The sequence below is a fragment of the Vipera ursinii genome (genome assembly GCF_947247035.1).
Source record: "Vipera ursinii genome assembly, chromosome: 13".
In the NCBI taxonomy this organism is placed as follows: domain Eukaryota; kingdom Metazoa; phylum Chordata; class Lepidosauria; order Squamata; family Viperidae; genus Vipera; species Vipera ursinii.
In genome coordinates this window covers 1,724,939-1,793,422 of record NC_139526.1, presented here as the reverse complement: position 1 = coordinate 1,793,422, position 68,484 = coordinate 1,724,939, and the positions used below count along the sequence as shown (strand labels likewise).

General features: G+C 51.1%; 4 protein-coding genes across 8 annotated transcripts; 2 read left to right on the top strand and 2 right to left on the bottom strand.

Annotated features, from left to right (window-relative positions):
* Positions 1 to 16,787: 16,787 nt before the first annotated feature.
* PLK1 (polo like kinase 1) lies at positions 16,788 to 27,816 on the top strand (the record flags this gene model as incomplete). The annotated part of the gene is made up of 10 exons (XM_083372420.1): positions 16,788 to 17,174; positions 20,631 to 20,799; positions 22,572 to 22,716; positions 23,706 to 23,799; positions 24,532 to 24,751; positions 24,838 to 24,999; positions 25,089 to 25,166; positions 26,138 to 26,292; positions 26,583 to 26,765; positions 27,060 to 27,816. The coding sequence occupies 10 exons, from the start codon at positions 16,788 to 16,790 to the stop codon at positions 27,264 to 27,266; spliced, it is 1,800 nt and encodes a 599-aa protein (XP_083228546.1). The 3' UTR covers positions 27,267 to 27,816.
* A 1,552-nt stretch (positions 27,817 to 29,368) lies between these two features.
* ERN2 (endoplasmic reticulum to nucleus signaling 2) lies at positions 29,369 to 44,027 on the bottom strand. Its single transcript, XM_083373147.1, has 22 exons — positions 43,853 to 44,027; positions 43,206 to 43,335; positions 43,085 to 43,118; positions 42,787 to 42,859; positions 38,408 to 38,480; positions 38,154 to 38,276; positions 37,917 to 38,018; positions 37,140 to 37,398; positions 35,127 to 35,205; positions 34,895 to 35,045; positions 34,301 to 34,422; positions 33,724 to 33,897; positions 33,320 to 33,479; positions 33,132 to 33,222; positions 32,642 to 32,831; positions 31,976 to 32,075; positions 31,678 to 31,877; positions 31,354 to 31,501; positions 30,908 to 31,035; positions 30,701 to 30,824; positions 30,534 to 30,601; positions 29,369 to 30,342 (listed from the first exon to the last, which is right to left on the bottom strand). Exons 1-22 carry the CDS (start codon positions 43,937 to 43,939, stop codon positions 30,166 to 30,168), a joined length of 2,793 nt encoding a protein of 930 aa, XP_083229273.1. The 5' UTR covers positions 43,940 to 44,027; the 3' UTR covers positions 29,369 to 30,165.
* A 7,838-nt stretch (positions 44,028 to 51,865) lies between these two features.
* UBFD1 (ubiquitin family domain containing 1) lies at positions 51,866 to 62,230 on the bottom strand. 2 transcript variants are annotated; one of them, XM_083373138.1, is made up of 7 exons: positions 62,117 to 62,230; positions 61,629 to 61,874; positions 61,332 to 61,540; positions 59,955 to 60,020; positions 59,050 to 59,155; positions 55,534 to 55,616; positions 51,866 to 52,570 (listed from the first exon to the last, which is right to left on the bottom strand). In XM_083373138.1, exons 1-7 carry the CDS (start codon positions 62,139 to 62,141, stop codon positions 52,460 to 52,462), a joined length of 846 nt encoding a protein of 281 aa, XP_083229264.1. In that variant the 5' UTR covers positions 62,142 to 62,230; the 3' UTR covers positions 51,866 to 52,459. The 2 variants fall into 2 exon arrangements, with proteins under 2 accessions (XP_083229264.1, XP_083229263.1); XM_083373137.1 differs by having other exon boundaries at positions 62,111 to 62,156.
* Positions 62,231 to 62,282: 52 nt separating this feature from the next.
* On the top strand, positions 62,283 to 68,150 carry EARS2 (glutamyl-tRNA synthetase 2, mitochondrial). Of its 4 annotated transcripts, none has more exons than XR_014493718.1 (9): positions 62,283 to 62,352; positions 63,580 to 63,735; positions 64,494 to 64,683; positions 64,922 to 65,394; positions 65,683 to 65,791; positions 66,193 to 66,346; positions 66,695 to 66,814; positions 67,269 to 67,401; positions 67,491 to 68,150. XR_014493718.1 is itself a non-coding variant. In XM_083373130.1 (9 exons), the coding sequence occupies exons 1-9, from the start codon at positions 62,310 to 62,312 to the stop codon at positions 67,584 to 67,586; spliced, it is 1,485 nt and encodes a 494-aa protein (XP_083229256.1). In that variant the 5' UTR covers positions 62,283 to 62,309; the 3' UTR covers positions 67,587 to 68,150. The 4 variants fall into 4 exon arrangements, 3 of the variants coding, with proteins under 3 accessions (XP_083229256.1, XP_083229258.1, XP_083229257.1); XM_083373130.1 differs by having other exon boundaries at positions 66,684 to 66,814; XM_083373131.1 differs by lacking the exon at positions 62,283 to 62,352 and adding an exon at positions 62,959 to 62,992 and having other exon boundaries at positions 66,684 to 66,814.
* The last annotated feature ends 334 nt before the right edge of the window (positions 68,151 to 68,484 follow it).

The following is a 68,484-nucleotide window of genomic DNA, read 5'->3' as shown; positions in this document are numbered from 1 at the left end:
AAGAGTTTATTCTGCAGAAAATAGAAAAAGCAGTTTGCGGTGAATCTCTGAAGCATTAACAGGAAGTTTTTAAAACAGAGATCACACCCAAATGTTCAAATTCATAGCATTATGTGCACTCCTATAGGGCCTCAGAGGGTACAATCTTCTCGGAGAAGCCTAACCAGAATACATCCCCCAGATTTACATCCATTTCAAAACTCCCCTGGTTACCCTTTTGTTTTGCTAAGCTTATCCTGGGAAAAGGGAGTCTCTAACTCTCACCCGATACATAGGCCCGGGTTTTTCAACCTTTTCACCCATTGTACCTGTTAGGTTCAGACAGACGAATGACTCAGTGAGGTTTAACAGTAAGAACGTTTATTAATACACATATGTCAACTCTCAACTGTCAGAATAACTCCGGCTTATATACTCGGGCCGTTTGAACTGTATCCAATCCCCAGCCCGGACTTTCCCGCCGTTACAACATTAACCAATAATTGCAACCGGGCTTCCCGCTTCAAAGAAACCTTTTGCAAATAAGCTACTGACACAACACCCCTTCCCCCCCAGTTGATGTTATTTGTTGACGTAATCTCTCAAGTATTTTGGTGGCTTATGGACCCTTGATGGGTATCTATTGGACTTGCAACTTACATCATTGTTAACAGACGGGCTAATTGTTATGGGCCTAGAATTTTGGGTCACTGGCTCTGAAGATTCTCTAATAGCTGATTGTTGTTGCTGTTGTGGCTGTTGTTGTTGTTGTTGTTGATGTTGCTGTTGTTGTTGTACAGGTACTACTGGCCTTTCCATAGTAAACAATTCCCAATCGATTTGACTATGCTGTGGAGTTGCTACAGCTAACCTGGGTTGAGTTTCCACTTCCCCCCCACTAACTGAAGAGTCATGTTGGTTAAGCCAAGATGCAGTATCACCCCTGTGTTCGATTTGACCCCCATTAACTGACACACTTTCGGGAACCCTCTTCCTTAATTGATCAATATGTCTTTTGCTTACTCTATTCCCTTCCCCCTCAATGGTGTAAGACAACGGCCCCATTATGTCAGTGACTACCCCTGGAACCCATTTGTCCCCCGGACCATAGTTTCTGGCCCAAACTAAGTCTCCAATGTTGAGGGACCTGTTTGGGATGTCAGGTTCTGCACTTGAGGGTAGTCTGTCAGGGTGTAACCTGTCCAGTTTAGTGGTTAGCCGTCTGCCCCACCTCATTTCCGCAGGGCTTTTCCCGGTAGCCGTGCAAGGGGTTGTGTGTTGAGTCAGCAAAAAGTCTGCAAGTCTTTGGTGCCAGTCGCCGCGGATGATTCGCTTCAGGGCGTCTTTAGTGGTTCTAACGTTGCGTTCAGCCAAGCCGTTGGTGGAAGGGTGGAAGGGTGCCGATGTTGCGTGTCTAATCGAGTTGGCCTTGAGGAAATCCTGAAATTCAGCAGAGGTGAATTGGAGCCCATTATCAGATACAATCACATCAGGTAACCCATGAGTGGCAAAGAGGCCCCTCAAAACCTGTATTGTTCTAGCAGATGACATAGAAGTAACAGGCACAACCTCCAACCACCGGGAGAAGCTGTCCACCACAACTAGGAAGGTTAGGCCTTGAAATGGCCCCGCAAAATCAATATGAATCTGAGACCATGGATTCCTGGCCATTTCCCACTTATGCGTGTGCGCGTGTGCCTGTTCAGGCCTAGAGCGCTGACACTGATAACACCCTGAAACACACTCTTCTATTGCCTTATCTAACCCCGGCCACCACAAGTGACTTCTGGCTAATGCCTTCATGCGGACAATCCCTGGGTGACCTTCATGTAATTCAGTTATAACAGTATTCCTGTGAAGTTCAGGAATGACAACTCGGTTACCCCACAATATACAACCCAAGTGAGATGATAATTCATCTTTCCTTCTAAAATATGGAGTGTAGTTAGGGTCCGGGTTTTTACTTGGCCATCCACCTAGTACCCAGGTCATAATCCTATTGAGAATACGGTCCTTTTTAGTGGCCTCAGCTATTTCTCTAGCTGTTAAGGGGCATTCAGGTATTTCGTGTATTGACAGAATTTGTCCAACCGGTGCAGGGTCACCATCAGTGTTAGTTAAAGGTAGTCTGCTAAGAGCATCCGCATGACCCATTTCTTTACCAGGTCTATGTTGCAAGGAAAATGAATATGCAGAGAGGAAAATTGACCACCTCAGCATCCTGGGAGACATTATTTGGGGTGTCTGTTTATCAGTGGTAAACAGTCCCAGTAATGGTTTGTGGTCAGTGAATATGGTAAAGTTCCTTCCATAAAGGTAATCATGGAACTTTTTTACTCCTGCCACGATAGCTAATGCTTCTCTATCAATCTGTGCATAATTCCGTTCAGTTTTGGTAAGCGTCCTGGAATAGTATGCAATTGGCTTTTGATTGCCCTGACTATCCATGTGGCTGATGACAGCCCCTACACCATAAGGTGAAGCATCACAAGCTAAATAGATCAGTTTGTTCTCAATAAAATGTGTAACCGTGGATTGGCTAGATAGAATGTCTTTTAAGGTTTGAAAGCTGATTCTATGTTTTTCTTGCCACTGCCATGGGGTTTTTCTATCTAATAGTCTGTGTAATGGTTCAGCGATGGCAGCTTTATGTGGCAAGAATGTGTGATAGAAATTGACTAATCCTAAAAAGGCTTGTAATTCAGCCTTGTTTTTAGGTTCAGGGACTAATTTAATTGCTTTAATTTTTTTAGCTGTAGGGTGTATTCCCTTTTCATCTATTCTAAACCCTAAGAATTCAGTGGATTTAACTCCAATACAGCATTTTTCCTTTTTTAATTTGAGTCCAGCCTCTCTAAATTTCCCCAGTACCTGTTCCAGATGCTCAGCTAAAATTTCTTCAGTTCTTCCAGCAATCAGGACATCATCAAAGTAAGGGCATACACCAGGTATGCCCTTTAAAGTCCTCTCCATCACCTCCTGGAAGATGCCTGGAGCTGCTGCAATACCAAATTGCAATCTGTGGACTCGGAACGCCCCCTTGTGGGTAACAATAGTTTGAGCTTCAGCAGCTTCCCTGGAAACAGTGAGTTGCAAATACGCCTGCGCCAAGTCGAGCTTGGCAAAGATGGCGCCGTCCTGGATCGTCGCGAGGACCTGTTTCACCGTCGGGACCGGATAAGCATGCTTTTTCATTCCTAAGTTCAGGGTGGCTTTGTAATCAGCACAAATCCTCACATCCCCATTGGGTTTTAGGGGTGTGACGATTGGTGTTTCCCACAAGCCACCCTCAACCAGTTCTAATACGCCTTGGCCTACAAGCTTATCAAGCTCGGCCTCGATTTTTTGCTTAAGGGCGAAAGGCACCCGTCGGGCCTTAAGCCTAATGGGTTTAACTGCCGGGTCTAGATTAAAATTAATTGGGGCCCCTTTATATTTACCTAAAGACCCATCAAATACGTCTGCGAATTCATCGCAGACAGATTTGAGGCTCTTATTATTATTAATGGTATTTATTCCCCCAACCCAAATTCCCAGGGCTGGGAACCAATTAAGACCAATTAAACTAGTTCTATGGCCTTCGGTGACTAATAAGTCTAAGAAGCCATTAAACCCTTTATAATTAACTTTAAGGGTGACCTTCCCTTTAATATTTATTGGGGTTTTTTGAAAATCAGCTAATTGAATTTTAGTTGCACTAAGTGGAATTTTTCGGCCACTTTTAAATTCAATATATTTAAGGGTCTCACTGGAAATTATTGATACCGAGGCCCCAGAATCGACTTCCATTTTGCAAGGGATTCCTTGCAGATGGACTACGATTTTTAATTTTGGCCTCAGAATATGGTTTATTTTTGACTTCCCAATGTGGTTGACTCGCACCACCTCCCCGCGGTTGGGGTAACGTGCCAAAGGTCTGGGGGGTCTCCTTGCCACTATAGTAGGGGGTTACCTTACCTTCGGCCCAAATGTCGATTTCGTGAAGACGATTGTCGCGAGGACGACCCCGGCAAATGGCCTGAATGTGGCCGGTCTTTCCGCACATTCTGCACTTAGCAGAGCGGAATCTGCATGTTGCTCTGGGGTGGTTGCCCCCGCAGCTTCCACATCTGGTGTCACTGTCGCGCGGTCTGGTCGGGTTGTCTCTTGGTTGTCGTTGCGGTGCTGTTGGTTGAAATCGGCGTCCCGGTTCTGGTCCTTCGCTGCGAGAAGGTCTTGCCACCATTTTCCCAAATCTTCGGGTGACTTCGGCTATGTCGGCTTCCCATTGTTGATCCACCTCCCCACTGTCCACACGGCTTTCTAGATTTATTTCGGCTGAAGCAGCCATGCTATTGCGGGGGGGGGGGTGTCGCGACTTCCAGTAGATTCATAAGTTAAAAGTTCGTCAAGGACTTCTTGTAGATCGCAGGTGGGCTTAGCGATAATACGATTTTGTAACTGTTCATCTCGCAAGCCCAGCACCACTCTATCTCGAATCCTAATTTCAAGATTGTCATATTTACAGCGTAATGCTGCTTCTCTGACCGCAGCGACGAATTTCGTGATTGACTCGCCCGGTCTCTGATTGTGTTTTTCGAAAATGCGCCTCCAATAGAGTTCTGATCTTTTCGGCATAAAATGTACTTTTAATTTGGCTAGTAAGTCAGCGTACGAGACGCTAGATAACGGCATAGGTTGACAGAGTCCAACGCCAACCCGGTACACGGGTGTGCCACTGATGGTCAATAAGGCAGCAGCCTTCTTCCGGTCGTCGGTTATGCCGTTAACGAGCAAAAACCCTTCAACCTGTCCAACATATTCTTCCCAATCCTCTGGGTAGTTTGGATCAAATTCTTTCAAAGAGCCAAGTTGCGCCATTCGGAGGTTTGTTTAATTCCGCCGCGGCCGCTAGCGGTTGACTGTGTATTTTTGAATTTTACCGCCTTACGCTCAGCTGATTGTCGCCGATCCTTCACTAGTCCGCCGTCGATCCCATCTTCGTCGCCACTTGTTAGGTTCAGACAGACGAATGACTCAGTGAGGTTTAACAGTAAGAACCTTTATTAATACACATATGTCAACTCTCAACTGTCAGAATAACTCCGGCTTATATACTCGGGCCGTTTGAACTGTATCCAATCCCCAGCCCGGACTTTCCCGCCGTTACAACATTAACCAATAATTGCAACCGGGCTTCCCGCTTCAAAGAAACCTTTTGCAAATAAGCTACTGACACAACAGTACCACTTTTAGGATATGGCAACTTCTGAGTACCACCAGTCGCCTAGCTCCAGCCATCTCTCGCTTAGGCTTGTGCGGTGCTGCCACCAGTTCAGCTCATTCCCCTCCCCCGCTTCCACTTTTCTGGGATGGTCGCGTACCACCTGCCAGGTGCCAATGTACCACAGGTGGTACCCGTACCACTGGTTGAAAAGCCCTGACATAGGCAATAAACAATAGTAAAAGATGATACAGAGCAAAAGGTTATATAGACGATAGTAAAAGGTTATATGGAGTAATAAACAAAGTAAATGGAAGAAGCAATAACTTTGCAGATACATCCCCCCCACCCCTCCAGGAGACGTAGGATAGGAATGGGTTTAAAGAATCATACTATTTTTAAACTTATGTTATTTCTAACAATAGTAACTTGCTTGGGGTATTCTTTTCTGCTTGATTGTTTGCCATTAATCTCTGCTTAACTGGGTGTAAGCTGCTGGAGAGGATGTGTTCTGGTCTTTTTCTTTCCTTCTTTTTTTATTGTTTCTTTTGATTGGCATGTAACTGTGGTTTATCTGTATGCGTTATCCATGGCTGATTTGTCTGAATGCCAAGCTTTCAGAAACTCCCTAGCATTTTTGGGTTTGGCTTGGTCTAGGATAGTCACAGATTCCCAGTTGAAACTGTGAGATTTAAAAAATCCAGAATTTGATACTCACAACTTGAAGACAAGTCTGGTTAACAAAAGCAAAGATTTATTGAAAAGAAAATTGAAAATAAAAAAAGAAAAGCGTTTGCAAACGCGGCCTCTTAGACCCTTCCCAAATTGGACTGAGTTCAAAGAGCGCCCTGAGCAAGTTTCAAAGTAGGCATTTTATACTCTTTCACGATACACGCCGCCCCTAAGAAGCTTAAGTCATTCTTTGAAGTTGTTTCCTATTTCTAAAGGGGTCCTTCTTACCATTTCCATCTATCCAAGTTATGATCTTATCTAGATCTTATCTCGTTTACTTGTAATTTCCACCTTGGGCGGAAGCTTTTAGCAAGCCCTTGCTGATTACCATTTGTGAATCAATTTGCCTGGGCAGGAAACAGTTAGCCTCATACATTGGTGTTACATTTTATACAATTCATTTATAAAAGAATAACCTTTATTGTTTTCTTCAAAACTATGGTTGAGTCTGTCCATGTGTTGCCTCTTCTGATTGCTAGTTGGTGTTCATGGATGACCTCAGCCTTTTCTGTCCTACGTAATATATTAGATGACTTCTGGTTTTTCTTCTTATGCTATTTAGTTGGTTTATGTTTTATGGTGATGAACCACGGACAACCTCAAGGAGCAACTGGAACAAACTATGGCCCCAGTATACACAAAAATGCTGACAATATATCTGTAAGGTGACAAAGGGAAACAAATTCCAAACGAAACTACTCAAGCTAAACTCCAGAAACAAAGAGACGAATTCAAATGGGCAGTCTACATGTCTAACTCACCACTAGACCATAATATGCTTAGAAAGTCCTCAACTATAACATAAATAACACTAATCAGAATTTTTGACAGCTGTAGAAGCAGGATTGAAAACCACAGGATCTCTTGCCACGGAGACCCAAGCAAAGAGTCAATCCTACCACAGACCAGAAGAAGACAGAAACGGAACCCACTCAATACTCCTAATAGTATTTATTTTCAGTAGGAAATGAATTATTTTGTAACTGTACAATGAAAAGCAAAAGCAAAATACAGTACAGTAAATAAACAATAACAAAATAGGGAATGCCCAAAATAAATACAGTAGTATTTGTCAATAGAATATAAAAACCAATATTCTACAATGCAATATATATCATTATAAAAATATACCTTTTAAAGAAAATCTATTTAAAATGTACAATGCTATACAATATCGTTCAATAGCTTTTTTTCCATTTGGAGTATTTGGGGTGAAATAGGCAGGTGAGACGAGTTAAACCACAGGGCTCTGGGGCTGTGAGTCAGAAAGGAAGATGAGGAAGGGGCTTCATGTGTTTGAGCAACTCAAGACTTCAACCCTTATGATGGTAATGTTCTTGGCATGGCGTCAGGCCCAAGGAACCAGATCAATTTCTGTGAATAAGCCAAAGCAGTTACTTTAGATAGATGAGAGAGAGAGATGGAGATAGATAGATAGATAGATAGATAGATAGATAGATAGATAGATAGATAGATGATAGGTAGGTAGGTAGGTAGATAGATAGATGATTGATAGATAGATAGATGATAGATAGATAGATAGATGATAGATAGATAGATGATAGATAGATAGATAGATAGATAGATAGATAGATAGATAGATAGATAGATAGATAGATAGATAGATAGATAATCAGCCCAGGTTCGAATCTCAGATAAAGGGTATGACTAACTGATGAGAACATAAAGAGTTCGAAATGATCATCTTAGCCTCCCAAATTCTTTATTAGCAATTTGAATAATTTGCATAGATAGATAGATAGATAGATAGATAGATAGATAGATAGATGATAGATAGATAGATAGATAGATGATAGATAGATAGATAGATGATAGATAGATAGATAGATAGATAGATAGATAGATAGATAGATAGATAGATAGATAGATAGATAGATAGATCTCAGGCACTAGCAGAAAAGGCTTTCCTAGTCTGGTCTGTGATGCTTCCTCTGGGGGAGCGATTCCTTGCTGTCCAGCCTCTTAACTGCCTTCTCCCCTTCAGCCAGGGAGTCTACCACATAAGGAGTAACTAATACAATAGGGACCTCAAGCAGTTGCACTGATTGTACAGACTCTTTCTTTGTATCTGCACTATGCACAGATGTTACCACATCAGCCTTGGGCTCAGGCTCTTCTTTCTGTTGTTGGTTGATTGTCACAGAAGAACCAATATTTGTACAAGTGTCAACTGCTGTCAGTGATTCAATTGTTGGGGATAAAACATTATTTTCTTGACTGTTTTGAAAAACACGTTTGTTACAGATGATCATAACACCACTCACCAATAATAAAACTGCCGCAGTATAACCAATATAAATGGCAGCTCCGATATCCTGGTGCTCTGGAGAAGTAGGCATTTTGAAAGAGTTAGGAAACATAATGTCTGTGTTAATCAAGATGGAATAAAAGTTCCAGGAAATGGGAATTAAGATTATGATTCCTGTTAGGAAGTTCATGAAGCCTCCAACGTTAAAAAGAGTGAGCAAAAAAGTTTTGTGTGTTATGGTTCTGACAACATTCCACAAGGCAAAACTCATGAAAGCTATCCCCACGGCTCCCACAATGCAACACAAGCTCAACAAATCTTGAGCTAAAAAAATTTCGCTGGGCAGCATCTTCAGGTCTTCAGTGAATTCCTCACAGTGGACATATCTGTTTACTGGATGAGTGCTGTGCAAATAACAGGCTCTCCAGATTCCGATCCATAACACGCCAGGATACAAGTTGTCCTTACTTTTAATATGCCATATTCTCCAGTAATCAGTGGCTGTTGAGGTAATACACAGGATCCATCCTAAGATGCTAAGCAAATAACCACCAAACTGGGCCCTATTAATCCAGACTGACCATTTTGTAATCAAGGATTCGGTTTCACTTGGTAGTAGCCCATTAAGTGATTTATTGGTCATGAATATGAACTTCGAATTGCTGAAATAAAATCACAAGCAAAATAGCTCAACATACAGTATATTTATACTATTATTCTGCCATGTGCATAAATACATGAATAATTCAGCGGTGTAAAAGGCATTCACCACTGATTCCATTAGGAGCAAATTTCTCCAACAGATTTCTTAGCATGATAATTGTATTTACTAACCAAATTTATATGCCACCCATCACACTATCTAAGTGACTCTTAGTGGTTTACAAATACAAAGAATATTGTTGTCCCCATTCAAATGTCTAAAATATTTAAGTTGCTTATAAAAAGCAGTGTGTTTAAATCAAATATATTCAGCCAATTGTCAAGAAAAAAGCAAAGTGTTACATTAAAAGTTAAGAGAACTTCATGAGATGTATACAAATGTCAGATATTGATGAATATCAAAACTGAAGTAATCCTGCCGCCCATCAATCATTTAATCATTCTTTCTATATACTACAAACTGAACAGGATATATTATTTAAGTATTACATACAAATCCTACTTAGAATAACAATGAGAGTTAACATAAATGGAAGTCACCTACCTTGTAGCCCAAAGATCTTCATTATTCCTCATTTGCAAATATCTTAACTATGAACTATGTTGGTGATTGTAAGTTTGCTGAAACAAAACAAAATAGAATAGTTTAACTTTCATTTATATAGTTGCATGTGTGTGTGTGAGATCCATGATGACACACAAATAAGATTATAACATAGTCAGAACAATTTCTTCTTGGATAAATGTCTGGGATAGTTGTCACAAATGATTCTTTTAAACTGTACCCGTGTTTTGCAACTTCAACAACTTTAAGTGCAGTGTGGTTTGAGTGAGCTGGTATCGCTGTAACAGGTAGCTTATGCAATAGCAGTGGAATTATATTTGAAGTAAAAAGGAAATCCCTCTATTGGTGGCCACGGGCAGATAGTTGCAGCTGTCTCTCAGGGTCTCCAATGCCAAATTTATTTTTATTTATTTTATTTTAATTCCATTTATATCCCGCCCTTCTCCGAAGACTCAGGGCGGCTTACAAGCTTAGCAGTAGCCTTCATTCTATGTATATGCCTGCTTATTAGGGCTTTCACACACACCCCAAGCGGCATTATTACAAAGTCAGCTTAATTGCCCCCAACAATCTGGGTCCTCATTTTACCTACCTCGGAAGGATGGAAGGCTGAGTCAACCTTGAGCCTGGTGGGACTCGAACCTGCACTAATTGCAGGCAGCTGGTGTTACTTAAGGAGGCATTAGCCCACTGCTCCACCAAGGCTCCTGACCAGCATCTCTTTTATTCTTCTCCAAAACATCCGTTCTCAACTGTCACCGGGCATTCCAACTCAACTGACAAAACTACAGAATTCCAATGACCAATCTCAGTGAGCAGTTTAATAATAATAATAAACCTTTATTGTCAAAGTACAACATGTGTACATTGAGATTAGCAGAGCCTCCCCCCGTGCTCTCTCCCCCCAACACACAGTGACAACAAACCCTCCATCCCACCACACTATGTGAACCAACTACACCACACACCGGCCTCCCAAGTCAATTCTGCATAAGATTATGTCCCATTTAAAAGCCTAACAGCCCATGGATAAAAGCTATTTTTCAGCCTGTTGGTACGGCTGGCTATATTCCTATATCTCCTACCGGATGGTAGGAGAGTAAAGAGATACTGTCCAGGATGTGAGTCATCCCTGAGAGTCTTCCTCACTCTTCCAAGGCAACGAGCCCTGGCGAGGTCATCCAGTGGTGTCAGGGAACAGCCCACAATGTCTTGTGCTGTGCTCACTACCCTCTGTAATACTTTCCTGTCCGCGGCTGTCAGACCAGCATACCAAACCACAATACCATACGAGAGGACGCTCTCTATAGTAGACCGGTAAAAGCGGGTCATTAGCCATTGTTCTACCCTGTTCTTCCGCAAGACCCTGAGAAAGTGAAGCCTCTGTTGGGCCTTTCTAGCCACCTGGGTTGTGTACTTTCCAGGTCAGATCTTCACAGAGGTAGACTCCCAGAAATTTAAAGGAGGAAACTCTCTACACAGTCCTCCCCGATGTAAAGTGGGGCAGGTTCCTCTTTTTTCTCCGGAAGTCTAACACCATCTTTTTCGTCTTGCCAATGTTTAGGTGCAAGTTGTTACTACACCATATGGATAGTTTCCATCTTTCTTTCAAATTAATGCAGACATTAATACATACAAACAAAATAAACGAATCCGATAGATGTAATCTTAATGTAAAATGTTATGTTATGCTAAATATCTTGTTTGTCCGTCAATCTGCCAGTTTGAGCTAGTTGTTTATCTCCACCGAATTCCCTTCTAAAGCAATTTAAAAGTACAAAATGTTACAAAGAGATGCTTTACAACAAATAAAAGGGATCAAAATGTATATGAAAGAGCTGAAAACAGAGAAACAATAGCCGAGAAGGGAAAGGTGGACCTCTAAATAACTATCTAACTCTAAATAACTGTCTAATTGCCTGATTTGGTACAGCAACCAAACAGAACAGGTACGGACTCCAACAGATAGTCAAGACTTCAGAAAGAACAATACCAACAGCACTTAGCCTTATATGCTGCTTTACAGCCCACTCTAAGCAGTTTTAGAGTCAGCATTTTGCCCCCAACAATCTGAGTCCTCATTTTACCAACCTCAAAAGGTAGGGAGACTGAATCAACCATGAGCCGGTGACATTCGAACTGCTGACAGTCAGCAGAATTAGCCTGCAATACCACATTCCAACCACCGTGCCACCATGGCAACCAGCCTGCCTTCCACAGAAGACCTGAATATTGCGCAGGTCAGAAGGAGGGCTAAGAAAGTATCCACAGACCCCTCCCATCCTGAACATACGGCTGTTTCAACTTCTCCCCTCAGGACACTGTGCCAAAACAACAAGACCCAGGAACAGTTTTCGTTTCCCCTCGATCCATCACTCTGCCGAATCTTTAAACCCTTTATCAGATTAACATCACTGTCATCACCATTAGGCCCTGTGCAGAGCAAGGGTCTTCAAGAAAGCCAACAAACTCAGCACCAAGGACCCCCACAGATCAGGCCTGAGCTGCAAATACTCTCCTCCATCAGGATCTCACCTGGTTTGCAATCAGAGTCCAGCAATCCCTTCCTCTCCTTCGGGGGGGGGGGGGGGAGAGAGAGAGAGAAGGGAGGAGAGATGGATTTAGAGGGAAAGAAAGGCAGGTGCCTCTGCTTGTTCCCTGTAAGAAGAGGGAATCTGCAAAGCACGAATACTGATGAGACAAAAAGGGTTAAGAAAAGGAGAAAGGGCGGGGGGGGGAGTCCTGGAGAATGAGAAAGAAAGGCAAAAGTGTTTTGAAGGGAACAGAGAGGAAAATTCTCATTGATGACAATTAATGTAGGTGAAAATAAAATATATCTAGAATAATGTTTGACAGAGCCTCCATGGACTAGTATGGTCTATCTGGAAAAAAATAGAGCAGCTTTTGGCTATAGAAGCAGTCTAAACATTGAATGTGCATGTATTTTCTGCTTCTCGGCTTTGTAACTTTTGATCTTGGAAAGTTATTGGGGAATTAAATAATATTAGAGCTCTTTGCAGTTGAATTGTATAGTGTTGTCTTTACCTAAACAGAAAATGCAATGAACCGTTCAGATTTTGTCCCAAAGTTGCTTGCGTTCAACCAGACCCTGTCAGATAGATAGACATTGTTGCGATTGTATTAATCTTAATGAATCCACTCATCATTGGTAAGCAAAATTCAGAATCCTAGGATCAGAAAGGGCTCAGATTTTACATGACACCACAGACAGAAAAATGCAGAATTACTCCTTACACTGGATGATGCAAAAGGAAGGAATGGTATGAAATTCAAAGAAGATGCTTTCAGTCAGATAAAACTTTTATTTCAATAAATTGGTTGTTCATGAGATCCAGACTGAGGGAATCTTTTAGAACTAGCAGTGGGAGGGTGGATGTCCAAGCGGTCCGTGATCGATTCTAACCAGCAAAAGTGGCCTATTTCGGTCTCCAGGGCTTTGATCATCCTAGTTACTCTTCTCTGAATTTTTTCCAAACTCTCAACATCTTTTTTGTGACATGGTGACCAAAACTGGCGGCAGTATTCAAGGTGTGTGGTCTTACCAAGGGCTTTATAAAGCGGTACTAATACCTCGCGTGATCTTGATTCTGTGCCTCTGTTTATACAACCCAGGATTGTATTAGCCTTTTTGGCTGCTGCTGCTGCACACAACTGACTCATAGTCAAGTGATTGGACTCCAAGGTCCCTGTCCTTAAGCCAGGTTGTCATGGTTCCAATTAATGAGCCAGATCAAAGAATACTGCATGAATGTTTATTCTAAAAAAGTCTATAATAATGAGAATGGAGCATCAGCACTCATGGATGGATGCCAGAATCTGAATTCTCCTCCCCTTTACACATCATATCATACAGAATTTCCCTCCCATAATTACACATCATGAATCACATTCTCCAATTAGTTTAACACATGAAGTTTCACTTCCCTTCTGAAGTGCACTGTCCCTTATCTTCTCAAAACATCCGAGTTGAATTCCTCCTGCGCTTTAGTGATTTAAAGCCAAAGGCTGCCTCTTATATTGTCAGTGCAAAAACATGTCAATGTGTGCAGCATTGACACAGGTCTTGCCCAATCTGTATTTGTTCCTTTGGTTTTTTCCTGGTTAAGTGTAAAACTTTGCTTTTTTCCACACTGAAACTCATTTTGTTGGATAGGGCCCATTGTTCAAGTTTGTCAAGATCTTTTTGGATCCTGTGTTTGTCTTCCGGGCTACTTTTGGATCCCGAGTTTGTGTTCTGTTGGCTACTCCTGACAGTTTGGTGTCATCTGCAAATTTGATGACTTCCCTTTCAATGCTCTCATCTAAGTCATTTATGAAGATGTTCAAGAATACTGGGCCTAAGACGGAACCTTGTGGTACCCCACCTATTACTTCTCTCCATGTGGATGTAGTGCCATTGAGGACTACTCATTGAATATGGTTTGTCAGCCAGCTACAGATTCATCTGGTGGTGATGTTGTCTATTCCACTTTTTCCTAGCTTACCAAGGAGTAGGTTGTGGTTTACCTTGTCAAATGCCTCACTGAAATCTAGGTATACTACGTCCACTGCATTTTGCTAGTCTGCTAGTTTGGTCACTTTATCGAAGAATGAGATGAGATTGGTCTGGCATGATCTGTTTTTAACAAACCCGTGCTGGCTACTTTGTTTGTTTCTAGTTGTTCGCAGATCTGTTTTTTGATTATCTTTTCTAGGATCTTCCCAGGTATTGATGTTAAACTGATTGGTCCGTAGTTTCCTGGGTCTGTTTTTTCCCCCTTTCTTGAAGATGGGGATCACATCAGCCCTTTTCCAATCCTCAGGTGCTTCCCCGGTGCTCCAGGATTTTTGAAAGATGTGGTGCAGTGGTTCTGAGATAACATCTGCCAGCTCCTTCAGAACTCTGGGATGTAATCTGTCAGGCCCCGGTGATTTATATTCATCAAGGTCAGATAGGTGTCCTCTTACCATTTTCTTGCTTATTTTAATTTTTGTTTCTAATTTATCTTTTGCGGTTGGGTTTTTTTGGTATGTTGGGCTATAATTTCTTTTTGTGTGAAGACTGATGCAAAAGTATGAGTTAAACAGCTCTGCTTTTTCCGTTGCCTGTAATTTCCTTGCCATCTTCTCTCTTTAGTGGGCCTACAGTTTCCTTGACTTTTTTCTTGTTGTTAATATATTGGAAGAAACGTTTTTTGTTGCCCTTGATTTCTGTTGGTAGTCAAGGAGAGAAGCAACCTGGAATTAAGGAGAAGTTTCCTGACAGTGAGAACAATTAATCAGTGGAACGACTTGCCTCCAGAAGTTGTGGGCTCTGGGCAGTCTTGAAGCATTCAGAGGGGATCGGCCTCTGCTTCAGATGGGCAGAGAAGCCCAGCTTCCCAGCATTGGAGCTGGGTCATCAGGCCTCGGGGAAGCGCTGGCCTGCCCACCCGATGGACTCAGGCGCAATGGCGGGGTGGGCGTCGTGGCGGAGGCTTGGTGGTGGCGAGCTGTTGCTGCCCAGACTGCTGGGCCCAGTGGCAGGTCCAGTGATGCCTTCGTTCCCCATCTGTTGGACACCTTTGAGGGGGGCACCCCAGACTCTAGAGGCCAAGCCGGGCAGCGGAGGCACCCAACAAGCTCAGGGCGGCTCTCCCAAGCAGGGGGCGCCGTTGGGGAGAACTCGGCCAGGGCGGAGCAGGGCTCAGCAGACGCCCCGCTGCCAGGGAGGCCGGCCTGGGAGACCCGCTGTGCGGGATCCTGGGGGTCGCTTCTGCGGGGCCCGAGGCTGCCCGGCTCGAGTTGCCTGGCTGGTGCGGCACTGGCGGTCATCAGAAGACCGCCGGGCCTTGGATTCCACACAGGGCAGCCTCCTTTCATTCTGGGATGGACGGAAGGGGTGCGGACGGGGCTTGTGTGTCGGGTGTGAAGGCTCGACTTCAGCTGCTCTAACAGTTACATAGTTGAATGCATTGTTCTGTTTTTCTTTTTACATAGCTACCTTACTGATTTGAATGTGTTTGGAAAGTAAGGGAAGTTTATTTCTTCCTTTTTATTATATGAGGTCCTTTTATTTTTGTGTGCTATAAAATTAATGTCAACTCTTAGCAATCACATAGATTGATTTTTAGATAGATAGATAGATGATAGATAGATAGATAATTTTTGCTAAAACTTTTAAACAAGAAGATAACAATTAGCACAAACTAGTATAAAGGAAAGAAGTGTAAGAAAAGAAGTGTAAGAACGCACAGCTTCATGGGTTAATTTGTATTTATTAGGTCGCCCCTCACATTTCACAGGCTGAGGTTGCTGCAGATAGGACCCAAATACCGATTCCCCCCCCCATCCTGGCTTTGCCCTCTGTAATACCTTTTAAATGTGCTTGAGGAGCCACAGGTAGTTAGTTACCTGCCCTAGCTACTCAAGGCTTCCTGGCTGCCTCTCCTAGGAAGTGTCTGCAGGGCACCAACCCCAAGGACACACATAAAGGGTGTCACATAGCCCTGAATCTTGGGGAAAGACTTCTGAGCAGCTAGGAATTGCGGGGGGGGGGGTTCACTAATGTTACACCCACATTGCCCGGTTAGCTGATGCTGCCACAATTCCCAGCTGACCTCGTGCACCTGGCTGGGCTCAGGGAGGCTCAGCATTCGCAGGCGAAAGTCGGGGGGGGGGGAGCCCATGGCCCAGCATCTCTCCGGGGGGGGCGAGGGGGCACCTTCGGGCAGAGCTGAGCGGCGCCTGCGGGGGAAGGGCGGGCTCGGCGTTCAGCTACGGGATCCTGGCTGCAATTTGTGCGACCCCCAATTCAGCCCAGGATCCAGCAGAACTTCTCCGACAGCCGCTCCGAAGACCCCCCCGGCCAGGACGAGCCCACTTGGCGGGCCAGCCCGTTCCACCGTGGCGGAAAAGTCCTCCGGGAGTCCAGCCTGACAGCATCAGCGGGACAGAGTCGTCTGGGACAACCTTCCGTTCGGCGACCCCCCCTCCCGTTCTCCGAGCCCCGAGCCCCCAGTGCGGACCCGCCGCCGCCGCCCCCCCGTCCTTCCGGACCCCCGAACCGCCCTCCGGCCCCCTGACGGGGCGGGCCGGGGGCGTGCGGCGCTCCGGGGCGGCCGCGGCGGAGGGGAGGAAGGCTGCCTCGCTCGCTCGCGCCCCGCTGCCCGCGCCCGGGAGGCGGTTCCTGCCCGCCCCGCCCCCTCCTCCCGCCGCCCCGCCCCTCCCTCCCGCGGCCCCGCCCCCTCCTCCCGTGCTGCCTCGCGGCGCGGGAGGCGGGCTGCAGTTTAAATCCTGCCGGCCAATGGGCAGCGCGCTCGGCCGCCCGTAACGCTCCGGCTCCGGCTTCGAAGGCTCCGGCGGCGGCGGCGGCGGCGGCGTTGGCGGCGTTGGGGATGAGCGCGGCGGTGCCCGGCAGGGGCTCCCGGTCGGCGGGGGTGGGGCGGGGGTCGGCGCCCTCCTCCTCGGGGCCGGCGGCGGAGAGCCGGGCGGTGCCGGAGGTGCTGGTGGACCCGCGCAGCCGGCGCTGCTACAGCCTGGGCCGCTTCCTGGGCAAGGGCGGCTTCGCCAAGTGCTACGAGATCACGGAGGCGGAGAGCCGCGAGGCGCTGGCCTGCAAGGTGGTGCCCAAGGCGCTGCTGCTGAAGGCGCCGCAGAAGGAGAAGATGACCATGGAGATCGCCATCCACCGCAGCCTCCAGCACCGCCACGTGGTGGCCTTCCGGGGCTTCTTCGAGGACAGCCACTTCGTCTTCGTGGTGCTCGAGCTCTGCCGACGGCGGGTAGGCAGGGCGGGCGCCGCGGCGGGAAGGCGGGCGGAGGTCCCAGCCCCGCCCCGGTTCTGCTCCCGCAAGCGCCCGGCCGGCGGCAACGGCCCCCTCCCGGACCGCCGGCGGGAAGGCGCGGCGGCAGCTCCCCTCCCCCGCCTCTCCTCGGCCGCCGTTTGCTGCAAGCGAGGCCCGGGAAAGCCGAAGGACGAGCCGCGGGCTGGGGAGGGGTCGCGCTGAGGTCCCCCGTTCGGAAACGAGCGTTTCCGTTTCTGTCGGGGGCCGGTTGCTTCCTCCTCCGCCTGGATTCTTTCTGGCGCTCCGGGGGGGAAGCGCAGCTCCTCCTTGCTGCAACCGGCTGAAAATGCCGTCGGCGGACGTCTAAATGCTGAATCCAAGCGAAGAGGAGCAAATGAATGGGGGGCTGACCTTGGGGGAGTCGGGATCGCCCCTTAAAGAGCGGGGAGGGCTCGGAGGAGACGTGGCGGCACTGGGAGAGAGGAAGGCGGCGCTTGGCCGCAGCCCTCCAGACCCCCGGCTTCTCCCAACTGCTCCGCTTCCTTGACTTGGCCAGACGTTGAAGCCTCTTTGGGCTCCGCCCTGTCCCACCTGCGTGAAAGCAACTCTAGGGACGCTGCCTTTGGGCTTCCCTTTCACGCCTCCCTCCTCCTGCCTCCCCCAGGTCAGCTTTACAGTTTCTAAAAACACTATTATGGCCAAAGACCAGCAAAAGGAGGGTGGGCTATAAAGGATTAAAAAGCATAAAAGATACATCGGACGTAAAAAAGAAACTAAAACCTAAAAAGAATCTAAAATGAGGGCCTAGCAAGGGAGATCCTGGATCCTGAATGACCCTGGAATCGCTAGGACTGGTTTGGGCACATGATCCAAGTGCGATAGGCTGCAGCCTCTGCCTTGGCCCCTTTCTCATTCCAGTGGCCTGGGGGTTGCACCCTACTCTGAGCGAGGACCCTCCATAAAGCGTGCCTATTGGATAAAGTATCCATCAGTCGATGGAGGAGCCTCCCGCACTTGAAGTCTAGGACGGGGCATAAAGAGAGGTGGCCTTGTGGGAGGAGGGTTTCCAGTGAGATGTTGGTGAACTGATCCGTGGCGGAAGGATCATCCCTCCCTAAAACCAAATCGCCCTTCTGCAAAAAGTATCTTTTCTTCTTCCAGCCAGTCCTGAAGGTTCCCTCTTGGGCGTCTTGCACAGTTTGAGGATTGTGTTGAGGCTGATCAGGGTGGACCATCCTTCCCCTCCCCTCTTTACATATATAGGGACAATGACCACAAGGCAGGTAAAGAGTGAGGCCAGAAGCCCAGATTGTTTTTAATGGTCCCCGGAGGTCTTAGTTGGGCATCTCCGTCTCTGGTGCCCACAGTGGCAGATTCTCTCTAGCTTGGCCAGGGCATCCGCTTCCAGGGGAGGGATCCATATAGGGACTGAAAGAATGCCTCCTGGGTCCCGGGGGGGGGAGGTGAAGTTCCAACTGGCTGGCTCTTGGGGAGCTTTACGGGATCTGCCAGAAACAGCTGACTCATTGGCTCTGGCTGCCTGGATGAGCCTGTCTGGCTGTTCCCTCTTTCTCGCATGCCGGAGATCCTGTGCTGCTCCTGCTGTAGAATTGGATGCATAAGTCTATTAAGGGGTAGCAAGAGCTACCTGACTGCTCTTTAGAAGGCCAGATCCTGAAGCTAAAACTCAAATACTTTGGCCACCTAATGAGAAGGAAGGACTCACTGGAGCAGAGCCTCATGCTGGGAAAGGTTGAGGGCAAGAGAAGAAGGGGACGACAGAGAATGAGGTGGCTGGATGGAGTCACTGAAGCAGGAGGCGTGAGCTTAGATGGACTCCAGAAGATGGTAGAGGACAGGAACATTGTCCATAGGGTCGCGATGGGTCGGACACGACTTCGCAACTAACAACAACAACAACAAGAGCTTTTTTGGCATCATCCAACCCTGGGTGGGGTAGTTCTCCAGCAGGAGACTTGGCAGGGCTCAGGGCAGACTGGCGGTGACCTGAGGCCACCACTTCAGTTATCCTTTGATTTGGGTTGGGGGGGTCCCCTTGGCTCGGCACTGAGTTCTTGTTGCTGGAATGAGTAGGGGTTGGTAGCAGGAGGCGATTCTTCATTGAAGGCATTTAACTAGAGCAGGTTTGGGAAAGAATTGCTGGCAAATTTAGGCATAACTCCCAGAGCCTCTGCAGGGGGGCTAATCCCTCAATTCTGAAGATGAATTTGGCTGGATGGTCACTTGCAAGAGCACCATTTAGATTAGAATATGGAGGTTCGACCTGGGGACTTTGGGCCAGGCAGAAACCTGCAAAGTTTGATTTTTGAGCAAAGGGTGGGGAGGAATTCATATCTTCAGAGTTGGGAGGGATTTGTGCTTTTCTACAGGGTGTCATCACAGGCGAGGGGAACCATACTTGGGCTTGTCCAATGCAATTAGAAGTGAGGCAGGGCTGTTTCTCCTGGGGGCAGCGGAGCCCCCCCCAGTTTGGAGGCAATGTGTCTCGACTGGGTTTCTGTATTGCTTGGCAAAGCTTTGCTACGCTTGCAGAGCAGCTTCCTCTGGGCATCGGGATTGCCTGGGTTCTTGCAACATGGCTGGCGTGGAGGTCAGAGGAGTCCCTGTTGGTGTCGCTTTCACAGTCATGGGCGAGGAAGTGGGGAGTGGTGCGTTGGCAGCTTTCTGCGTGCCTTTGAGGAGAGGCCTCAGACGGTTTAGAACAGGGCTGTCTCCAGCCTTTTAAGACTTGGGGACTTCAACTCCCAGAATTCCACAGCCAGCATGGCAGTTGACGTCCACCAGGTCGTAACATTGCCCACATTGTAACCATCCCCACCCCGGTTTAGAGGATGAGCAGCTCAGAGGCTACCTTGATTCTGGAGATCCCTCTTGCTGGCAGGCCTGGGAGGGTGTGCCAAAAGGACTGTTTTGGTGTCTGCTCGTTCTTTCCTCAGATTCCCAAGTTCTGTGTTCATATCCTTCCTTAGAGTTTGCTTAGCCTCTGGGCCCAGGGTGAATCTGGCAGATTTACGCTTCTTGGGGCTGGGTTTTGATGGCTTTTATTTGCAGGGTCTCCTGTCACTTTCCTAGTGAGGAGGTCATGGACACTGACTCATCCTTAATGTCGTGACTCTGCTTAGGAATCCGGTCATTTATATTTGGGGGGGGGCATTTTACAGCTGGCTCAGAAAAACGCGCTTGGCATTTCTTAAGCTGGTCAAGTAGTGAAAATCTTTCAAATCAGTCCTTCTATTTTATCAGTTTAGCGGCTGAGATAAGGAGACTTGCAAGCAGCACACCTGCTTTCATTTTCTCCAAAGTTTCTGAATGCTTTTATGAGGAAACACAGATCGAAACTCTGTCATCCGTGTTTCCTATAGTGGTGGGGCACTTGCCTCTCCCGACCACAGCTTCTCACAGTGTTGCTCGGGCTGTTCTTCTCTCCCCCAGTCCCTGTTGGAGTTGCACAAGCGTCGGAAAGCCCTCACGGAGCCTGAGGCCCGCTACTACCTGCGGCAGATCATCCTGGGCTGCCAGTACCTGCATAGCAACCGCGTCATCCATCGCGACCTCAAGCTGGGCAACCTGTTTCTGAACGATGACATGGAGGTGAAGATCGGTGAGTGGGCTGCGGTCCAATTCTCTGGGCACAGCTGAGGGGGCAGGAAGCCCCCCAGCCTGGGAGGGGTCTTGGCCCCGCTGCTTTTCAGGCCTGGAGAAGGGCCAGTCCAGTGGCGCTCTGCCCGCATCCTCTCCCATTTATGGGGCTGCCCAACTCGAACTGTGATTCTGGATGACATGCAAAAAAGGGAAAACATAAGTCAGCGTCATGGTTCCGACAGATGAAACTCTTCAAAAGAACTTTGAGGCATTGTTTACCTTAAAGCAGGGCTTTTCTACCAGTGGTACGGGCACCACCTGTGGTACATTGGCACCTGGCAGGTGGTACGCGACCATCCTACCAAAGTGGTAGCGGGGGAGGGGAATGAGCTGAACCGGTGGCAGCACCGCACAAGCCTGAGCGAGAGACAGCTGGAGCTGCAGGGCTGTCAGGGCTCAGCGGAAGCGGCAGGATCAGGCACGTCGGTGCGGTCTGATCAAAAGCTGCCGTCACCAAAGCCTCAGCCAGGCCAAGCAATATGCCCAACTTCTCTGGCACCCTTTAGATCCGCTCGGCTCCTCAAGTAGCTGAAGAGCCCTGCCTACCTTTTTGGGGGGGGATGTCACGGTGAACTGTGGGTTACCAGGGAGTAATCTGTCCGTGGCAAGAGGCAGGGAGTGGCCAACTCCAGATCCCGTTGCCGCTTCCCCAAGACAGACAACGGTCTGGCATATTGCATGCATGGGCGCACACACGCACACACAGAGTGCCTGTGAGTTGGGCCCACGGCGGCTATGAATTCGTGGTTGCAGCTGAATCGGCCCAGTGGGATGGGCTGATCATGGTCTTGCCACCCTGAGCCCGGGCATTCCACTGCTAGCCCAGAGGTGGCATCGAGTGGGACAGGCAGGGAAACTGCCATGCGAATCCTGAGGGCCCAGCCCCGCAAGTGGGATTCTGACCCACCATCTGTGGGAGGGGTGGGGATGCCCCGACAGCCCTTCTCAATCTTCCAGAAAACGTCCTGGATCCCAGCTGGTGCTCGCCCTCTCCGTACCAAGCTAGGTCTCAGACCTGCACACAAGGATGATTGCATTCTGGACAAAGAGATCTTTATAAAAGGTCAGCCGGGCCTTTGAAGCACCAGCCAGGGCCCAGAGCCGCCCAGTGAGCGGGAAGCGGGGATGGAATGCAGGTCTGGCGGAAGATGGGCTCACATTTCCCTGCTCTTGATTCCTGCCGTATCGCCCGTTCCCCAGCAATACTTCTCTTCTGCTGAGCAAAGTGCCTAAGGGCCTCCCAAAGGAGGCCCTGGCTGTTGGGGTCTTCAACAAACCTCTGGCGCGTCCCCGAGTGCCAGTCCCAGGCCTCCTTGGGTGAGGCCCAGCAAGGAGGCCCAGTGTTGCAGCCAGCAAAGCAGGAGCAAGAAGCAGCAATGGCCGATCTTTGGAATTTGCAACTCGCTGGCCCTGGGGGTGATTCCTGGAACTCGGGGACGGCTGGTGCTCAGATTTTGGAGTTCCTAAAACCTGATGACATTTAGAATATCGCAGCTGCTCTCTGATCTTTTTTTCCCCAAAGAGAAAAAAGGTGTTAGGATTCAAGTGATTTTCCAGACTTGTAGCTGTTTGCGTCAAGTGCCTGGAGGGCCTGGGGAAAGGGGCTTCTCTGGAGCTTGGGGACCCTTTCCTGGTCTGCAGTTCAGGCACCGGGGAGAGGCATTTGGTCGGCTCTGCCTGCTGGGTTAGGGTCCCTGGCAGAGCTGGACTCAGGGGCTTGTATTTGTCCAGGTGACTTCGGCTTGGCCACCAGGGTGGAGTATGACGGAGAGCGGAAGAAGACCCTGTGTGGGACGCCAAACTACATTGCCCCCGAAGTGCTGGGCAAGAAAGGGCACAGCTTTGAAGTGGACATCTGGTCCATCGGCTGCATCATGTAAGTTTATTTATTTTTATTTATTTATTTTATTTTAATTTCATTTATATCCCGCCCTTCTCCGAAGACTCAGGGCGGCTTACAAGCTTAGCAAGTTTGGGGGTGCCCAAAGACAAGTGAAAACCACAAATGAGACGGGCGGACGCCCAGAGCACCAGGGACATCTCCCAGTCCTGCAGATTGGGGGATGGACAAATAGGGGTTCGGTGGGGCCCTGCAGGACTTGTCTCGATGGTGCTTTCTTTCAAGGGCAACTGGACAAGTTCTTGTTTTGCTAGAAGACACTTCACTTCTCGCCCAAGAAGCTTCCTCAGTTCTGACTGGTGGAGAATGGAACGATTTCTACTCCTTGCAGTCATCTGGTCGTTAGCATTCTTTCTGATGACCTCAACGACTCTCGGAAAGAGCCCTAATGACCAGATGACTGCAAGGAATAGAAATCCTTCCATTCTCCACCATTCAGTCAGAACTGAGGAAGCTTCTTGGGTGAGAAGCAAGAGGTCCTCTAGCAAAACAAGAAGTCCACTTGCCTCTCGTAAAAGCACCTTTGGGGCAACTGGGGATCTCCACAGGCACTTGCAGGACTTGCTTTCTCTGTAAGAATGTGGGGCTCCCCAAACAGCAGAGGCAAATTCAACGAGCTCAGCTTTGGCTTGTTTTAACTGGGATTTGCTGAATAACCTGTAGCTGTTTGACGTCCCTTCCCATAATTATCAGGCATGACTTATCAGGGACAGAAACCACCCTTAGACACCAGGGACTAGGTGGCTGAACAGGCGGACCCTTCCTGCATTGCGCTTGGGGCATTCAGGTGTGTCTGAGGCAGAGTGCAGGTGTTTGCATGATGCCAGAAGGGGGAGCAGAGGTGGCTCTGCCTTCTGAAGACCAGCAGGTCCCTGCACTGTCAGACGGGGTGGGCAAAGGGGCCCTGGGCCTCTCGGGAGAGGAGGCTTTACGGGGAGCTGTTCTGAAGCTCGCTCTCCTTGCAGGTACACCCTTCTGGTTGGGAAACCACCCTTTGAAACCTCCTGTTTGAAGGAGACGTATATTCGGATTAAGAACAACGCATACACCATTCCTACGGTGGGTTCTTTTCGGAGCTCCCAGATAGGCATCGAGGGGATCCTGGGGCTGGGCGTGTGTGCGCGCACACAGTCTGTTTGGAGCGGAGGCAGAACAAGTGTGTGCTTGCCTGCTCTTCCCTCAGGCTTAGCCCGGGGTGGGGGGCCTGGGACCCTCACTGAATCACGGCTCCCACTCTCGTCCTCCTGTGTGGCTGTGTGAGCCGGACTCCTAATAGATTGTAGTTTGGCAGCATTTGGTCGTTGGCCCTTTTCAGTCATCTTCATGTCAATGCCCGAAATCTTATGCTGCCCCGAGTCATTTTGTAAGGGAGATGGGTGGCATAAAAATTAAATGTTTATAAGAATCAGACTGCTCCATCCTGCTGCTTGAGCCACTTGGCTTAATAGCAATAGATACACCGCTTTACAACCTTCCCTAAGCAGTTTACAGAGTCGGCATATTGCTCCCAACAATCTTGTTGAGCTTTCAGACATGTTTGAATTCCGGCGGTCGGGTTCTTCTGCAACTCATTTTGCCTTGCCTGGAATCCAGCCAAGCAGGTCCCTGGGTCAGGATGCCCAGCGCTGGCTTTGTAGCCTCGTGAAGGGGAGGGACACTGGTGGCTGAGGGAGGGGCAAGCCGGAGGTTTTGTTGATGGGGCTGCTGCTGCTGAATTCCTCCTGGCCTACGAGGAACCGGCTTCTGTGGGAATGGTCTGTGGAGCTTCTGTCTGTCTGTCTGTCTGTCCAGCACATCAACCCCGTGGCTGCTAGTCTCATCCAGAAGATGCTGCAACATGACCCGGCTGCCCGCCCCACCATTGACGAGCTGCTGAACGAGGAGTTCTTCACGGCGGGCTACATCCCTTCGCGGCTGCCCACCACCTGCCTTACGGTTCCTCCCCGCTTCTCTCTGGCGCCCAGCAGCTCCGACCCCAGCAGTAGGAGGCCTCTTGCGGTGGTGAACAAAGGTGAGCTGGGGCGAGGCTTTGGAGGGCCTGCGCTGCGGCCCTGGGCTGCGCAGCCGCTGAGCCTTGCCGGTTCTTCCCTGGCGCAGGACCGGACAGCCCCGCCCTGGAGAAGGTGACTGAGAAGGAGGACAAGGCCGGCACCCTACCGGAGCTGGGACAGCCCCTGCCCTGCTACCTGGCCGAACTGCTGCAGCAGCTGATGCAAGTCAACGCTTGCCGGCCCTCGGAAAAAACTCCCGTCAGGCAAGGTGAGGGGTGGCCGGCCGGAGGCTGCGCTTTGGAGCTGGCCAACCCGGGGCGCTTCTTCACCCCGGCCTCTCTCTCTTTTTTTCCCCAGAGGAGGCTGAGGACCCGGCCTGCATCCCCATCTTCTGGGTCAGCAAGTGGGTGGACTACTCTGACAAATATGGGCTAGGTAGGTAGGCGGTCTCGGGGCAGGGGGCTGGGTTGGCCAATAGCCCTTGGGTGGGAATACTCTGGAAACAGCCACCGTCACCCCAGCTCCATTTTCCCTGCAAGGACGGCTGATTTTTCTGTATTTTATGTGAAGGGGGGGGATCTTGGGAAGAGCAGACCCGCTTGCTTGGAGGAGGGCCAGTTTGCCCTAAAACATACGAGGGACAACAGATGTGGGATGAACTCAAAATCAGAGTGGTTTGATTTGATGAGATATGAACGTAGAGAGAATTCAGTTGGCATTTCTCTTGACAATTTGTCAGTCTTTCAACACTTGCGCATCTCAAACTGCCCCCTAAGCCAGGAAAGGGCTTATTTCGCACTAATTAGGCTGGTGACACTTTTGTCAGAATTCCAGCAATTTCTCTCCCTTTTGCTTCTCTTTTTCTGTATTGAGTTAAAGAGATTTAACGGATTATGTACTATGAAATCAGTCTTAACTCTTACTGATATTTTCCCCACGATGACCTGTCTCCCTGGCACCGCAGCGGCCTTCCCACCTACAAAAGCCGCTCCTCTCGGCTCCTGCTCTTCTGGCTGAGAAGGTCACATGGCCACGGGGGCATTGCAACAGCCATAATGTTGGCCACGGGCCGTAAGGCCATTGTTCATCTGAATGAACGGTCCTAAGTTGAGCAGGGCTAGCTGTAATACGTTTCTTTTAAAAGACTCTGGTTTCCTGAGGGAATTGGAGTGCGCCCTTTCCCAGTCCAGCTAAATCCCTTGTGCCAGTCGGGGCGTTCCCATCGTGTGCAGAGAAAGGTGGAGTGCGCGGTCCAGCCAGATGCCTCGGTGGCCTTGGCCCGATTCCCAGACGCTCCCTGCATGGAGACAGGATGTGCCTGGCTCTCCGGCTAGGTCAAAGCAATCCTTGTGGGACTGCGGCCTGATCCGAGGTAGCTGAGGATGCCCCCGCCTTCTCTTCCGCAGGCTACCAACTGTGTGACAACAGCGTGGGGGTCCTTTTCAACGACTCTACTCGCCTCATCATGTACAGCGATGGGGACAAACTGCAATACATTGACCAGAACGGCTCTGAATTGTATTTTGACGTGCACTCTTACCCAGATACTTTCAACAAGAAGGTGAGAGAAGACCCTTGGGACACTGCTCTACCTTTGCCTCAGTTTCCCCTTCTGATGGGGAGGAGGGAAGAAGGTCTCCTCCGTTGCAATCTTGAGTCTGTGCTTGAAGGAGCATCCCTATCTATTTCCATCCGGAGTGGTCCAGGCGGTGTGGCCGGTGGGTCAAAAGGCTTGGTGATGGGCAAGGCCGCAGGGCCAGGGATGCAGATGGGGTGTTCTGGATTTTTCCTGTGCTGTGGCTTAGCCCTGCCCTGATCTTAGGCCAATCCGCTCTGCTCCATTCTTCTCAGATTAAGCTGCTGGAGTATTTCCAGAACTACATGAGTGAACACTTGCTGAAAGCTGGTGCAAACGTGACCCCCCGGGAAGGGGACGAGTTGGCGCGGTTGCCCTACCTCTTGAACTGGTTCCGCACCCGCAGTGCCATCGTCCTGCACCTGAGCAATGGCACCGTGCAGGTCAACTTCTTCCAGGTGATGAGTGGGCCCTCCGGGAGGGGGGACAGGTGGGAATTGCCCACCAGAGAGGGAAGAAAGAGTGGTCTGATGCCCCCCCTCCCCTTCCCACTCATCTGGCCTTCCTGGGAGGAAAGGTGGCAGACCCAAGGAGTGAGAGCGATGTTTCTGGGTTAGCCCTGAGGTTCCTGCAGCCCCCAGGCCTGGGATCGCGTGCTTGCTTTCAGGAGGGCAGGCCCGAGTGCTTTGCCATTAGGGACTGCTGCCTCCCGATGCTAAGCAAGCCCGGCGCTGTCTCTCCTTGGCACACAGGACCACACCAAGCTCATCCTCTGCCCCTTGATGGCCGCCGTCACCTACATCAACGAACGGCGCGAGTTCCACACCTACAAACTGGCCCTGATTGAGGAGTTCGGCTGCTGCAAGGAACTGGCCAGCCGCCTCCGTTACGCCCGCACCATGGTGGAGAAGCTGCTGTCCTCTAAGTCGGGAGCCCCCTCCGCGAAGGTGCCAAGCTAGAGACGGAGGAGGCTCCGCTGGGCTCAGAACTGTGCAGCCCCCCTGGAGGGCCCTCCCTGGCCAGGCCCCCGGCTGCTTTAGGGGCCACAAAAGGGACGGTAACACGCCAGGATGCCTTTTCTCCTGATTCCAATGGGAAAGCCCCGTTTCCTTTTCTGCCCCACATGCAGACTAAACTGTTTTATACTCACTCACTTTGAATAAAGAGAAGCCTCTGGCCGTTGCCTTTTGATTCGGAGTCCAGCCAGCCAGATTCCTTCTCTGGGGGGTGGGCTCAGGCCCCCCCTGCGCGAACGGCTGGCCGAGCTCCTTCCCAGCCAGGCGGCTGCAGGCTGCGCTGCTCGTTTCCTCTTGGCTTTGTGCAACGGAGAATCGGGCCTTTGCTTGTTGCTTTGCTTTGCCCTGGGGACTCTCTTCCCGCTGAGCTTTTCCTCTCTGAGCCGCCAGCCCTGCGCAGAGGGGGGAGGGTGGCCAGGAAGCCCTGCAATAAAGGCAGCTTTGGCCAAAGCCACGGGAGTCCGAGGGCGTCCCAAGGTGGGGGAAGCATGTATGTCCCTGGCCGAGCCCTGAAGGAGATTTGCCCGACTTCTCTGCCAAAGCAGGTCTCCATCCCAGCCCACCTTGTCCTCTTGGGAGGGGGTGTGGCATCGGGGGGGGGGCTTGCACAGGCAGCGTGAGGGGGAGCGGCTCTCGTCAGCCCCCCAGGCCAGGTCTTAGCCAGGCGCTGGACCACAGTTGTTCTGAGGCCTGTGCTGGGGATTTCTCGCCATTGCAGCGAACGGCAGCCTTCAGCCGAGCTTTCAGGGAGATCCTGGGCCACTGGAGCCTTGGTGCACCCCCAGGTGAGTGACCCCCCAGCAATCGAAGGGGAATGGGCTTGACAAGGACCAGCAAACCCCTCAGGATGGAAGCCTCAGGCAGTGGGGACCCTTTGTTGCGTGGAGGTACTCCCCTCTCCCGAGGCATCGTGTGTGTCCAGAGTGGCCCTGCTCAGTCAGGGAGCGCCTGGCCACTGCAGTCCCTGCCCTGCACAGAGCTGTCGTCTGCTGATCCCTGGGCCGTTGCTGACCCGAAGGAGCCGTGCTGGCACTTCCTCACTGCCTTTGAGGGCCTGGAGCCCCTGACCAGTTGAGGAAGCTCTCCCTGTCCATTCCTGCCAAAAGCGGCAGAGAGGGGCATGTTTGTGGGGATGCCTTTCCAGAGATGGGAGCACCAAACTTCTCTGTCTTCACAATTAGAACCCAGAGCCTGGCGGGGATATTTTTAGCTAATTTTTACACATAAGACAAAACCATTTTAGGCATGCTTCTGTTGCTTCCATGGTTTGCTGTGGGAGATTCTTACCACTGTAGTTTGCCAAATAGCTTTGCTGGGCTTCACACAACAGGCTGTTCGATGAGTCCAGTGAACACAACTGCTGATCTGATGCCCCCAACGGGCTGAACCCCCCTTGGGCCACCAGCAAGACGAAGAACCTGATCAGGGGCCACACTAGTGCCAGAATGTTCCATGGATGCTTCAGCCAGTTTGGGAGTATAGGTCGTCCTCAACTTATGGCCAGCCACTGGAGCTGCAATGGACCTCCTTAGGAGGGTACTTAGGGCCCAGATTCAAAATTTCAATGGTCAGGGTTCCCAGGGTCACATAACTGCACTTGGTATAGCAACCAAGCCATATTTACATGATTAGTACCATCCTGTGGTCATGACAGTTTTGCCAAAAAACACACATTTGCTTTTGCTTTACGGCAAAAGTGGCCCCTAGCAAACCACGGGTTTGCTGTATGATTGCTGCCTGACTCAGTCTTGCATTATTTTCTAGGCCTTCAGCAATCATTGCAGCAGCACATGCAGGAGAGCGGATCTCTCCCTGTGCTAATCTCATCCGGCACATTAATGGTCAAAATACAGGCTGATCTCTGGGTGGCCCCAGGACACCCTCCTGGTCCTCTTTCAGTGAGTGTCAGGGCTGCTGTGGAGCTCCAGCCATGACAAATTTTGCCAAATGTTTTCCTCAAACCAAGCTATAGTTTGACTCGCATTTCCACAATCCACTAAAATTGCCTAGTTAAAGAATAACAGTGACAATAGTGTTCATGTTCAAATTTTATCTAATGCTGTCTAGTGCATCAAATTATGGCTAAAATAAGTCCAGCCTTGGGACTTCTGTGTAAGTGCAATCACAATTAAAATGTAGTTACAACTTTTCACCTTCTCAAGCCCGATCCCCAAATTGCCTTCTCAGTGCAATCTTGGTTCAAGCGGAGCCCCAGCCCTGCGTTGGCTCCTCCTGGGGCCAGAACATGCTGTGAAATGGGGTCCTTCCAGCCGCGGAGCGCAGGTGTTCTGCTTGCTTCCTTTCTGTGGCCTTACTACTGTGTAGGGCGCTTTACGCATAGGGCTCTTTAAAAATCCAATTTGCAGCTTTCTGCTACTAACCCCCCACCCCGCCCCACTCCAGAAGGCTTCTGAGGCAAGGAGAGGTGCTCCCTGCTTCCACGTTCATTGTGTGTCTGAGAATATAAGGCACTTAGAGGTCAGGAGACTCCCCTCCCTGGGATGTCCGCAGCAGGACCCAGTGCGTTATGGGTCACGCGAGGCACACTGCATCAGCAATGCACCCCACGGTGACCTGTGATGCTGGGCCATTCTCTTCAGGTGAGAATTCAAGGGAAGGCAGCAGATTCTTTGGGGAGGGGTGCCTCCCCCCACTCCTGCTCTCTTCTGCATGAAGCCTCCTGGAAGCCCCACAAATTAGTTTCTGACCCACACAAACACTATTCCCCAGGGAGCAGGTGGGGCTGGGATGCCCTGTGCCGGTGCCGAACGGGTCCCTCCAGAGCAGGGCAGGCTGGCAGGTGCCAAACACTCTTGAGGAGTCGGGCGGCAGGGAGACCACCTCACTCCCCCTGGCAGTAGTACCTCCAGAAGAGCCGCTCGGCAGCGCATAGGCGCAGGGCCCGGTAAGTGTGCAGCAGCAGGCAGGGAAAGCGGTCCAGGAAGTACTGGATGAATCCGTGGGGCAGGCTGCCAAGGGCCTCCTGGACGTTGCTGGGCAGTTCGTAGTAGTGATGCTTCTGAAGGAGAAAGAGTCCAGGTGCCAAGGCCCCCAAGGGGCAGTGCCACACTTGGTGTGGCTGTGGCTGTGATGATGGGACAGGAGGGAGACAGGAGGTGCCCGAGCCAATGGAGGCAGCCCACTCAAGTGCCACTCGGCCACAGAGGGCCTCGCATTCCCCAAAGAGCCCAGCCAGGGTTGGCAGAGTACCTTGTTCCTCATGGCTCGCAACAGGTCACGGACTGAGTTGCCCTGGTATCTCCGGAACTTCCTGAGATCTGGGAGGGGGTGAGAGGGGCCAAGAGGGTCAGCAAGGCTCCTGCAGTTCCCTCCCTCTCCCGGGCCGCCCAGTGGGTCCAGAGAGGGCAAGCGCCTACCTGCCTGTAGTGGGGCAGAAAGATGCGCCTGCCAATCCCCTCGCACCACCATCAGGCTCTCGGCCTCCAGGGTGCTGAGCAGGGGCCCGTCTGTTGGCTCCTTTTCAAGGCGGTCGCTGACATCCTGCGGATGGGAGGGAGTGGGCAGCAGGGCAGAGCGCGACTGCGAAGGGGAGCCAGGGGGAGTGTCCACCACCCAGGACTCACCTGGAAGAACTGCAGCTGCTTCTCAGGGCCCCAAAAGAAGGGGTGCTGGAGCACCTGGGCAGCTGAGGGGCGCAGGCGGGGGTCGCTGCTGATCATGGCTTCTATCAAGTCTCGCCCTGCCAGGTGGCCTGGGAGAGCAAGCAGGCAGGAACCTTCAGTGGGTCACCCCGAGGATTCGCCTGCCATTTGTCACTACCTTTATCGCCCCCCTGCAAGGTAGGCTAGCCTAGCAGGCAGCAGGTGAAGCTGAGGGTCTTGGCCATGGCTGAGTAACAGAGGCCGGAGATGAGCCAGGAGCTGCAGGGAGGCAGGGAGCTACCCCAGGTCCTGCTAGCCAAGAGAGGCTTAGAGGGGCTGGTTTGAGACCCCGAGTAGGCAGGGTGCAAGGGAGGGGGCTTCCCACACCCCCACACACAGGGCCAAAGCATCCCACAGCACCCACTTACTGTGAGTGTCCTGCTGGAGCCTCGGCAGTTGGTAAGTGCCTACAAGAATGTTGGCCTGGCGATGGAAGCTGTGCCCAAAGGGATGCTGCCCGTGGGACAGGACGTAGTAGAAGATGCAGCCAGCAGAGAAGATGTCCACCCCACAGGTCTGCAAGAGAGAAAAAGGGAAGCCGTGGCCAGGAGCAGCAGCTTCCATGATTCTTTGACGGCCACCTTTTCTCTGGCCCACTGGGAGGAGGTCAGGGGAAGTCCCCAAAGCCCCCAGGGAACTGGGACTTTCCACTCCTAGGCCCCAGGAAAAGCAGGGCAGTCAATTGGACTCACGGGGCTCTCCTGCGCGTCCTCCCTGAGCATCTCGGGCGCGATCCACCCCTCCGTGCCAGGAATGCCCGAGCCGAGACTGAAGCTCTGATGCCCACCCTGCAACTTCTTGCACAGGCCAAAGTCGGAGATGACGGCTCGGAACCACCCTTGCCCGTCAGGGACCGAGATCAGAATGTTGCAGGGCTTCAGGTCGCGATGAGCTGGAAAGAGAAGGGTCCTCAGCACAAGCCTGGAGAACACCCAGCTTCCTTTAAAGGGGGGGGAGGCAACGGCCCTTGCTATGGGCGGAGTGTCTCACCTATGCTGAGGGAGTGCAGATGTGCCAGTCCGGACATGGTCTGTGACAGCAGGGAGAGCGGATCCACGCCTTTTCCAGGGAAGACGGAGCTCTCCACGTACTGGAGGGGGCAGAAGGCAAGACAGCAGGGCAATCCTTGCCAGGAGCCCCCAGCATCAGGTCTGTCCTCCCCTCCCCCCACCCCGCTATGCAGAAACAACCATTAGTTCTTAAAGAATCTGCCAAGTCCCCCTATGGTAGAGGGACTCTTTTCTGATAAACTGTAAAGTTCACAAGCATTTGGGAAGAGATCCTTCCAAACCACACTTGAAGCAATTAACCAAAAAGTTATTTCAAGCCCTCATACAGATACAGTTGGATTTTCCATCATTTCCAAACATTTGGACTGGGGGAAAGGTAAGCCAGAGTCTCCATGTTGAAAACGGGCAGCTCCAGGCTCAGGACGGCCCCACAAGGACAAGAAAAGCAAGGAGAACATCTGAACTGGCTGCCAGACTTCCCAGGCTTGTGAGAAGTGGTGTCGTTTCATATGACAGGTTTATGCAATGCAGCACATTGACTGTGATTATTGTACAGGGTGAGTTAATATTTTCCTCTTTGGAACAAAATTATTGCAGGGATGCGAGGGGGGACCCGAGGGGGGTCCCGGCAGGCATGCCTCCTCACCTGCTGCAGGGTGGCAGAGCACAGCTCAAGGGCGATGTAGTGGAACTGCCCGTCGGCCTCGGTGCAGAAATAGCGCACCACATTGGGATGCGGATCTGACTCGCGCAGCAGCCGCACCTCGCGGTCCACCAGATGGACGCTGTCCAGAAGCAAACGCTTCACGGCCACGTCACGCCCATCAAAGCGGCCTCTGAAGAAGGAAGCCACCCGGGTGGGGTGACGGGGAGGAATGGCTTCTCCTCTGTGCCCACCATGTCCCCCTCCCCTCCTCCCAAGAAGGCCCTCGCTCCTGTGAGGATGCCTAGCACTTCTGCATCCTGGACACCCAGAGGGAGGCCCATCCTGCTGCTCCTTCAGGGTGCCAAGATTGGCTCTGAGCAACGCAGGACCCTCGGCCTGCAGGGAAGACCCCTTGGCTGGATTGCAGGGCTGGGCACTTGCTTCAGGGACCTGCCCCCCATTTACTCCGCTAGGAGCAGCTCCAACTCACCGGAACACAAAGGTGCCCCCCGCCCCCCGGCCCAGCACCTCCTGGGGCCTGAAGGAGAGCTTCCCCACAGTAACCATTTCTGGGGCTCCGCCTGCCGAGGGGAGAGAATAGGTGTCACCCTAGTGGCCGCTTCAACAGCCCCCCCGTCCTTCCCCAACACGCCCTCTGCTAGCTGGGCAGGTACCCACCTGGTCCAGGGCTCTGGAGGGAGGCTTTATCCACCGAGGCTGAGGAGGGGGGCTGGTCTGCCCCCTGGTTCAGCTCCAGGGACCCTTCAGGAGTCGTTCTTGAGAAATGGCTAGAGGCTGCAGGGGGCTGCTGGCCAGAGCTGCGCTCAGGCAAGACCCTCTGGGAGAGCAGCAGGAGGAATGAAAGGGGAAGAGACCACCTGCCTTTACTGCCAGGGGCTCCATCATCAGGCTGGGGCAAGACTAGCTACATCCTGGCAGAGACCCCCTCCCCACTGCTGGCCATGAAGGGTGCCTCCTCTAGCATCTGGCAGGGACCAACGGGATCCTCTTCTGGCCTTGGCCCCGGGGCCTCCGCAATCCCCCCAAAGCCCAGATAGCTGGATCAGGTGAAGCCCACTCACCCAGAGCAGGAGGCAGAGGAGCCCCCCGCCCCAACAGATGGAAGCCACGCCAACCACAACCAGCTCCCAGCTGCTGACTGAGGGATCCACTTCCACTGGAGCCTCCTTCCTGGCATGATGCCCCCAGGGCCGACCATCAGCCTGGTCCTCCTGTGGGCCCTCAGGGGCCAGGAACTGAAACAGACCAGGAAGCTCTTGGCAAGGACGGGGGGGGGGACACAGCCATCGCCCAGCCACACACCGTGGACTCTGTCCTGGAAGTGGGGCCAGCCAGGCCGGCTCTTTTGCCCCAGATGCCACCTGCAGTGGGGAAGGGGAAGAGGAGCAAGCACGCCCCTTGCTTCTGCCTCTTGCTCCCCCCCCCCCCACATTAGCTTGTGACTGTTGGGGTGTTTGCAAGAAAAGCCTGGAGGACCCCAGGGCTGAATCGCTTGCTCTGTACCTTCTGACGATGACGGTGGGTGGAGCAGCCTGGAGTGCCAGGGTCGAGGCCGGGCACCCCTCTTCTCTTAGAAGGCCACCATCACCCAAACTGCAGCCCTTCCCCCCATCAGCCTTGGCCCCCTCTTGCCCATACCTCTTCGAAGAGGCTGTGAGCAGGGGAGTTGTGTGGCGCAACAGCCTCCGGGTTCCTCCGCAGGCTGCCAGGAAGGGCCCTCAGCATGGTAGTGTGGACTAGCGGGGGCATCTCGTGATGACCTGGAAAGAAGTCCCCCTGCTGAGTTGGGGGCCCTCCCCAAGGAGAGCACCCCATGGCTGGGCTCAGCCTGTCTGCGCTGCCTGCCTTCCAAAGCTTCAGTCATGCTGACCGGTTCTTTTCGTACGTTCCACCCCACCCTCTCCGCTCCCATCCAAGGCTGATCATCAGGGACCTTCGGTTCCTCCCAAATCTCCTACTCACTATCTCTCCCCCTCCCCTTCCTGAACCTCAGAGATCCTGGCATGACCCCTCCCCCTCTTGCAAAGGTGCCACAACCCCCTTCAGGGATCAGTGGGGAAAGGGGTTGAGCCCAGCCCAGTATGAACCTGTGTGTTCTCATGCAGAATGGCCCCTATGCGCACCATTCAGTCTGGGGGGGGCGTTCTTCCCCCACCATTCAGGGACTCTGGGCAACCTCTGGGGGGAATGGAGGCTGTCTCTCGGCGTGGGCCCCGGAGCCCAGAAACTCACCTATCAGCAGCCACTGGCTGTGGGGGAGGAAGATGGTGCCAGGCGGGTACTGGATGCCCGTGCTGGGTGTGATCTTGCACTCACCAGACCTTTGGAGCGTCACGTCACGTGTGATGGGACCGCTGCCCTGGGCCAGAGCCACCCCCTGAGGCTGCAGGAGGCAGAGACAGCCCACTCAGCAGCAGGACCCCCAACCCAGCTACCCATTTTGTGCCCCACCAAGGGAACTCACCACCAGAGCCGTGCCTTCATGCACCAGGGATGTCAAAGCGTAGAAACCCCCAGCGTGTTTGCCCACATACAGGGTTGTGCTGAAACAAAAGGGGGGGGCAGGAACGGTGAAGAAGCCCCTCTGTGGTACAGAGAACTGCCATGCAGATTTTGGTGAGATTCAGAAGGAGCCGAGTGCCTGGAGGTTAAGCTCTGGCTAGGCAGTGACAATCTAACACAGCATTCTTCAACCCACCTCCCAGGGTGGTTTTAGGGGAAAACAGGAGGAATGAGGGCTTGTGCACACCTCTGTGCCTTGCACAGAATAAAAGCGGAATATAAATCAGTTCAGTCCCAAAATCCAGGTGCACTGATGGCTCCACCATGCTCCTGTTCTCCCACTCCCATGATGGCCCTTGATGGAGGGGCTGGGCGGCGGGTGCTGCGGGGGGTGGTGGTGGTGGTTGGTCAAAGCTCTTGCCCAGAAGGGGTGTGTGATATGGTAGCTAATGTGCAGCCAGGATTTATTTCCTAGAAGCTCCTGAAATGGCGGACCAGACGCCGCCTCCACCCCACTCCTTCTGCACCCCATTATTTTTATGGAAACCAGGCAGCCAATGGCTTGCTCTCTTGCACCAAGGGGTCTGACCTGGGCACTCTGCAGCCTGCCCCACTTTTCTTATACTTGTTCCCACAAATTCTCTTTGACTTCGCAGGAGACCCCAGGGAAATTTTTAAAAGAACTCACACAGCCCCACCAGAAAAGCAGTCTTAAAAATACAAAAAACAAAGCAAAGTTCATTTTGAAAAAAGAAAAGAAGTCTGAAAGGCATGCGCGCGCACACACACACACACACACACACACACACACACCGTACATATGCATACAGTATATGTATGGTTCATGCTCTACCTTTCTATTCTGGCAAGTTTTCAAGGCAGCTGACAATAGGTTAGAACAAACATAGATTAAAACCAATACTAAATTGGAATTGAAAGACACTACAGTTGGAAGGGGGCCTTGGGGCCATCTAGTCTAACCCCTGTCACAGTAGAAATCACCCAGGACAGACAGAGGGGCTGTTCAGTGGGCAGCCCACAGCCTCTCTGCATAACTCTTTGCCTTCTAAGGCTCAGCTGGATTCCACCTTCTTGTAACTTGACTCCATTTCACCGTGTTCTGCTCTCTTCTGTGTGGCCTGCCTTCAGGCACAGTATAAACACACACACACACACACACACACACACACACTTCTTCTGGCATCTTTATTTCCTCCTGCCTCTTACCTGGACTTGTTCCAGTACCTCTGGGTTCTTCCTGGAGCACGAGGGGGCAGCAGGTTGCAGGTCCCCCTCCAAGCCTCTTTCCAGGCGTTCCCAGCCTATACAGACTCCTGCTTTAGGAGGCTTATCAATGAATTCCGCTTTACAGTCTCTTAATAACCCTTTAGGGTCTGTTCTAATGGCAGTCTGTGGTTTGCACAGTTGCCCGGAGCTCTTGAGGGACAAGTTAGCAAACAAAAACCCTAAGCTCAACTTCTCAGCCTTCTGGATCTCCATTTCCCCCCTCTTAAGTAAAGGTAAAGGTTCCCCCCCCCGCACATGCATGCTAGTCGTTTCCGACTCTAGGGGCCGGTGCTCATCTCCGTTTCAAAGCCGAAGAGCCAGCGCTTGTCCGAGGACGTCTCCGTGGTCATGTGGCCGGCATGACTAGACGCCAAAGGCGCACGGAACGCTGTTACCTTCCCACCGTAGTGGTCCCTATTTTTCTACTTGCATTTTTACGTGCTTTCGAACTGCTAGGTTGGCAGAAGCTGGGACGAGTAACAGGCACTCTCTGCTACGCGGCACTCGGGATTCGACCCGCCAAACTGCCGATCTTCTGATTGACAAGCTCAGCGTCCTATCCCACTGAGCTAACATGTCCCTCCCCCCTCTTAGGCTCCCCACAAATACAGCTACGCCACCCCCGATTTTTTTGACAGAACTGCTTTCCCAGAAGTCGCCCACAAGCTCTCCTGGGATTGACACTCACAGCAAAGGGGTCTTGGCCACAAAGTCCTTGCTAATCCGGAAGGTCCAGTTGAGGAGGGGCATCTTCTGAGCGTGCAGGATAAGGTAGCGCAGGCTCTCCATGGCTATGCTGAGGTGGGGTGCCCGACGCAGGCTGTCCTGGTGCCAGCTGTAGACGCCCACCACGGGTGATCCATAGTCCTGCACCCAGAGCACCTCTCCGCTCTCTTTGCCCACTGTCACCAGCCAGCCATCTCCGCTTGAGGCAAAATGGGCCATTTCTGTGCCAAGGTGGGGGGGGGGAGAAGGCAGGCACTGGGCGTGGCAGCAGAGCTATACTTGAGTTGGAATGCCAGCCAAGCGCCAATCACAGGGTCAGCCGCCCTGCTAAATCCTGTCTTGTCTTTGACAGGATCTATCAAGCACTCTGGCAAGAGGGAGACTTTCAGGGCTATCAATTTCTAGATGTGAAAAGATCGCACATCTTTAAAAATAAGCTTACGTCACGTGGACCGGCTGATGAAACCAAGAGCTTTTGCAGGGAGAGCCTAATGTTTAATAGCAGAAGTGCACTCCCAAAACTTGCGCTAGGGGAGTGGGTGGGAAAGCTCCAGCTGCCCTCATCTGAACCCCCCCCCCAATCCCACAATGGGGTTAGAAGGGCTGGTCTTCTTCCTTCAGCTACTTGCCTGCCCTGTGACTCCACAGCCACATTCCCTGGAGCTCTGCAGCTGCCAAGGAAGGAGGGGGGCCTGGAGGGGGGAGTGCCGGCTGCCAGCTTGCTCTGCCAGTTACTCACTGTAGTCAGAGTCCTGCTCATGGAAGGGAGCAGAGTAGTCCAGATAGGTGGCATTCCACTGCAGCTCCCGGGTCTTGGTGTCATACATGGTGATGACATACTCTGCAGAGGAGAGCAAGATTGATTTACCCTCTCCCTCCCCTTCTCCCCCTCTCCCTCTCTTTCTCCTCCTTCCTCTACACGCTGGTGTTTCTCCTCCTGAACATTCTCAGGGATGGAGGCTCACGGGATGCTTACCGCTGCGTCCAATGAACAACAAGGGGCTTATGGGGTGAAGCCCATCCCAGGCCTCTGGTGACAGCACGCTCTGCTTCTCCCCCGATGCCGGGTTCACAAGAAACCAGGTGTCCTCCTTTTTTCCTGGAAAATTGAGGTGGGGACACATATATTCCGGGGTGGGAACGGGCTCCAGCCTTGCCGATGCTTTGCACATCCTTCCGCGAGCCAAGGGTAGAGGCCCCCTCCCCTTCTCCCACTTTCCCCACTGGCACCTGTGTAGATCACGCCATCGGAGCTGCGGCATGGAGAAGACTGCACCAGCTCCGGGATGGTGAAAGGCAGCTTCTACCAGAAAAATAAAAAGAGAGACCCCCATTTAGCTCAGAATCACCTTTTAACAAAATAAGGCTGGAATCATTAAGGCACCATCTGTAGCAGCTGATCCAGTGTTGCATTTTGGCGCACGATGCTTGGAACACGCATGACCTCTGTGCCAATAACTATCAGTGTGGTAGCCATGCAGATGTCCCTCGAATTGTGCACCCAGAGGAGGCATGGATGCCTTCAGGATTCCAGGCCTCCAGAAAGCCTCTAAGCAAGAACCTCCATTCACCCAATAAAAGCAGGGGGCCAATTATTCCCTTTTGCCATTAGCATCCTGTCTTCTCTAGAATAAAGCTCACAACAATCAAGAAGTAGCCAGGAAACTCTCCCAGGTGTCTTTAATTGCTCAGGATCAACCCCTCCAGGCAGTGGTGGGATTCAAATAGGTGAACAACCGGTTCTCTGTGTGGAAGCCGCTTCCAGAAGTCCACTCTGGGCCTGGGCAACAAAAAATTAACTACTGGTTCTGCCAAAGTGGTGCGAACCGGCTGAATCCCACTACTGCCTCCAGGCATATTCTGCATCCCTCAAGACTATGGAATTCCTTGCTCAAACCTGGTGGCTCTAAGCCAGTGCAGTGGACAGCTTCTCATTTACTTCTTCTGTAAGTGAGATCTACCAAACTTACCGGTTTGACAAAATAGACCATAGCCTACTTCTTGGTAAGAGAGAAAAATGTGGAATAGCATCAGATGGATCTGTAACTGACTAACCAACCACACTCAAAGGGTACTGCCTAATGGAACCACATCTACATGGAAGGAAGTGAGCAGTGGGGTATCCCAAGGTTCCGTTTTAGGCCCAATACTCTTCAATATCAAGGGGAACTCATCAAATTTGCAGACAACAAGCTGGCAGGAATAGCCAGCATCTCAGAAAACAGGCTCAAGATGCAGAAGGATCTTGACAGGCTTGAACACTCTAAAACCATCTAACAAAATGAAATTCAACATAGATAAAAGTAAGGTTTTACACTTAGGCAAGAAAAAACAAATGTACAGGTGTGGAATGGAACCTGGCTCCACAGCAGTAACTGCAAGAGGGATCTTGGAGTTCTACTGGACAATCACTTAAATATCAGCCGGGGGGGGGGGGGGGGTTTGACAACAGCTACCAAAACAGCCAATGCAATCGAATATTGCATTGAGAGAGTCTGTGCTTCATTCTAGGGGGTGTCTTCGGCTAGCAGAACCACTGGCAACAGCAGAAGCCCCAGGTGGACCCCCCCGAGGTGACCTGGCCCCCACTTCCACTCTCTTCTTTAAGGCCATCATATAGGCTATCATATAGATCAATTTCCCCATCAGTTGAACAACCCAGGACTTTGAGGTTCAAGGAGTCCAAAGGTGCTTTTTCATGAGGCAACTGGACTTTCTGGTTTTTCTTTGAAGACGTTTCACTTCTCATCCAAGAAGCTCTGACTGGATGGTGAGGAAGGGAAGGATTTATACTCCTTGCAGACCGTAGGTCATTTACATTCTTTTAGAGAGTCGTTGAGACCACTTGGATGTTTCTCTGTGTCCTCAGGGTCACCTGAGTAGTGCAAATAGTGCCTTCTTGGAACTGCTGAAAGGACTGTGTTGTAGACTGGAGATAGATGATGTCGTATCCCTCCTCCTTGTTGAGAAGGGGCCTGTTCAAGTTTGACCTAGATGGCCTCATTGACCCCTCTTTCAAACCAGCGGTCCTCTCTGTCCAAAATGTGGACTTTGCTGTCTTCAAAAGAGCAGCCTTTGTCTTTTAAAGGCAGATGGACCGCTGACTCTTGTCCAGATGGGTTTGTTCTCCTATGTTGTGCCATGGATTTATGAAGTGGTTGTTTCATTCCCCCAATGTACAGATCTGCACAAGGCTCACTGCATTGTACTGGTGAGAGGGGGAGAGATCTGGCATCATCTATCTCCAGTCTACAACACAGTCCTTCCAGCAGCTCCAAGAAGGCTCCACACCCATTTGCACCACTCAGGTGACCTTGAGGGCCCAGGCAAACCTCCAGATGGCCTCAATGATTCTCTAAAAGAATGCAAATGAACAGCAGGAATATGAATCTTTCCATTCCCCACCATAGAACTGAAAGAAGCTTCTTGGATGAGAAGCGAAAAGTCTTCAAAGAAAGACAAAAAGGACAAGTATAAGAAGTGGAAAGAGGGGCACGTAACTAAGGCAGAATATCAGCAATAGCCGGAGCATGCAAAGATGAAGCGAGGAAAGCTAAGGCTCAAAATGAACTAAGGCATAACAATAACAAAAAAAACACCTTCTTTCAACGTGTTAAAAAACAAGAAAAAACTTAAGGAAATGATTGGTCCATTAGTGGGGGAAAGTGGCAAGAAGGTGACAAGCAACAGGGAGAAAGCAGGACTATTTCACTTGTTTTTTGCATCCGTCTTTACACAAAGGGAAAAACAATCCAACTTATGAAAAACAGTAATGTAAAAAACAGACTACAAATGCAAGTTAAGATAGGCAAGAAAATGGTAAATGAGCACCTGTTCACCCTAGTTGAGTTCAAATCACCAGGACCAGATGGATTACACCCCAAGGTTCTGAAGGAACTGGCAGACGTGATCTCAGAACCACTGAACTATATTTTTCAACGATCCTGGAGCACTGGGGAACTACCAGAGGACTGGAAGAGAGCTGATGTAGTTCCCATTTTCAAAAAAGGAAAAAAAATGGATCCAGGAAACTACAGACCTATCAGCCTGACCTCAATACCTGGGAAGATTCTGGAAAAGATAATCAAGCAATAAATCAGCAAACACCTAAAGGCAAACAAAGTCATTACCAAAAGCCAACATGGGTTGGTCAAACCAGATCATGCCAGACAAATCTTATTGCATTCTTTGACCAGGTGACAAAATTAGTGGACCAGAGGAATGCTGTGGATATAATTTACTTGGACTTCAATAAGGCATTTGATAAAGTAGACCACAACCTACTACTTGATAAGATAGAAAAATGTGGATTAGACAGCATCACCACCAGATGGATTCATAGCTGGCTGACTGGCCGTACTCAGTGTGTGGTCCTCAATAGAACTGCATCTATGTGAAGGGAAGTGTGTAGTAGGGTACCCCAAGGCTCTGTTCTGGGCCCAGTGCTCTTCAACATCTTCATCAAGCTCTTCAACATCTTCATCAATGATTTGGATGAGGGGACAGATGGGGAACTCATCATCAAATTTTCAGATGACACCAAGCTGGCAGGAATAGCCAGAAGACAGGCTTAAGATACAGGAGGTTCTGGACAGACTTGAACACTGGGTGCTATCCAACAAAATGAGTTTCAATGTGGAGAAAAGCAAAGTCTTACATTTAGACAAGAAAAACCAAATGCACAGGTATAGTATAGGTGGTACCTTGCTCAATAGTAGTAACTATGAGAAGGATCTCGGAGTCCTAGTGGGCAATCACTTTAATATGAGCCAGCCGTGTGCTGCAGCTGCCAAAAAAGCCAACACAGTGCTAGGCTGCATTAACAGAGGGATAGAATCAAGATCACGTGAAATGTTAATACCACTTTGCAATGCCTTGGTAAGGCCACACTTGGAATACTACATCCAGTTTTGGTCACCACAATGTAAAAAAGATGTTTTGACTCTAGAAAGAGTACATAGAAGAGCAACAAAGATGATTGGGGGACTGGAGGCTAAAACATATAAGGAACGGCTGCTGGAATTGGGTATGTGTAGTTTAATGAAGAGAAGGGTGAGGGGTGACATGATAGTGTTCCAATATCTCAGGGGCTGCCCCAAAGAAGAGGCAGTCAAGCTATTCTCCAAAGCACCTGAAAGCAGGACAAGAAGCAAGGGATGGAAACTAGTCAAGGAGAGAAGCAACCTAGAACTAAGGAGAAAATTCCTGACAGTGAGAACAATTAACCAGTGGAACAACCTGCCTCCAGAAGCTGTGAATGCTCCAACACTGGAAGTTTTTAAGAAGAGTCTGAAATGGTATTGGGTTTCCTGCCTAAGCAGGGGGTTGGACTAGAAGGCCCCCAAGGTCCCCTTCAACTCTATTGTTATTGTTATTATTACAAGATCAAAGTCCAGTTGCCTCATGAAAAAGCATCTTTGGGATAAGTATGACCCGGATGACTGAGAATCTCCATAGACATTCAGGGAGCCCGTCCAACTTTCTCTCCCGGCCCCTTCAAGGCAAATGCCCACAGGATGGCTCCCCCCCACTTTACCTCCCCACGAGTGAAACCCAGCATGGGCCACCTTGACTCAGGTGTGCCCCGCCCCCCGTTCTTGGCCACTTACCATCAGCCCCCCCTCGTCTTTGCCCCCCACCACATACAAGCTGCCATCGCTGGGGTCCGGGAGAAACGCGGGCCTGGAGAGAGAAGACGAGAAGGACGCTGGGCCTGGACAGCTCCTCCGGCACCAGGCCGACCAGGCCGCCTGGGCAACCGGCCTCGGGGCTGCTGGACCACCCCCGTTTCCCTCCGCCGCCCTCGCCCTCCTCCTCCTCCTCCTCGGCTGCCTTATGCGCGGGGGGGGGGGGGGGAGCGGGACGCGCCTCCTCCGCGTCGGAACCGGCTCGGCCGGCGCCACTCACTCGGCCTCTCCGCGGGGCACCAGCAGGGGCGGATCTGAAAGCAGAGCAGCGCCGTCAGAGCCGGGAAGGGACTCCCCCTCGGACGCCCCTGGGGGCCCCCGCAGCCCCGCCCGCCGCTCACCCTCCTTCAGCGCCCATCGCGGGTCCCCCGTGGCCGGGCTGACTGCGCGGAGGCGCCCGTCCAGCGTGGCCACCAGGAGCGGCGGCAGCTCCGGCTCCGATTCTGCCGATGCGGGCCCGCCGGCCAGAGTCTGCGGAGAAGGGAGAGGCAGCGGGTGGACCCGGAGCCAGAGCGCCGGCCGCGCCGTCGGAGGAAGGTGTGCCGGGACTTTCCGGAACCGGCCCGGCACCGCTCCTGCGTGGGAGACCGGACAAACCCGCGCCCGGGAAAACGCAGCCTCCCTGCCGGGCCGCTGCACCGGGAGCCACTGCGTGGGGCGCCCGTCGGGGGAGGCTGCGCGGCCCGGCGCGGAAGAGAGCGGGCTTTGGGGACTCCAAGCTGGCGCCCTCCGTCAAAGGCGAGACGCAGCCCGGCCAAAGAGCCGACTTGGGCGACTCGGGGAGAGCGGCGCCCGGCGAGGATCGAGGATCAGTCCGCCTGGGGCTCTGGCCTCTCCATCTCTGCCCCAGCGCGGGTGCCCACCCGCCTCCGCGGACACTCTCCGCCCTCCCTTCCGTGGGAGCAAACCCCGCGGAGCTCTGGCCGCTCAGCCGGCCTCTTGAGCAGCCTCCCCTCGGGGAAGGAGGGAGGCCGCGCCCCGCCTGTACCTGCGCCAGCAACAGCAGCAACGGGAAGCGCCGCGGGGTGGGCGCTCGGCCGTGGCCGGTCGGGGGCTGCTCCTCGGCCTCGCCCATGGCAGCCCCGCCACGCCGCGGCTCCCTGGCCTGCGCCGCCACCCTGCCTGCTGCCCGCGGGGAGGAACCGGACTCTCCCGGCCGGCCTCCGCCCCAGATCCGGCTCCCGGACGGCACCGGCCTCCCAGCGCGCCCGCCTCAACCGCCTCGCCCCACCTCGCCCGGCCTGGCCCTCCCCCGCCGGGGAGCGCGCCCTCCGGACATGCTCAGAGGCACCCGGATCTGGTACAGCTCGGCCTCGGCTGGCCGCCGCTCGGGAGAGGCTCCGGGCAGCTACGGGGGGGGTGGGACAGCTGAAGGGACGGCGGTCTGTCTGCCCGCCGAGCACGAACTCCCTGATGCATGAATGGACAGTTCGCACTACGCGCCGAGCTGTAAACAAGGTGTACAATTATTCTGGCTGGTTCACACGACGGTTAATGCAGAGCGAAACAACCCCTTCAAGTAGCCCGCCCAGCGAGCCAGGCCGGGGCGGCGGCGGCCGGGCTTCCCGTCGGACGCCTTCGCAGAACGCCTTAGGCACGTCTGAGTGTCCTCGCTGCGTCCCTTTGGTCGGGTTCCTACATCGGCCAAGCTACAGCCATCCAGGTCGGGGATGCCTCGAAGGTGCTTTCCAAAAGGCAACTAGACGTTGCTTTTCCCTTAGGCAAGAAGCCTCTTCAGTTATCCGCAGGACCCGGGGCAGAAGCGGGGTCAGCCTCCCCTCCGGCCGCACACGAGGAGCGCTCGGGGCCCTGAGGGCGCGGACTCGCCTCCACCCTGCAGGAAGAGAAACCCGCCCGACCGGTTTCTCTCCGCCGCGGGCCAAACTGTCTCGCCCTCCAGCGGGAAAAAGTCTCCCTGGGATCCGGGGACGCAGGCGGCGGGAGCCGCGACCTCACGCGCGGGCTCGGGGGGGGGGGGCGGGCGAGTGGGCAGAGACTGTGCGGGGCTCTCCCCCCCCCACGTTTCCCTCCAGCGTCCCAGCTTCCAAGGCTGCCCCTCCCGGGCCCCCTGCAGAGCCCGTCCTAAGCAGGGCCGCTGGCTCGACTCCCGACAGCCCGGAAAAGTAGGGAGGGTGCCTTGAACAAACTAAGCTGGGCGGTGGAGGCGCACCCCTTCTGCAGGGAAAGCAAAGGCCGGTGTGCAGGAATAGCAGCCCCTCCCCCCCCCCGCACAGGCTCTGGGACCCCAAGGTCCTAATCGCCCTGCCGGGCACACAAGGAAACCCTCCGCTGGGCAAAAAATGCTCAAATATGACACAGTAAGCTCACACACCGTGTGCCAATATCTTTTTGGGGGGGTGGGGGTGGGGAGAGGCGCCTTCGATTGAGTGCTGACTCCTGGAGACTGCCTGGCTCTGTCCCTGCACTTTTCTTGGCAAGGATTCCAACAGGGTTTGCCGGCCCCCTCCTTCCCAAGGCTGAGCCTGAGCAAGTACACTGCCCTGCTTTGGTGCCCAAGGCAGGACTAGAACCCATCACATCCTGGATTCTAGTTTGATGTCCCTACAAGGGTCTGCTATCTTCCAATATAGCCAACATAATTAAAAACCATCAGTAACGAGTTATTTTTGCTTATTCTGTTTGCTCATTAATTGAGACGCCTCTGTGATTTCTTTGTATGCCTCCCCCCATTTTATTCTCAAGTGGGCTGTGCTCTCGGGTATTCCCCACTAACGCTCCCCATGGGGCTTGAGGCACAAAAAGCTGGGCTCTCCATGGCTTTGCTTCCTGATGCCAGCTGGGAAGCCTCACCTGGGTCCCCCCAGGCAGAAAAATCACAAACCACCATCGCGAAAGCAAGAAAGATCAGAGTAGCGGATGGCCCAGGGGGCTGGTGGTGCCGGAGCAGGTTCTGGGCCTCCCTGCAGAAAGGCAGCCACAGTGGGTCACCTCGGGAAAAAAGCTTCTTCCCAAAAGGACATGCAGGGACATCCACCCAGTTGGGACTGTCCTACGAAACCCCAAGGATGCAACTGTCCTGAAATGATTTGGCTCTTTGCCTTTTGAGAGACACGGAGCCCAGCCTCTGGGCCGACAAAGCAGAGAGCCCTCTGGTGCATCTGAGAAAGGATGACGCAGCAAAAGAAGCTGCTCATTAACGATCTTTAATTGAAAAGGTGGATTGATTTTACAGAGCAAAAGAAAGAAAACGGTTGGACAAGTTTACCTTTGAAATATTCTAGCCATCTTTCCCATCTTTTCCTTCTCCCCAACAGGAAATGCTATTTTGCCTGGGAAGCAGGAACTGCTTGGAGAGCACAACCCTGCTGGCCATTATCCACTAGAAAGTTTCGAAAAAGAGAAAAAAGCGAAGGAATTTGGGATACAAGGCAGTTCAAAAAGAGAAACTGGAGCACAGCTGCCTAGAGGAGTGCCAAGATGCGTTGATTCTCAGGTTAAGGGACAACAGGAAGGTGGAAGACTCTTGAAAACAAGAAACTGGAAATACAGTCTCCTTCTGTTGGGGGACACAGCTTTGGAAACAGTTCTGGATGCAGAGGGAGCTTTGGGGCCCTTATTTTTCTTGGGAAAAATATATGAAGTTTGGATTTATTTGTCAGGCTCTATCTGCAGTCATCTTCCGCTCATGCACAGGCAGCCGAACATCCCCATGGGGGAGGTGTTGCTGGTACAACCCAAGTTCACTCTCTTCTCAACGAATGCAAGCCATTTGGGACGAGGCTCTTTCCCTGAAGTTGCATTTCTCCAAGTGCCTCCTTCACAAGGCTTCTCTCTCTGCAGAATCTTCTTCTGAGCAACTGCAGATTCATCCAGGTTGGCTTTGGCCAATCTAGACACGCATCAGGGCCATTTCCGGAGGCCAAGCATTTCCCTGGACCCTTTTCTTTATGGGGCTCTCGGGAACACGGACCTCAGACAATGGCAGGAAGATGGGAAAGCCAATTGCATGTGCCTTGGGGTTATTGGCATCTCCCATTGGAGAACTTGCTCCTGTGCTAATTTGGGGCATGCTTTGGGGAAGGGTAACAAGAGTGTGGCATTATTTCCATTTTTACTCAACATGCCCAATTGTGGACTGACAGAGAGTACATTTTTTGACAATAGTCCAGTGGCAAAAGCACCCACCATTTACTTCAAGTGAGAAAGGCTGAAGTGCAGAAGGAACATGCCAGGGAAGTTAAGCGAAAGGCCTCTGGGGCTGTGGTGGCAAAAAAGGAAGAAAGCTGGTGGGAGAAGATGGAGGAAGATAACGGGGGGGGGGGGGAGAACAGGCCACTCCCCAAGACTCCTGCAGCACAATTGCCACAAGGAGGGAGGGGCAGCCGAAGCCTTGTGTAGTTGGGAGGCATCCAGACTGGATCAGTGAGAGACTATAGAGGATGAGCAGAAGAGCAAATGCCCGCGGGGGGGCGGGGGGGGGGCAGAACCCAGATAACTAGAGACCAGCAGGCAAAATCAGGGCATTAAGCAGTTGGACTATGAGCATATAGATAAAAATGTAAGACCCAACAGGAGCCAGCATGAATTGATCAAAAGTTCAGAGAAGAGCAACTAAGATGATCCAAGGCCTGGAGACTAAAACATATGAAGAACGGCTGCAGGACTTGGGTTTGGCTAGTCTAAAGAAAAGAAGAAATAGGGGAGACACGATAGCAGTGTTCCAGTGTCTGAGGGGCTGCCACAAGGCAGAGGGGGCCAGGTTGTTCACCAAAGCACCAGAGGGAAGGATGAGAAACAATGGTTGGAAACTGATCAAAGAGAGAAGCAACCTGGAATTAAGGAGAAACTTCCTGACAGTGAGGACAATTAACCAGTGGAACAGCTTGTCTCCAGAAATTGTGGGTGCTCCATCACTGGAGGTTTTTAAGAAGAGACTGGACAGGCATTTGTCTGAAATGGTATAGGATCTCCTGCTTGAGCAGAGGGCTGGACTAGAAGACCTCCAAGGTCCCTTCCACCTTCTATTCTATTCTGGACGCATGCAAAACCACCTGATATCCTCTCTCAGTGTCTGCCCAGGAGAATGAGGGGGACACAGCACAACCTAAGCAAAATATGCAACACAGTTTGCATGATGAAAGGACAGAAAGTGAGCTGGGGTTGACTCTTGGACTGCAGGGCTCCATTCAAGACCTTGGAGTGGTCAAAATTTAAGAAAACCCAGAAAAAATGAATATCAATTTGGCAGACCACCAAATAAGTCCTGTATTTAGATAACAAAAGTAAAAGACAAAGGATGGATGAGGAGGAGGACACCAGGCAGAAATAAAGGTGGGAAAGATCTGGGGTCCTGGTGCATCTGAAACTGAATAGGAGCCAACAGAGTGATGCAGCTGCAAAACAAGCAAATGCAGTCCTGGGCTGCATCAACTGAGGTTTATCAAGATCAAAAAAGTCATTACTCCTGTCTGAAATATTGCTCTCAATTCTGGGTACTTCACTTTTAAAAACATTTGATATATTAAAAGAGCCAGAATGCATGAGGAACTCTTGGAGGTGTGTATTTTAAGAGAAGATTGTGAAGAGACCTGGCAACTCCAAAGGCTTTGGACAGAACATGGTGCAGTTCTTCCAGAAGACAGAAATGAGGAGCAAGAGCTCCTCCACAGCGGAACAGACTCCCTTGGAAGTCAGCGGAACCTCTGCTGAGATGTATAAGCTCAAGCTGGATGGCCAGATCTCAGTGGGAGGGGCTGTACTAGGGGATCTCCCAAATACTGACAATCTTTCGATTCCAAGGACCCTTGCACGATGGAACGTGGCCCCAGGGGCAAGACCAGGTCTCTCCGATGGAGCTGAAGGTCTCGCAATCTGGACACTTGGAATGCAGGACGGGAGCCTCTAAGCGGCGCGGAGGAGCAGGAACCGAAAGAGTCGGTGTATTTTGCCACACCCGTCATCAGCCAGGGGGAAGGAGCTCTGGGGTGAGGCATTTTGGACGGGGTAAATATCCTCTGAAATTAACTGCAAATGTTGTGTCTTTGGACCTGCTGACACCAAGAAAGATCCCAGAAGTCAGTGAGGATAAGGCTAAGTCCGTGAGAGCATTCCCAATCCCTGAATCCAGTGGGGTCGCCTAATCCTACTTCTTGCATTGTGTTTCTGGCACTGAGATGCTGGGATGCCTTACCTGCGCAGCTTTTTCTTCTAGTCCCAGGACTCTCCGGTCTTGGGGTGAAATGCGGGGCGAGTGCCATCACAAATTAGCCTGGGAGGAGGCTAAGCAGACTCCCTGCCCCCAAGGATGGCAAAACAGATCAGGAACGTTCCATGGGACATTTTCTTGATTTCTCAGGAAAGAAGCGAGACTGCGAGGTGAGCAAGACGGGCTAGTGTAGAGAGTGTGCGTTCTTCTTAAAAACAGCTCTCGACTGGGTGGTTGAAGGGAAGAGGCAGCTGCACAATGAAGGCTGTTGATAGGCAAGACACAAATCCTCCCACATCCAAGGCTGCCACTTCTAATCCCACATCCAGGGTTGCTGTTGCCTGTCTCTCTCCTCTGTTCATCTGAAAAAATGCACAGGAGCCGTCTCTGGAGTCCACGGCTTCCAAAATTGTGGGCCCCCAACTAATCCTGGGAGAGGAAGTTGGCAGCCCACAGATATCTTGACCTGCCCAGAAACAGCCATGCCGCTTAAAGACATGCCCGGTTGGTCTTGCAGGAAGAGGGTGCTTGCTGTAGCTGCATGCGACACTCCCTTGCTTGGAGGACTTTGCCAATTGATGGGAAATTTATTCAGTAATGAACAGAGGGGGATTCCAGACCCCCCAGATGATGAAGACAACTTTTAAGAGAGGAGGCAGGGGAAACAGAACCCAAATCCAAGCTGTAGCTTCTCTCCAGATAGACTGGGGGCGGGGGGGGGGAGGAGCTGTCTTCACATGCTCAAGGGTGCTCCCAGACGCTCCAGTGGCAAGTGCTTTGATCCAAAATGCAGCCCTGTTCCTCCAGGAGGCTGGCAGAGAGGAATGCCTCCCCAGCTCCCCTCCCTCCCTCCTCACTTAAAAGGAACCGTCCAAGCAGAGTTGAGGCTAAAAGATCAGAGCTACCAGTAGGCAGGAGAAAAACAGAAGCCAGGCAGCGGATCTCGTGTTCTACTCCAGCAATGCAAGCAGGAGACTCTTTCAGCTGCACAGGGCAGTTGCAGGCACATCACTTGTTTTGCTCATCAGCTACATGACACAGTGCCACTGCTAGAGCATTAGTTGACAGTGCTCACATCATACGTGCAGGAAAGAAAATGGCTCCATGCCTCCCCTTTCCCCAGGTGGGCCTCCTGGCACCCTTGCCCACAAAGCAGGAGGGGAGCAGCAGGGCAGAGGAGGTGGGGGCCAGCAATCTCTCCTTCCCATTCCAGGAGAGCAACAGGACTTGGTGGTTGGATGAGTTTCAGAGCAGAAATTCCTGCTTACTTGAAGCTTCAGAGAATGCAGCATCCATAGCAGCGATTCGGCACCAGACCACTGAAAATTTGTTATTTTGGATATGCATGAATTAAGCAAGAATCACAAAAGGTCTATTGGCAGCTGAAAAATGTAAGATACCAATTAAAATCCAGCTACAAGATTCAACAAGACATGTGTCATTTTGTTTCTATGGGCCCCTGGCTCTATTCAAGCCACGGAGTCTGATCACAGATGAAATGTGTGTGATCATCTATTTGAGCTGCAACTCTCTGCAAATAAGCTGGCTGAACCCAGGGAGATTTACGTCTTATGGAGAAACTTGTTTAGGACTGCACGGATCCCGTTTTCAGGGTAATCCAGAGCTGTTGATTGTAGCAGAGGCACCATGTTTACCCAAGTTAGACTAAGATAAATACAAGTAAGTTAAGAGTTCAATGGGATCAAGTTTATTACCACACCTTAGTTTCATTTATAGGAATACTTGTTTTCTGTAAGCTTTTCCTAAAAAGATAAGTTTCATAATGGCCTACATAAAATTTGCCAGGTACCGTAGTAAAGTCTTCCTTCAGTCATTACAATTTTGGTAAGTTCTGTTTTTGAAAAATCTACTTTCTCCTACTTGCAAAGCTTACTCCAAGGAAATCCTACTGAGTTCAATGGAATTTATTATAACTATTTGCAGCGTTACAAAAATAATCCTTGAGATATCTTAGGATACAACAGCTCAGAGGGCTATCTTTAACACTAGGTATACTTGTAGGTATTGCTTGCGTAAAATTAAGACGTTTTTGTCATATACTCAGAATAATTATTTTCTGCTTATTCTGCAGAATAAATGACACAGAATAACTAGACCAACACGTCTATTTTTTCCCCAAATTCTTTTCCTCTTCCACGGCTTCATAATTTCTCAGAATAACAACCAATCTCTAACCTGGATAACTGTAGAAAACGGCCTACCTAGGAGGTGTTACAATTCCCAAGCCTCTTTAAAATTTATCATTTCGAGGGCGCTAGATGGCCTCAGCAGCAGATGGCGGCCCTCTCCATCCGGCAAGAAACACAACAGGCCTGTGAGTGTAATTCCCCAGCATCCTTTTCAAGTAAAAGTAAAATGGAAATTCACTACTGGCATTCCACAACTAGCAGGCCTGGAACCAAAGCCTCTCTGGCGGTTACGAGGAAGAATATGGCGGTGACATGGTGCCCAGGTTGGCCCCGGAAGGCCTTCGGCTGCATCTGCTAGCTTGGAAGACAGGATTCCTTACATCCGGATGTGCTGCTCTAAGCAAACTCCCTTTGTGCTGTGGAAAGAAAAGGCCAACTACTAAGTCCACAAAGCAGCAACGGTAGCACCTTCAGAGCCAAGCGCTCTTGGACTACGAAGAGAAATGGCCAAAGAAAGCTACTTAAGGCACAGAGGCTCCCCCAGTTATGGCAACAGCAGTGTGTGTGTGTGTGTGGGGGGAAGCCTGGGAAAAAACATCCAGCTAAGCAACATGTGATGGCACATTTCCCACGTAACCCCTCCCTCCTGGTGACAGATACGAAAAGATTCACCACAAAGTTTAAAAAGAGTTGACCCTTTTTGGATTCAGAGTGGAAACTGTAGCCTACCGACACCAGAAAGGTTACAAAAGCCTAAGGACAAGGAAGAGAACGGCTGGTGAAATCCCCCCGAGTTTACGTACAGTTGAAAAGTTGTTATTAACGTTCCAAGAAAAAGAGATGAGGAAAACCTATTTCTCCGACGCCCAATTACAAGCCCAAACAATGGTATTTATCTATGAAGAATTATGAAAATATCCGCCTCTTGTCCAAGCCATGTAGAAAATCCAGAGTGATGTATTGTTTTTTTTGTCGAAATCTGAAGAGCTGTAGAGTTGAAGTGTATTACACACAGTGTTTTGTAAATTAAGATTTATTGATTTCCATTGTATTTGCTTTTTTTAAATATGGTTGAAGCTGCCGCAGAACAAGAGCTCCTGCTGCTGGACTGCTTTAAGTTAAAAATGGACTAATGGCGAGAGATCCCCACCTCTGGCGTTCTCCCAGGCCTTCCGAGATGGCGTGGGTCAAGAAGTTCCAGGACCACTCCCATCCGGGCCTCTTCCAGCAGTGTCCTTAAGATTCCGAGTCCGTCTCCATGCCAGAGGTGAGCGTGCCTTCAAAAGTACTGCCACTTCCCTAGCACCGTGTCCTTGATTGCATCCACGTACTGAGTGGGCACCCAGTAGACCCAGTAGTAAGAGGCTTCTGTGGGACCCAACTGGAAAGCCTAAGGAGGGGAGGAGGAGCCACAAGTCAGCCTCAGGTGATTTTAGAAGCTCTACATTTACTTCCAGTTTTAGGATCAAGGGTTTTACGTCAGAAACTCTTACCTGGATACCAACGATATAAGCCAAACATTACAGCAGTAAAGTAACAATCTCAGTTCCAGGTCATCTCCTGGAAAGTTTGACACACACACCCCGCACAACTCCATTCTTCCTACTCAGTAAGGCTGGCAGATTTTCAGCTACCCCACAAGGAGGCCCAAGGAAGCTGTTTTCTCCTCCCCTTGGATCCTGCAGTCTGGTTGCCAATTCCTCCGTGCCACAAACCATGGTCTGCTGCTTCATTTGAACTGGCCAGTTAGAGAACTGAGCTTGCTCTTCAAACGGAGATCGCGTCCACAGGCTGAAACTGGTTTGCAATCTAGCTGCATTGTGAACGTATAGACCAGCTTGACAGGCCAAGAGACAACAAGCCAGATTTTGAACCATAGTTGTTACCACTGATGTGCAATGAGGACAAAGCGGTAACTGCAAGGTGCAGTTTCCCCCAGATGCAAGACCACCTGTCAGCATTACCGGGGGACTGGTGGGCTTATCAGGTGAATAGCACCCTGACAGGACCTCCCTGTTCTGCTCCTCCATAGAGCGGGGGAGGCGGGACACTGCCTGAAGCAGGATTTTGGCATGGAGCCTCTGTAGCAGGGGGTACCTGCCGCCGCCACCACCGGAATCCAGAGGCAGCCCTCTTGTCTCTGGGGGCTGTCTGCAAATGCCCCACGATGTACACATTTCTTGAAAGAATTCTGCTTTGATTTCAGGACGGCCTTTTCCGGAGCAAAAGGGCTGCCTGCCAGAGGGCCCTGGCCCCGTGGAAGTGGAGCTCCTACAGCAGGCAGCTCCTTTGCTTCAGCCACCTAACGTCCCAGGGAATCATTTCCCAACCGCAATTGGGAATGCAGGGATTGTGGTTGTTGAGTGAAGCAATCGTATGACTGCTTCACTCAATGGCCAAAGATTCTGATCACAATTGTGGATGCAAGTCTACCTATAGTCCAAATAGGGGATGACTATGTTATGAATGACAACAATAAGATGGATCTGGGCAAACTTTAGCTACAGCTGCCGCCGGCTCTTTCAAGTCCAAGAGGAGCCCCAATTGTACAGTTTCCCCTGGGGAAGCACAACCCCCCTGAGAACGAAATCTCACACATGCTCAGATAGAGCTGATCTCCCAACTCAGAGCCGGCCCCTAACAGCCTCCAGCCCCTCTCAAAAGCATCACTTGGGTAGCCTGGGGGTGAAGACGGACAACTGGGATTCATCAGCATACTTTGGACACTCGACCTGTGCCTTTAGATGACCTCTCCCAGCAATCCCATGTAGATCTTAAATATGAGAGGGGAGGCCACTGATCTCTGAGGAGGCTTAAGCTTCGCTCTCTCGCTTCTACTGCTTCCACGCACCAACCTAGGAGATAGAAGAAAAGCCACTGCAGAACAGCCCCCCCCAAACCCTGAAGTCGGTCCAGGTGGACGTCACAATCGAGCTGCTGAGACAATGGGAAGAGTCGCACTGCCTCTCCTGCTCTGCCAGAGGTCATCCGCGAGTGCAATCAATGCTGAAAGGATTCCAGGTAATCTTTTTCTTCCAGGATTCTCTGGAACTGCAGCTCAACCATCTTCTCCAGACCTTTCCTCAAAAGGGGAAGTGAGATACTAAATGGAAATTGTCCACTATCTCTGTATCCAGGGATGGTTTCTTGAGGAGGAGGCACAAACCACCCCTTCACTCAAGGAGAAAGCCACTACAGCAACCCATTTTCTTCCGACGGCCTTGCCAGGAAAGAGGGACACGGATCTATCCTACAGGTAGCTGCTGCTCTAACAATTCTGAGAACTCAAGACTCACGGGATAAAACTCCTCCCAGGGAAAGGGCAAGTCCAAAAGAACGAGCCTGGCTCTCCCCAGCGTTCTCTGCTGCTCATTTTCTGGGGCTCCTCTGAAAGGCGAGGGGGCCCTGAGACAGGCTTACAAGGGGAGGCCACTCGGGGTCCGTCCAATCTCATGTTTTGTCCCCTCATTTCAAGCGAGGAATCAGGCTGTGGTCAAACTGCCCCTCAGAGCCTCGGAAAACTCCCAAACGCACTCAGGATATTAACGGGATGCACCGGGTAGCTGAAGATTCCAAAAGCTCCCAGAAAAACAGACGGGACTGACCACAACCAAGAGCAGACATTACACCAGATCGTGTTGCACCTGCCCCAAGACAAAAAAAGAGATCCAGGGCACGCCCACCATAGCGTGCTGGGTGCTTGATGATCTGTGTTCAGTTCACGGTTATCGCACTAGCCATGAATTCCTGGGGCACTTCAGTTTCTGCACTGAGTGGAGGCAAGTCACTCTGTCTGCCCGGTTCAGGAGACCCCCGGAGCAGCCCTCATCGTGAGCAGGGAAGCTGCAGAATAGCAGGCAGCCAAGACTAGAGCAACAATCCTGACTGACAGGAAGGTCTCATACTGGATTTTGGGGGCAGACCCTCCACCCCTCTCCCAGCCTTGGAATGAGGCCAGCTGCTAACCCAAGGCCTCTTCCGTGCTCATCCAAGCCTTGGTGAAACATTCCACATCTATCGTTGCACAACAATGGACGGGGGAGACCCGTTTCAGGCTGACCTGGCATTCAGCAGTTGGAGACCAAGTCACCTGAAGGTCAGAGGCTCTGGGAGTTGGGATGACTGCAGATGGGGGAGAGAGCTGGCTAACTGCCAAGGATGATTGCTACGAGGAGGAGGCAGAAAAGACCCGACTGGCTTTACTTAAATACTTTAAAGTTGCTAAGATGCCTGTCCTGACTTGTTGAGGGACCAACAAGAACTGCTGCCTCCGTGGATAAACTCTGCTGGAGCCCCTCAAGCGGATCGCCTTTGCCCATGGGAAGGCATCAATTCTCAGCTGAAGCCACTTACCATCATGTGATAATCTTCATGCCCTTCAATGGGTTCGCTCACCACGTTCTTGATGGATCCCATGGGTAACTTTTCTGTTCTTTCTACATTGAAAGATACAAAATGTTTGGATAACTGATGTTCCACATTTCCTCATATTTTCCCCTCCCACCCACCAAGCTTATCTTATACCATCATGAAATCTTTTACATGCTCTTGTCTTATTGGACATGCAGCCTATGGTTGGATAAACAGTCAACTTTAGTAACTAGTATCTACGTCAAACTACATCAAACTAACTACATATTCTGATCTTAGTTGTTTTCCCGCACATCTATCACCAGGCTAGGTAACATCTTCAGTGCATGGAAGGTTGGTGTTTACCGACTGGCCTTGCTTCGTGATTCCTTCCTTGACAGTGGAACAGCCCAACTAAGTCTATCAAGACCGGCTACGACAGTTAGTCGTCAGTTAATGACGGGAATTGGGACTGGAATTTCAATCACTAAGCAACAAAGTTGTAAACCATGATATTATGTGATGGCAGCCCCCTTTACCATCATTATCCAAAACCCACAGGTTGTTAGGTGAGGACTCAGCCTGATGCAAGCCATTACCAGCTTCGTACCGCCCAGCTCTGAGCCTTGGTTTGATAAGGGACTGCCTCCTCTTGAGCTACACCCCACCCCCCATGGTGGCGCAGAGTTTAGAATGCAGATTGCAGGCAAACTCTGCTCACAGCCTGGAGTTTGATCCTGACCAGCTCAAGGTCGACTCAGGCTTCCACCCTTCCAGGATCTGTCAAATGAGGACCAAGATTGCTGGGGGCAACGTGCTGACATTGTAAACCAATCAGTTGTTGTTGTTGTTAGTTGCGAAGTCATGTCCGACCCATCGCGACACTATGGACAACGTTCCTACAGGCCTTCCTGTCCTCTACCATCTTCTGGAGTCCATTTAAGCTCACGCCTACTGCTTCAGTGACTCCATCCAGCCACCTCATTCTCTGTCGTCCCCTTCTTCTCTTGCCCTCAATCTTTCCCAGCATTAGGCTCTTCTCCAGTGAGTCCTTCCTTCTCATTAGGTGGCCAAAGTGTTTGAGTTTCAGCTTCAGGATCTGGCCTTCTAAAGAGCAGTCAGGGTTGATCTCCTCTAGGACTGACCGGTTTGATCGCCTTGCAGTCCAAGGGACTCGCAGGAGTCTTCTCCAGCACCATAGTTCAAAGGCCTCAATTCTTTGGCGCTCAGCCTTTCTTATGGTCCAACTTTCACTGCCATACATTGCAACTGGGAAGACCATAGCCTTGACTATACGCACTTTTGTTGACAGGGTGATGTCTCTGCTTTTTAGTGTGCTGTCTAGATTTGCCATGGCTTTCCTCCCGAGGAGCAAGCGTCTTTTAATTTCTTGGCTACAGTCCCCATCTGCAGTGATCTTGGAGCCCAGGAAAATAAAATCTGTCACTACCTCCATTTCTTCCCCATCTATTTGCCAGGAATCGAGAGGTCCGGATGCCATGATCTTGGTTTTCTTAATGTTTAGTTTCAACCCAAGTTTTGCACTCTCCTTCTTCACCCGCAACAAGAGGCTCTTTAGTTCTTCTTCACTTTCTGCCATTAAGAGTGGTATCATCTGCATATCTTAGGTTGTTATTTCTTCCAGCAATCTTAATTCCAACTTTTGATTCAACCAATCAGAGAGTACCGCAAAGCACTAGAGACGGTCTATAAGTCTAAGTGCTGCTGCTATCGCTGCCCTTTTGGCCGCCCCCCTTCCCACTGCCACCAGCTGCCCAGCCCTGTGTGCCATCTCACCTGGCTACACTGCACACCATTACGTGCCGGTGCAGCCGGGGCTTCTCTCACACCCTGCCCAGAGCCATCTTTTGCAAAAAGAAGCCTGGCGGGTAGAAGGAGGCCCAGCTGGTTCTGCAGCAGTGCAGTACGTGGTGTGGCAGGTTAGCTGATGACACGCAGCCTAAATGTAAGTGGGCTGGAGTTTGCTCACATGGCCACCATCGGCGTACTGCAATGTCCAGAACTTCAGGAACCAATCATTGAATAAATGAATGTTAAGCAAGAAATACTTCTTAAACAATCCACCTGCAAACTTTACTCTTCCTTGTACTGATGATGGTATCTACACTGGTTAAGAGAAATATATGTAGGAACAACCAAGCTCAGAGTTCAAGAAGAACTCAGCTGCTTAGCTCTAAACAAAATTAGATAACGACAAAATTATCAAATTGTGCATTTACTGGAGCAAAGCATTCTGCCCATTTATTTAAAGATGTAGCTTCAAAAGAGATATCAGTAAGCAAAGAAAATTACTGAACTATGCTCAATATAACATTAACAAAAAATAAACTATGCCACACAAAACAGATTGAGTTGTTTTTGTAATATGAAAAAAGTACACATATTTTGCACTTAGTGGAGCAAATCATTCTGTGCCCATTGATCCCATTACGAGATACTTATTTACTTGCTATAATTTATATTCTACTCAATTCCACAAGCCTCTAAGGAGCTAAAACATATGCTTAAATATAGGTAGTCCTCGACTTACAATTTAGTGACTGTTTGAAATTACAAAGTGAAAAAAATGACTTATGACTAATTTTCACACTTATGACTGTTGCAGGATCCCCAGGGTCAGGGATCTAAATTCAGATGCTTGGCCACTGACTCATATTTATGACGGTCGCAGTGTCCCAGGGTCAGGTGATCCCCTTTTTGCAACCTTCTGACAAGCAAAGTCAATGGGGAAGCCAGATTCGCTTAGAACCTGTGTCACTAACTAAACAACTGCTGTGATTCACTCAATAACTGTGGCAAGAAAGGTTGTAAAATGGTGCGAAATTCATTTCATAACTGTCTCGCTAAGAGCAGCAATTTTGGGCTCAATTGTGGTCATACGTATTGCAGAATATATGCTACCAGACCAAAATTAAGCCTGCATAATTATTTTAGAAGCATTTAAAATTGAATTAACAGTATTTGCTGTTAAAAAAAGATCAGCGAGAGCAACATTGCTTAACAGCACCCCCCCACACACACACTCTATATGGCTTACAGTGAAATCTCAAGAGAGAAAAACAGCCCCATAGATTCCATCCTACAGAGAGTTTTCTCTCCACGGGAGCTTCACCACTGCCTCTCGGTTAGCAGCCCAAGTCTTTCGCTCGCCTTTCAGCCAGCTGAGGCAACGGCCTCAAGTGCCAGGCAGCAGGGCTGGAGGGGCTCCAGGCGGTCTTGAGGCTGCCCTCCTGTTTCTCAGAACTGGAAACTTTTGCCCTAAAAGCATCGAGTCAAGGGGCAGCAAAAGACACTCCTGTCACTAATGTTTTGGCTCTTTAAGCTTCACACATTGCGCACGAATCAAAATGGAGCAACTTAAATAGGCTCAATTCACGGGTGAATTGGATTCAGTGAGGCTCACCAGCTCAGACGCAATAACCCAGAAATCACAAAGTACTGTTATCACATAAAGCTAAGCTTTCAGGATCTCAACAATCACGCAACTTGGGCACGCACCTTTAGTGCCAATCCAGAGCTGATCTTGTTCAAGTTTAAAGGTTAGCCGTACTTTTCCACCTGACTTGTTGTACATGCCCGATAAAGGAACGGTTGGCAGACGCTCCTAAAGAGGTTGAGACACAAGGTTTCTATGAACAAAGCAACTTACAGTACGACTTACACAGGAAGAATGTTTGCAAGATGTGGATTTTGCTATTCTAGAGAAAAGAAGAACTAGGGTGACATGATAGCAGTATTCCAGTAAAAGAAAAATTATCAGTGAAAGAATTAATCATATTTAATAAACATAGAACAATATATACGGTAACTTGGGTAAATTAAATAATGTATTATATAGTACTGGACATTGAGGCAAAAGCAATAGAAGGCAGAAATTTGTCCAGAAAAGTGCAAAGAACAGCAACTAAGATGATTAAAGGTCTGGAGACTAAAGCATACGTAGAACGGCTGCAGAATTTGGGAAAGGCCAGTCTAGAGAAAAGAAGGAGTAGGGGGGATATGATGGCAGGGTTCCAGTATTTGAGAGGATGCCACAAGGAGGAGGGAGTCAATTTATTCTCCAAAGCACCAGAAGGCAAAACAAGAAACAATCAATGGAAACCAATCAAGGAGAGAAGCAACCTGGAATTAAGGAGAAACTTCCTAACAGCGAGGACAATGAACCAGGGGAACTGCTTGCCTTCAGACGTTGTGGGTGCTTCATCACTGGACAGCCACTTGTCTGAAATGATACAGGTTCTCCTGCTTGAGCAGGGGGCTGGACTAGAAGACCTCCAAGGTCCCTTCCAGCTCTACTCTGATTCATTGATTGAAGGAGAAACACTATATTCTCTTTACTGCCTCTCATAAAAACAGAACAACCAGAATTGCCGATCCCTGGCCCTTCGATTCTTGTTTCTTACCTGGACACCCTTGACAGAAGGCATCACATCTTCAGGCTTCCCTTTATCCAAGACTTTCCTATGTTGCTGTAAAGCAGAAATAAAAATTAACCAAAAAATGATAGAAGCCTCGCAGGATTTCCACTGTGCTTACTTGCCAGCATATTAATGAGAAACCTAAAAATTCTGAGATGTGCAACCTTCAGTCAGAAAATAGCAGCCTATAAATAAGGTGCAAACAGATACTAATTAAAAGAGACCAGTGTTGTTATTGTATTGCATTTCTTCCTTGTGGAGCAGAATTCATGTTTTCTCAACAAATAATCGGCTGAAGTTACACAGAAAATCTAGATGGTATAGGCAACTTTTTCAAATTCAGAGGTTGAGTTGAAGGAATGTGTTTTTACTTTGGTCAATATATATTTCTCTATGTGCTCACAGAGATGGAGGCTGCAAACCAAGCTGCAACCTCTACTTTAAAAATTCTGCAACTTGCTGCACTGCACGACAACCTTGGTGCAGGTGCTCACAGAGCCTCTGAATGGGGAGACCAAAACATTTGGAACATTTGCCTAAATGCACTCTAGTTTACTGCAGCTACAGAGTTCTACCGTTATAGAATCAAGGTGGTTGGATTTGCAGAAACTCATTCACAAGATCACCAAGTGGGAAGGAGGTAATACCGAGAGGTGATAAATCATGGGAAATATTAGCAGCATCAGCATTGACAAAAATGCAAGGCAATAAGAGGAGCCAGCAAAAAAAAGTAGAGCAGTTATAAATAATTTATGGTGAACCAACCAAAGGTTTTGGAAAGTTTAAAGTAGTCTGCCTGTGCATGCTCACTTACTTAATAGTTAAAAAATAAAACCTTGTTTACCACCAGTAAACAAGCCACTGAGATGGCAAGAAAATAACAGCAAGGGGGGGAAAGATAGGATTACAAGAAAATACTTTATCTGAGAAACAGGCTGCTTTGCTCCTTGCTGGTAAAATTAACTGGCAGAATTTCAGAAAAGTAATGTTGCCTGGCCCTATTGGAACATGGAGGACAAATCACCCGACACCTTCTACATGTGAAGAATGAGGCATAAGTTCGAAGTCTACTAGATGTCAGAACCGGCAACTCAAAAAGGTGAGTTGGTGACCAAAAAGCATTACTGAATAAGTGCCTGTCCGTGACAAAGCTGGCAGGCGATGAATTGATAGCAAGGACTGCTTCCACCCCTCTTAAAACTGAAGCGTTAGTGGAGAAGGAGGACCAAAATACAAAGCTTCAGCTCAACAAAACGTAAAGAGCCCCTTTCCCAACGGGCCTACGGTTCAGTAGAGTTTACCTTTGCTAGAAGTGAAAAGCACCCTCAAACCCGTCGGTACCAGCTGGTGGCTCCAACTGACCTTTTGTCTGCAGAGGGGCTCTTTTTTGGCCTCTTCGGACTTCACTTCCTGCTGAGCGGCATCTTTGGGTGTGTTGACTGCCAAGACGTCATTGATAGTCGAGCCCACCACCATTATTTTCGCCCCGCTGATGACTTTAATTTCTCGCAAGGTTTTCTCCTCCGGGAGCAGCCCCTTGAACATGACCTTCTGCATGGCGGGGGGGAGGCCTGCCAGAGAGGAAAGCGAGAGGGAGGCTCAGCGCAGGGGTCTTCCCGGGGGGGGGGCTCAGGCGGAGCTCCTCCTCCTCCTTCTCACCTGTCAGCGAGTGGATCTTCAGCTTCAGCTCCGCTCCGGTGCTGTCCAGAGGGAACTTCAGGTCGTACTTGTTTTTGTTCCAGATGACTTTCAGCTCCACCAACTCCTTCCCCGTCTCGGCTTCGCCCCCGTTGCTCACCGAGGCCTCCGGGTCGGCGGGGCCGCTCGGGGGCTCCTGGGCAGGCGGCGAGCCGTTCTCCTCTTCGCCCTGGCGGCCCTCCGCGTCCAGGCCGGCTTCCTCCGAGTCTGCGAAAAGGAAGGCAAGGCAAACGGCGATAGACCCGCCACCCGGGCTCCCTGCGCGGCCCCCCGCGCCGCCCCCTCTCGGCGGACGCCCCGCGCGGAGCCGCGGCAGGCCGGAGGCGCCGGGCGGGCGGGCGGGCGTGGGGGGCTCCCCGCCGACGGCGCGGCCTCCGCCGAGGCCCCCTCCCGCCCCGGGCCCCCCGCCTCGCGCGCCGCGCGGAACGGCCGGTCTCGCTCACGCGCACCGGGGGAGGCAGAGGCGGCCGCCATGATGATTGTGTACAGCCCGGCCGCGGGGCGCGTCGGGAAGGGCGCCGCGATTGGCCCTCGCCGGCCACCGTGGCCGCGCGCCCCGCCCGAGGGGCGGCTCCGCCCGAGAGCCCCGCCCGCCGGGGGGGCGGTGCCTGTGGCGCGGGGGCGGGGCTTCCGCGTGGGCTCATGGCGCGCGCCGTGCGGGTGAGGTTCGCGCCCAGCCCGACCGGTGAGTGCCGCGGCTCCGCCCGAGGCAGGAAGGAAGGGCGGCTTCTTCCCCTCGGCCGCCTTCGGGGCTCCCCATCGCGGCCCCCGGGCGAAGAGGCGCGGATGGCCGCGCTAGGCTTGGCTGCCCCAGCGGGGCGCTTTTACGCCTGGGCGGGTTAGCGCAGCGTTTCCCAACCTTAGGAACTTGAAGATGCGTGGACTTCAACTCCCAGAATTCCCCAGCCAGCTATGCTGGCTGGGGAATTCTGGGAGTTGAAGTCCACGCCTCTTCAAGTTCCTAAGGTTGGGAAACGCTGGGTTCGCGGGCTGCAAGAGCCGGCAGAGCCACAAGCGGGGACGGCCAGAGCAGGACTCCTTTGGAGGAGAGAAGCTCTCTTCTTGGCCTCGGGCCCTTCCGGCTCTCTCGGCTCCACAGTCGAACGCAAACCAGCCCGCCGCCTGCCCGGCTTTCATAGGCAGCGGTTGCTGGGCCGGCTAAGGAGCAGCCCGGGCGCGGCCCATTTTGCAGGCCGCCTGTCCTCCCCCACCTGCCCTCTGCAATCTCAGGGTTCGCATCTGGGCAAATTCTCCTCTCCTCCGCGCTTTCCCCTTTGCCTTGGAAGAGTGAGGAAGATTCTCAGGGATGACTCACACCCTGGACGGTACCTCTTGACTTTCCTACCATCCGGTAGGAGATATAGGAATATAGCCAGCCGCACCAACAGGCTGAAGAACAGCTTTTATCCGTGGGCTGTTAGGCTTTTAAATGGGACGTAATCCTATGCAGAATTGACTTGGGAGGCCGGTGTGTGGTGTAGTTGGTTCACATAGTGTGGTGGGATGGAGGGTTTGTTGTCACTGTGTGTTGGGGGGAGAGAGCAGGGGGGGGGGGGAGGCTCAGCTAATCTCAATGTACACATGTTGTACTTTGACAATAAAGGTTTATTATTTATTATTAAAAGCTCCTGACGAGCCCATTTCCTCCTTTTAAAAAATCCTCCCTTGCCCCCCTCCCCATGCCTGCATGCATAAGCGGGTAGAGGGACCAAGCCTCCCTTTCAAATCCCAGGGCCGAGGTGGTGTCCCCCGGGATTCTGGAAAGAGGGCGTTTTTCCTGGGAACTAAGCTGTGCTTTCCCTGGCTAGTAGCTCTCTCCGCTGAAGAGGCCGCTGGCTCTGCTCAGCCTTCCCTCACCGGGATTTTGCTAACCTGCCCGTTTCCTCTGAGCTCTGCTGTCCTCTTTGAACAGGCTTTCTACATTTGGGAGGGCTCCGGACTGCTCTGTACAACTATCTCTTTGCCCGAAAACACCGGGGCAGCTTTATCCTTCGACTGGAAGACACCGATCAAAGCCGTGCGGTAGCAGCAGCCTCTGAAAGCATAGAAGATGCATTGGAGTGGGCAGGTAAGGAACCGGAGCCTGTTGAAGGGGATCAGGCCTGCCTGGTTTTTTTTTATCCCTTTTAAAAGCCTTGCCTTTTGCCATCGTTTTGACAATATTTTTCTGCCAGTGTGTTGCCCCCGTCGTCTCCGGGGCCCTGAGAAACGTTGGGGGGAAAGGGTTACATGTGGCTGCAAGGGATCCGTCCCTGTTCCAGACCCATTTTGTGAGTATTGGAGGCGGAGGTTCTGTAGAAAGTATGGATCCTGATCTTTGCTCAGTACACCTCCTGGCAGTAACGGTCCATCCGGTCTCCGTTTCTAGTCCTGTTGGAGGCTTAAACCCCATACCAGCAATAGGAACGCTACAGCTTCCTCAGGTCTGTTAGTGCGCTCCTGAATATTGTGCAGTGATGTCCAGAGTAGAGAGAGCTATCCTTCCTACTGTTGATAAGCCTGTCAAGTGTTGGGAAGATTCCTGTGGCCTTCCTTGAAGTCTTGCCATTACTCGATACTTGTGGCCTGATTCTTCCCAGGTCGCTGTAACCCTCTTGGTAAAGAGACCTTAGGCATGCGATCGATCAACTTTTAGTCCCCCGGCCTCCTGAGAATGAAATGTGCAGACTTACAGCATATCAGCAGATGTGCCACCAACTGGAGCTCTTCTCTAGCTTACAGGGCTCCTTGAGGGTGGAGGGGCAGAGCCTGTGTGGCCGATGGATTGGGCTGGACTGTGGTTTTTGTCGTCACTCTGTCTCGCTCATAGTTGTTGCCTGCCTGCAGGCCTGCCGCCGGATGAGAGCCCTCGCCGAGGCGGCCCTGCCGCCCCTTACCAGCAGTCCCTACGGTGTGACCTATATAAGAAATACACAGAACTGCTTCTTGAGAAAGGGGCTGCCTATCACTGTTTCTGCACCCCTCAGCGCCTGGAATTACTAAAGAAGGAAGCATTGCGCAGTCAGCAAACTCCACGGTGAGAACTGTTGATGTAGTGAGGCTAAACTTTAGCATCAGACTCTTAAATTCTTGCTTTCTTCTGTGATTGGTGAAACGGAGATGAACACTGTCCCCTAAAGTCGGCAACGACTGGCGGAGTAAAGTCCGCAGGGACTCCTTTTTTCACCTGTGGTTGGAAGAGGAGGCTGCTTTATACAAACAGGAGTAACTTTAGTTTTGCAGAGTTGATGCATTCTAGTTCTTTTCCTCCACAGGTATGACAATAGGTGTCGTCACCTAAAACCCAAGGAGGTTGCTGAGAAGCTGTCTCAAGGTGCTGACTACGTGGTGCGTTTTCACCTGGAAGAGCAGTCGGATCCCTTTTGCGATCTAATCCATGGGTGGAGCAGGCACGAGGTGGCCAGTGTGGAAGGTGATCCGGTGATTTTGAAGAGCGATGGCTTTCCAACCTATCACCTGGCTAACGTGGTGGATGATCACCTGATGGAGATCAGTCATGTTCTGCGTGGAGCTGAATGGCTCACCTCCACTTCCAAACACCTCCTCCTCTACAGGGCGTTCGGCTGGGAGCCACCTCATTTTGGGCACCTTCCACTGCTCCTGAACGAAGATGGCAGCAAACTCTCCAAGAGGCAAGGGCATATTTTTGTGGAGGAGCTTGCGCAAAATGGCTATTTGCCGGCCACCCTCCTGGATCTCATGACACACTCTGGCTCGGGGTTTGCAGGTAATGTAGTCGCCTCTTGCAGGGGAAAGAAAGTGGATGTGTGTGTTTTCAGAACCGTTTGTGTCTGTCTTTTCAACCGTGTCAAGGACTGTGCAGGAGCCGGTCTACAAACCCATTTCCTCAGGCATGTTGAGGTGGGAAAGCTTGTCCTCAGCTTGGTTGCAGATTGAGGGATGGGCAGGTAAAGTAGGCTGTGGGTAAAGTAGGAGGAATTAGTGTGGTACCTTTCCATCAAAGGGGGTTGTAGAAATCAGGTATCGTTCAGCAGCTTCTTGGTCTGTTTTGCAGAGAATAGAATGGGACGGACACTAAAGGAGCTGATTGACGAGTTTGATCTGAGCAGGGTTGAAAGGCATTCCGCCCTCCTGGATTTGAAGAAACTGCCAGAATTCAACAGGTGGAGAACATGAAAGGGCTTCAGACACCTCCTGTTGCTCTCTACAGTAGCTCCCTCTTCGGTGTTTTGGAGGCTGGTCCCCCTGCCCCCATTGTCACTCATTCCCCACCTCCTTGAAACTGACTGGGGTAATGAGGGAATTTCTTTCCCCCCGACCTTCTCAAGATGTCAGCGTGTCTTGCTGGAATAGTCCAGAAAATGACTTGGCCAAACTGGACACACTCTAAGGGGTGGCCACAAAGAAGAGGGGGTCAACCTGTGGCTCTGCATTACAAGAGGGCTGCACTGGGAGGGGGGGTGGTTGTTTGGAGTAGTGGGCCGTCTTAGTGAGGTGTGTTCATGTGAAGGGTTGCTGTGGCCCGTTTTGCCTCTGCCTGCATCCGGTACCTTCTTTTGCTTAGGGTTCATCTGGCCCAGCAGATTGCAGATGAGAGGCTACGGCAGAAGCTCGTGGCAGAGGTCCAGGCCTCTGTGGAGGAAGTCTACGGCCAGCAGCTTCCGGAGAGGGAGGTCCTTGAAAAGGGTTACGTAGAGCAGGTGCTGCTGATGAGGCGGGTAAGTCGGAAGCAGTTTGTTTTCAGAGGGGTCTCTGGATTCCTGCCAAATGACCGGGGCCCCATAGATGTGACTTCTCTCTGTGGGGGGGCGGGGTGCCTGCTGGTCTATACTAAGCTAAGGGCAGTTTAGATGAAAGGGCATTTAATCCTTTCCTGACTAGCAAGTCAGGCCTGTTTGCCACACGGCTGGGGTGCTTGGGTGCTGTCAGGATTGGGTGACTTGGCAAGTTGCGCACCAGCTGGAGGACGTCGTCCAGGCAGGGAGCAGGACATGGCGGGGAGAAGGGATTCCCTCCCTCTCCTGGGCTCTGCTCTCAGAACTCCTCCCTCCCTAGGGCCACCTTAGCCGTCTGAAGGACTTGGTGTCCCCCAGCTACGCTTTCTTGTGGATCCGACCCTCTGTGCCTCCCGAGAAGCTGCGGAGTCTCTCCACGGAGACAGACCAGATAGGAAGGGCGGTCCTCAGGTGAACTGGCTGCGGTCTTGGTGGGGAATTCCTACTCGCCTTTTTTTTCATAAACGTCCTCATGTGAAAATGAACATTTTCCCTGCTGGGTAAATTTCATTGGGTCTACCATTTGAGTACAAACGCCATGTGAAAAAAATAATCCGGACTCTTGTGATGACGTCTCTCTGGTGATTTTAATGAAGTGAACGTTTCACTAACTGCCAGAACGGTGGCAGATAAGCAGCTTGAGTTGGTGCCACGCAGTTGGTCTTCAGACGCCTGCCGGATTCAGATTTGGTCCCTTTGACACTCCCCGGGCCACCAAATGGGGTCCGTCAGCGAGCATTTCTGCTGTTTGTCCAAGGCTTCCTCAAAAGGGCCTTGCAGAAATGCCAGATGCTCAGGAATGCGGTTGACCAGCTGGGCCTGCTTCTCTTCTGCTCTGGCTTGACCGTGTCGTCTCCTCCTCAAGGCTGCTGGAAGGGCCAGTGACTCAGAGACCTGAAGAACTTGGCCAGCAACTGAGGCAGCTGCCTGCGCAGATAAGGGGCGCAAAGTACAGCACCATGATGAAGCTCCTCCGCCTCACCCTCAGCGGCCTGCAGGCGAGTCTCCCTCCCCTGTCCTGGGCGTGGCTTGGGAGAACTGCGCTCGCCTGCCCCTCCCTGCGCGGTAACCGCTACTTCCCTTTCAGGACGGGCCCAGCGTTGCCGAGATGATGATCCTGTTGGGACCCAAGGAGGCCAGCCTTCGCATCCAGGGGGCTCTCTGCAGCCAGCTCGCTCCGTGAGGCAAAGGAAGGGCTTCTAAGCATGGTGGAGCTTGGGAAAATATTTTCCCAGGCTTGGGGGCAACGCACAGAGAACTTTTTCTGGTGTTGATGGGTTCAAATGTAATAGAAAAGGGGAAAATATTAGCTGGATCAAAGGCCCTGTTGAAATTAGATACAGACGAGCCCAAGCAGCCCGTGCGGCATTCCCCCTCTTGTAACTCTGGGGAAAAGGATCAAGGATCAATATCTGAAAAGTATGGTACAATAGATGCGGGAGTTAGGAAATTGGGATCAACCCTCTTGTTTTAGTTAAGCCTAAATTTTCCTAATCTGGATGAAAGTCCAAGCTCAGCGCTTTAGGCTGCGTGTCTTTGCCAGGAACAGTTGACTTATCAGAGAGAAGGCCAGGCTGGGACCCTCCTCCCCCCTGATTTGCTAGTTTTCTAGGGCCAGGGAGCTTCCCAGTGGTGAGGTTCTTCCTGCAGCTGAACCTCGTGAAGTCTCCTTCCTTCCTCACCTGTGCAAGGTGAGACTGGGTCCTGAACTCTTCAGCTTTAATCAATAAAGACTTTCACATTGTGACTCTGTGGCACGACTCTGCTTGCTGCAGGGATTGTATGGGGCCACCCAGGTGGTTTTCCAGGGCCACAATGGAGCTTTTGGTGGCTCAGCAAATGCAGAGCTGCTTCTGCTAAATAAGTTAGTTCTCAATTTGTGGCTGGAATTAGTTATATGTTGTGCTCCTTAAGCAGGTCACCACATGACTGCCCAGTTTTATTACTGTATTTATTTATTTTATTTATTTATTAATGGGATTTATATCCCGCCCTATCTCCCGAAGGACTGAGGGAGGCTAACAACAAAACATAATAAGTACAGAGATTAAGATAAAAATAAAATTAAAATCATCTGTGCA

Excerpts from the sequence above, each read along its gene's own strand:
- EARS2 (XM_083373130.1), top strand. The coding sequence starts at position 62,310 with ATGGCGCGCGCCGTGCGGGTGAGGTTCGCGCCCAGCCCGACCG. Across the intron at positions 62,353-63,579 it reads GTTCGCGCCCAGCCCGACCG|GCTTTCTACATTTGGGAGGG; the intron begins GTGAGTGCCGCG and ends CTCTTTGAACAG. Across the intron at positions 63,736-64,493 it reads AGATGCATTGGAGTGGGCAG|GCCTGCCGCCGGATGAGAGC; the intron begins GTAAGGAACCGG and ends GCCTGCCTGCAG.
- UBFD1 (XM_083373137.1), bottom strand. The coding sequence starts at position 62,141 with ATGGCGGCCGCCTCTGCCTCCCCCGGTGCGC. Across the intron at positions 61,875-62,110 it reads CTCTGCCTCCCCCGGTGCGC|ACTCGGAGGAAGCCGGCCTG; the intron begins GTGAGCGAGACC and ends TCCTTTTCGCAG. Across the intron at positions 61,541-61,628 it reads GAAGATCCACTCGCTGACAG|GCCTCCCCCCCGCCATGCAG; the intron begins GTGAGAAGGAGG and ends CCTCTCTGGCAG.
- ERN2 (XM_083373147.1), bottom strand. The coding sequence starts at position 43,939 with ATGGGCGAGGCCGAGGAGCAGCCCCCGACCGGCCACGGCCGAGCGCCC. Across the intron at positions 42,860-43,084 it reads GTGCCCCGCGGAGAGGCCGA|GCCCGCGTTTCTCCCGGACC; the intron begins GTGAGTGGCGCC and ends TTCTCTCTCCAG. Across the intron at positions 31,878-31,975 it reads TCTGCACTCCCTCAGCATAG|CTCATCGCGACCTGAAGCCC; the intron begins GTGAGACACTCC and ends TTCTCTTTCCAG.